The 72,089-nt window shown below is 37.2% G+C and overlaps 1 pseudogene; it reads right to left on the bottom strand.

Annotated features, from left to right (window-relative positions):
• Positions 1-25,318: 25,318 nt before the first annotated feature.
• On the bottom strand, positions 25,319-61,265 carry LOC136131865 (CWF19-like protein 1; annotated as a pseudogene).
• Positions 61,266-72,089: the final 10,824 nt, after the last annotated feature.

The raw sequence follows: 72,089 nt of genomic DNA, 5'->3' as shown, positions 1-72,089 counted from the left end.
GCAAGTCAGAGAGCACTCGCTTCCCCTTGGCTGGCTGCTTTTTCTCCTCACAAAGTGACACTATAGCTATTAATTCTGAGGATTTAACTGGTGCCTCTTTATATGTAAAAAAATGCACGGAATGAGAGACTGGGAAAGCAAGGACATAAACTGAGAAGGAAGTGCTCTATAGAAAATGTAGCAACAATCCCAATAACAAATGGGCACTGCTTTCCTAACAGGAACTTGCATGCAGGTAAAAAAGCCAAACATGTTTCTTTTAATAGCAAAATTATGGAAACTATTGAAATGCCCATCAATAGGGAGTGGTTTAAAAATGCATTAAAGGGCCTCCAGAGAGTGAAATATTATTCAGCTCTGAAGAAAGGTGGGGTGGATCTGTGTGTACTGATATAAAAATGTGCCCAATATAAAGTAAAGATCAGGCCATATATACAGCTTTTTCCCATTTGGGAGACAGAAAAACAGTGGGGCAAAGGGAGGAGCAGCTGAGAGGCAAGGGTAAATGTGGTGTGGGAAGTGAGAAGCTTTCAGGAGGTCTTCTAGCAGAGAGACCAAATGCCCCGAAGGCATATATATCCTTGGGAGTTTCATGCTCAAAGTCTTTGCAGGGATGATATCTCCCAGCTCAATGATTACACTAAGGTAGGTCTGGTGGAGCAGAATATTCACACTTCATCATAATGAGATACCAGTACACACTTATTAGAATGGCTACAATTAAAAATACCATACCAAATGTTGGTGAGGATGTGGAGAAACTGGAACTCTCATACACTCCTGGTGGGAATATAAAATGGTACAATCACTTTGGTAAATAGTTAGGCAGACTCTTAAAAATCAAATCATGTGGACTTCCTTGGTGGCGCAGTGGTTGAGAATCCGCCTGCCGGTGCAGGGAACACGGGTTCGTGCCCCAGTCCGGGAAGATCCCACATGCCGCGGAGTGGCTGGGCCCCTGAGTCATGGCCTCTGAGCCTGTGTGTCCGGAGCCTGTGCTCCGCAACGGGAGAGGCCACAATAGTGAGAGGCCCGCGTACCGCAAAAAAAAAAAAAAAAAAAAAATCAAATCATGTGACTATCATTTCACTCCTAAGTATTTAACCAGGAGAAATGAAAGCATATGTCCATACAAAGACACAAATATTTATAGCAGTTTTATTTCAAATAGGAAAAATTGGAAAGAACCCAAATGTCTAGAAATAAGTGAATGGAAAAACAAATTATACTATATCCATATAATAGAATACTACCCAGCAATAAAAATGAGTGAACTATGCAGCATGAATGAATTCAAAATAATTATGTTGTGTGAAAAAAGCCAGACAAAAAATTACATACTGTATGATTTCATTTATGTAAGAGTCTAGAAATTGCAAATGAATCTGTAATGACAGAGAACAGACTAGTAGCTGCTTTGGGAGGAGGAGGGAAGGGAGGAATTGCAAAGAGTCACAAAGTAACTTTTTGGGGGGGATGAACATTTTCATTGTCTTAATTTTAATGATGGTTTGATTAGTATTTACATATTTTAAAACTCAAAATTGAATACTCTGTGTGTAGTTGATTGCATGCCAACTATACGTCAATAAAGCTGTTTTAAAAAGTAAAACATGAAGAGTAGAATTTAAGAGAACTCTAGATTGTCTTTTGGAAGAGAAGTGGACCACTGCATACTTTTCTCAGTAAATTTATAAATGTAAGGTGGGGGTGAAAAGTGGGGCTGGAGGGCTAGAGAATATTTTCAAAGTCTTTTAGAGATTCGAATCTGAATACGTCCTAAAACAAAGAAGGATCTGAATGGGTATTAAAGATCCCAATTATTTTATTAAAACCCTGCCTTTGCCCTTACTGATATGCCTTCAAGTAAATACCTGAGAGCGTTCTGCTTGTTACTGGATAATTAAAAGCACACTCTGAGTTTGTATTTGAGGAAGGATGTGTTTGGCCAGTAATGGTGAGGTTGGCAATTGGATCTATCAGGAACATTTTAAAGATTATTTATAATTTGATTTCTTTAATACAGAATAGGAGCTTATAAGTTTTTAGCAGCCCACGTTCCTCTTCATAAGATTGCATTTCATCACACTGTTTTTTTTTTGTAGGATTTTTTAATGTCTTACCACCAGCTGAGCCAGATGGTGTCTTAAAGCTATTGTTGGAATAGTTGCATCATTTGGTTTCTCAAACACAATGTTCAGGAGCTTTTCTGAAAGAAGAGCTCCCCACATATTAGCCTACTTCAAAGCATCAAGCAGAAAACAGCTCTACTTCAATTTTTAATTTTTTTCCAACAAATTTTAGAGAGAAAAAGAAATGTTTCTTTCCTGTGTTACTTCTCCTATCCCTCAGGATGTACTCTCAGACACGCATGAATTCATGTCAACTATTGTGGTATCAAAGAGACCTGAAACAGGTGCTGATGGCAGAGGTGATGATTTCATCCCGTGTGGAATACAGCCTTGGAAAATACCAAAAGTCAATGTGGCTTCAGTAGCAGTGATGCTCTGTCCTTCATTTCTGAGAGTCTCCCTAATGGGATCCCATACAGAAAAATGATGCAGCATTCAGGGTCATAATGTAAATTTGGGAGCAATAGATAGAATTTATACAGGTCACAGGACTGATAAATATGATAGTTAAGCAATGTTGATTGCTTTCACATTTATCTCCACAGATTTCACCCCCTGATAATCCATAAAAAATGAATTAATTTATGAGAGTTTAGTCATTGGCTACCAGTCTAAGTCAGTTTCACAGCTTGTAACATAGAGTGACTTCTGAACGTTCCTTGTTAAACAGCTCAGCCCTCAATGGGAGGAAATTATTGCTTACAGGTTGCAGCCAAAGCATACAGCTTTCTCAATGACCAAGTACCTTCAGGTGAAATTTTCAAGGAAGAGGAAATCCCTTGATGCACAAAATCAGCCTTTATAGAGATTACTAATATGTTAAAGGAGCTCTTTGTCACAGTTCCACTTTCTCGAAAATAATTGTGCTCTTGCTGCTCTGGAAGACTCTAAGACACATAATCCAGGCAAGCAGCTTAACACTAGTGTCTTCCAGTTCCAGCTCAGAGACTTGTCAAGGCTAGCTTCTGGGTGTAGGCAGCTGGGGGTAATTGGCCCTTGGGTGCAATAGGCCAGAATTATAATGGATGAGAACATATTATGAAAGAAGAAAAGGGGAGGAAGAGGCATAATGAAGGGACCAAATCTGGCCTCTGGGGAAAACTATGACAAAATGAGGCTTCCCCACTCTGGGACTGAGCATGGTACCTTGTCACTTTGTGGGGTTGGGACTGTCATTGTATCAAAAGACATTTTCTTCCCAGAGGGTTTCCTCCCATTTGTCAGGTGCTAGAAAATAACATATGTGCGCTTCAGAGCACTATTTTCATATATACTTGCCCTAAACCCTCATAGATAGGCTGAATTAGGTGCGACTGTTATCCTAATTTGCATAGGAAAGATCAGGTTCAGGGCTGTTACATTAATAAGTCAGGGCACATGGCTAGAGAATGAAAGAACGTAAACTTGAGTCTGTATTCTGATGTAAATCCCAGATATTCTGTTAGTTGTTTGGTTTAACTCACCCTGGAGAGATAGATTCACTTTTAGAACTTATTACAGAAATCAGATGCCAAGTAGTGAATGTTCATCCTAACAAGAAGTGTAGCATGATGGTAAAGTAAGTGGACGCTGGAGTCAAAATGCTGGAGTTCGAATCCAAGTTCTATCACTCACAACTGTGTGATCTTGGGCAGTATTCTTAAACCTTAATAATGTTATTTATTTCAGAGAGTTGCAGTGAGAGTTAATGAGTTAACAAGCATAAAGCAGTTAGAACACTGCCTGGCACATTTTAAAGACTGCCTATTAGCTCTCACCACAGCAGCAAACACCATTGTTACTATAATTGATGCTTATTATTATAGTAACTGAAAGCATTTATTACATTTCTTCCAGCTCCGTGGGAATAAAAATTGGGTCTGAATGACATAGTTTTATGTTGATTTGAATCCTGCCAGGAATACATTAGGCACTGGAGAGCTGCGTTACTCTAGTAAGCTCTTGTTTCCAGTTCCAGCCAATACTTTAAAAGCCAGGAAATGTATGTTCATTTTCTAATGTGTCTTATTTCCCACTCCCAACCTTATATCTAGGGATTACTGGACTCATTCCTACTATTTTGAGTTCAATACTATTTGAGATGACAGATGGTAGGCATGAATACTCAATTCTAGGGATATGCATGTGTACCTTCCCCATTGGTATTTTTTACCTCTGTTTATCTTCTGCCTTTCTCAGAGTTCAATCCTTGGCTGTCTCTTCTCTAGCTACATCTGCTTCCTGACAGTCCTCATCTAGTCACATGGCTTTATTTTAGTTTATTTATTTATTTTTGTTTTTGTTTTTTTGTGCTACGCGGGCCTCTCACTGTTGTGGCCTCTGCCGTTGTGGAGCACAGGCTCCAGACGCGCAGGCTCAGCAGCCATGGATCACGGGCCCAGCCACTCTGCAGCATATGGGATCTTCCCGGACCGGGGCACGAACCCGTGTCCCCTGCATCGGCAGGCGGACTCTCAACCACTGCGCCACCAGAGAAGCCCAGTCCCATGGCTTTTAATGCCAGTCCAATGCTAATAATCCCCAAATTTATATCCAGGCTGGATTTCTCTTCTGAATTCCAGACTCATATGTCCAACTGTCTACTCCACACCACCTCTTGGAAGACCCACAGATGTCTTGATCTTAAAATAAGCCCAACCACTCCCAATCATCCCCTCCAAACCTGCTGCAGCTTTAGTTTCTCTCATTTTGATGGTGACGTCTCCAGCTGTCTGATTATTAAGGCCCCAAATCTTGGGGTCACCTGTGACTTCTCTCTCCCCATTATGTTAAGAAATCCTATTGATTCTGTCTTCAAAATCAATCCAGAATCTGACTACTTTTCACCATCTCCATGACCATCGCCCTTGTCTGAACCACCATGGTCTCATGTGGATTATCACAATATCCTGCTAATAGGTCTCCATGATTCTACCCTTGTTTTCCTACAGATTATTTTCCACACAGCAGCTGGAATGATACTTTTAAAATCGAAGTCATGTCATGTCACTCCTCTACTCAAAACCCTGAAGTGGCTTAGTGATTCGACATGATTTTGTCACATATTACTCCTCTGATTGTCTTTTCTACTCTTTTTCTTGGTCATGTCTCTGTGTTTCCCTACAGGTCTCCGGGGTGCCCAGGCATTCCCCTGCCTCCTGGGCCTTTTCTCTCCTGCTTCTGCTGCCGGAAACATTCTTGCCTTGGGTCGCTGCTTAGCTAACTTCCTCACCTCTGTAAGTGAAGGTTAAATCTTAAATCTCACCTTCCCGTTGAGGCCTGCCCTGACCACCCTATTTATTTATTTATTTTATTTTTTATTGGAGTATAATTGCATTACAGTGTTGTTAGTTTCTGCTGTACAACAAAGTGAATCAGTTGTATTTGCACATATATCCCCTCCCTCTTGAGCCTCCCCTGACCACCCTATTTAATTCTGCACCAGCTCCCCTCCCCACCTCCCTCTCTCCAGATCTCCCTCAACCTGCTCCACATTTTCTTTTTCCCATGGCACTACTCCTAACAACACTCTAGGTCCACAATTCCATCCAAAACCACTGGGATGATGCGTTTCAGAATTTAGCCTTTTTCGGATTTTAGTAGAGAATGCCACGTATATACCATATATTACATCTCATCCATAGCTAGGTTCTGTGCTCAAATACATTAATATTTCTGAAGGAAAACACAGAAATAAGCTTATTAATTGGGATAACTATATGTAGTTGTTCAGTTCAGATCAAGTTTACTGACAAACTCAGGAAAAACTTTAAATTTTTAGACCCGTTTAGACTTGTTTTGCAAAGAAGGGATTATGGACTTGTGTACAATTGTTGTTTTCTTCCCTCCACTGGGGGGTGAACTCCACGAGGGCAGTTGTTCATTGTCTTTAGCTCACTGCCACTTTCTAGGTGCTGAGAGCACTGCCTGGCACGTAATACATGTGCGATGTACATTGCTTGAATTAAGGAATAGTCCCACAATCCTCTTCCTATTTTCTCTCCAGATTAACCAGTCACTCATTGCTTGTTGAACTTGTCTTATATGTGTGCTTTTCCATCTAGACCTTTCCTTTCTTTGATCCTTCATTTCTGCCCTTGTTCTCTTTTTATTCAAGGAGGCCAGTCTCTCACAGTTTAGGGCTAATCTCACCCCCATAGGAGCCCCCCTAGCTACATAGTTTGTGATGCCTTTTCCCTATCAAATACTATAGCAATAGTTTTTGTTTTGTTTTACTAATATAGCATTTGTATCCAATAGTCATGTGCCTCATTTCTTTTATTAATGATTTTTTTAAAAAATGAATTATCATTATTCCAAATAAATAGCAGAAAGGCTATGTTTTCATCACCACTAGGAGGGCATTTAGTAAAGTTGCCGTTTTACAGTAATAGGTCCACCATTTAACAAATTATTACATTTTGCCATTTTTTGTATGAGACGCTATTCTAGATGCTGGGACTATAATGACTTATTAGATTTACTCCTTATCTTAAAGCACTGACTTTATTTACTGACTACTGGGGGAAAAAAAGAAGAAAATAGGTCACTGCAATTGGATTGATTCATGCAATTGAGTTGGTTGGGACTATGGGCATTTAGCCCAATCTTGGAGGACCAGGGATCCTCCCAAAGGGAATGGCAACTAAGATGAGACATAGATATTAGGATTCATCCAAAGGAGGAGGGCAAGGAGAAAGAATGTTGCAAGCAGAGGGGACTGCATGTTCAAAGACCAGGAGGTGAGAGCAAGAAGGGTAAGTCATTATATAAGGCACGCTTGGATGCACTAAAGGCATTACTGGGTTGATGTACAGGTTGCAAGGGTGGTGGCGTAATTCATTGAAAGATAAAACTGGTCTCAGAGGGAGGCAGAAGCTAGATCATAAGGGTGTTATACATTTGGCTAAGGAATTTAGGCTTATTATAAGAGGAGTGGTGAATTATTCAGGGATTTTAAGCTGAGGTCTATGATGTGCTCAGATCTGTATTTTTGAAAGATGACTCTATCTGCAATGTGAAGAATGGATCGGAGAGGGAAAGGCTGGAAACAGAGAGACCAGCCTTTTTATTTTTCCAGGATTTGGGGCAATGCCTTTTTGAAGAGTTATGGTAGATGGATTTGCTTGCTGTTCATCTCTGGTAGGATGAAAAATACATCTTAATGATTATGCTGAAGAGAAACATGGTAACACATTTATTGATTAAAATGTATTGGCTTTTGTTTTATGATCTTTGGGAAATAGATTTCCCCCAAATAAAAGAAAAATGCATTTGTGAAATATGTGAGTGGCAGGTACGTGTTCTTCAAAACAGGATGTGATGTGGGCTGAGCCGTCCCTCTGAGAGCAGATACACTACTCCAGAGGGCAAGGAAAGGACAGATCAGAGATGTGACGGGAAGATTGACAGTGACACATGGGGTGTGAGCTCTGTGAGAATGAAGAGCCTGGTGCACCCTGCATTCTACCCTGATGAAAGCAGCCTTCACAGATCCTTTAAAAAAATGAATCTGTTAAACAGATGCCTTCAGCATGTCACTTGCAGACAAAGCTCCCTTTGCTAAAACCCCTCTTGGAAAGGTTGATAATGGATAAGTCTGGTGAGAGGAATAATTTGTCAAACTAATTTATTATAGTCCAAGAAGTCTCTGAATAATACAAGACTCTAGGGGATAGAAGGCAGTCATCTCCTGGTGTTAGTGACTCACCTCCCACAGACCGGGGCCTCTGTTTGCTTATTTGGTTTTGGTTTTGTTACATGGATGAGGCTAACATTGTTCCCAGTTCTCTGGTTCTGTTAATAATAGTGCATTCTTTGTTAATGTTGAAAATGAGAAAATGTGAGCGCATGTGTGGGAGTGCTGGGTTTCCAACAGGATTCACGAGGGAAAATTGGATCTGGGAGTGAAAGCTATCAATAAAACAGGAACTGGATCGGCCTGCAGTTGTTCCACTGTTTGGCTGTGAATGATCTGTAGGAGCCACAGGGAAAGGACAACCCACATCAGGCTTCAAAGGCAGCAGTTCATGCCTCTCTGCTCCCCAGAAGAGCTCACAACCCAAACCCAGACCACTAAGCACTGTGGGAGAACTTTTATTTTCTGCCTTTATAAAATAAGAAAGAAAAAGCACCCAGCCAAAAAAAAAAAGAGAGACAATTTAGCAATAAGTAAATAGGAAAATTATTACCATTCCAAAAGAAGTGGTCATTTTTCAAGAGAAAGTGTTAAAATTCCAATTTCTAATGTAATGGGTATCACCCTGCACCTTTCTGAAGGAATCACTTCCCTGGTCATGGTAATAACTGTATTTGTTAAACTATTACCAAGGAAAAAGGAAAGGAAGGAAGAAAGAAAATAAGGAAGGGAGAAAGAAAGGGAGAAAGTTAAAGCCCCCCCGGGAGTCCTATTTTTAGGTCCTGGGCTGTGACATTGCACCACACCAGCACTCAGCCCCTTTTGTTGGTCTTGGTTTTCTAGCATGCATCTCATCTTCTCCATATTAGCATTTCAGAATTTAAAAAAAAAAAGTTCCACTGAATGCACTGAAGAAGAATTTAACAATTTCAGAAATTAGTAGAAAACTTAAAACAAAACCGTCCTCTAATCATCAAGGCAAGAAATACCATGACAAAGATCATAAGGGAATTCTTACAGTGTGGTAGAAAGAGGTAGTGACTCTGAATCTGCTACTTATTTCTATAATTTTAGAGAAATATCCCACTTCCTATCACAGTTTCTTACTCAGCCAGATGAGAAGATTGGACTAGATGATGTCTCTGTCCTTTTGCAGATTTAAAATTCTATGTATTAAATGGACACATTTAAATTCAGACAGTAAATATTTTTAGTGCCAGGTTTTGGGGATAAGATCCTTACTTTTGCAGAATTCACGTTATGATATGAGTAGTTCTCACTTGTGTAAAAGGAGTAGCATTTTTGCTTCTTGTTTCTGAAACACATTAATATAATCAATATAGAGGCTTTGCAGTGAAATATAAGCAGGTGCAGATCAGTATGGGCCCCTGGTGGATATAAGGCACGTAGATGTGAGGTTATAAGTGTTCATTCAGCCTGTGCTGCTGACCTGTTGGGTGTTAGAGTAACTCAAAAGATATTAGTTTTTGGAGGCTTGTTTGTACACGTGCAAGGAAACTCTAATTTGCCACAAGCTCTCCCAGCGCTGAAGTGTACCCCCAACCACTCCTTCCACCCATATATGTATTTTCAGCACAAAAATATTGATATATTGAATTCAACCCTGGATGGTCAAGTGCCTGACCAGATGATTCAGTGAGAGCAACTTTATGCACTTTCCTCCTGGTTCCCAGGGGGAGTGCTAACACAGGTGGGGAAGAGCATTCTCATCCTAATCTGAGAGCTTTACCTGTTCTTCCCTGCTAGGCACAGATGTCAGTAGATGATGCCATCGTCGGTACCAGCTTGGCACTGTCTTTGCCTGCATCTGTCAGCTGTGGCTGTTACATGGCTCTCAGTTGAGCCTCCCATGATGGCACATTTCAATAGTCACATCACAATAACTCACCATACTGATCACAGTCTTTTCTTCCATCCTTCCATTTTCAGAATGTTCTGACTTTCATGAAATGTCACTGGACATTTTTTTCTGAAAATCCCTTTCTGGGAAACTGCTTAATACTCCATGTTACTTTTCTTCAAAAAGTCCACTTCAGATGATACTCCAGGCCTTTGGACTTTTCCACATTCCTTAGCCAGATGTTCAACAGCAAGTATTTTCTCAGCTGGGAAAAATAAGAAAAAATAGTGAAACTTGTCAACAGTGGTGGGAATTATCAGTATCAATGAGCACTTATTTTTTACTTTTGCATGAGAGATTGGCAGAAATATTTGAAATATGAATCTGGATCCTATCCCTAATACACCTTGATAAATTCCAGCTCTGCAGTACCAAACGAAAACTGATACTGGAGACTACAGAGTGTGCAAAAATATGAAACATATTCAGAAGTTATTACTATTCTTTCTACTTCCAATCATAGGTTCACTCAACCTCTGTGTGATAAATGAACCTTCAGGAGATGTTTGCATTGACATTTATGAGTTTCAAGAATAAATGACCTGATTTTTTTGGAGGGGTGTTCCCCAGGGGGCTTAAAGGTAACTGAAATATCTTTGGCCCAGAATATTTCTTAAGTAGCTTTGAAGCCAGAGAATTTAATTGAACTTGAAGACCCACTTAGGAATAAAAATCTGAAGGCACTTCGGGCATTGCATTATGGGACTAAGCCAAATATTTCAAAAATATTTAACTTCAAATGAAATTTTCATTCATTTGGTTGGTTAATTAAATATGATTTTTTTCTGAATTTCCCTGAGAAGGAAAGAATTCTTTGAATGCATGGTATTAAAAAGAATACTAAATAAATTGGAACACAAGAGGCCTTTGGTTTGGGGCAACTTTGTATAGTAGCAGCTTTTTATCAAGGAAAGAAAAAATATCACTTCCTTTGATCTGCTCCTTCCTTTGGTTTCTTGAAGTTACTAGGGACCCCTTTTTTGGTCTCTCCCAGTCTGGATGGTCACTTATTCTCCAGTGAAAGTGATTTGGAAAGGAATTATAGTGCACTCTGCTGCTTTCTCCCAAGGTCCTCAGACTAAAGCGTTCTCAAGTGAGATTTATCAAAGCAGGATCCTTTCAACTCAATATCAGACTTGGGTTTTTTCAATTATTGGCTTGGAATCTCTTCAAACCTGGCTCATCATATGGAAAAAGCTCATCCTTAGTGACATGATAAATAATCTTGTAATTAAAAACTAAGCTTTTATCTTAGAATCACTTTTAAGATACAGCAATCAAAACCGGCATACCAGAGCACTATGAATTCATCATTCGTTTTTCTCAGATAATTCCTTCGTTTGAAATTTTGGCATTTTAATTTTGAGAATGTGGCATCAGAGTGTATACTGACAGGTTACTTGAAAAGTTGAATGTTAAAATTTAAATCTTGGAAATTTTTTTGGCCTAGTTAAAGAGCAATCTCAACCTATAAAACAAGAATATCACTATGGACTTATTTTGGGGGATGATAAAATCCTTCAAGAATCTTCTCTTTAGTTTAATAGACATGACTTTTTAAATATGAGGGTTAGAAACAAATAACCCTGACTTGAATCACCAGGATTGATGCTATTCAAGTTCCAAGGTATAGGGAGATATAGTTCAGCAAGTCACCTGCCTGGTCAAATTGTTCTTATGGTAAAAACTGAGTGTAGGAAACTCCTACTTTTCTATATCCATCACATCTTTCTCCCTCAGTGGGGGAAAAATTGCTTGCATTTTAATTTTGTATTTATTTCCCAAGACCCATAAAATTTACATAACTTAAGTGGAAAAAGCAGAAGGTTAATTTTGGGGGAAAGGAATTGGCAAAATATTTGGGAATTTCTCATTATTATATCGGCCACTCTTTAAGTAACATTAATGTCTGTAACTTGACTGAAAAAGAACTTTTCAGCCCAAACTCAAGCACCTAAAATCAGTACAGTTGTACCACAGCGTACTTTTATAATGCTTTGACATTATAGCTGGACTGGAAGGTAGCCAAACAATTCACATACAAGTAACAGAACATTCATTTGCTGTCCACATAAACCTGAAGCCTAATGCCTTATTAGAGAGTCACTTTGCACTTCCTCTGAACCATTTTCCAAACACCTTTCAACTTCAGAAGTGGTCCAAATGCAAGGAGCCGAAATTACGGAGTGTCCTGCCAGAATATCTCTTTGCATTTTTGTAACTGAAAACCGCTAGGCTTAAAACAAAGAAATCTTCTGAGGGAAATTGTAGAGGATTAACCACCCAAATACTGTACCAAATAAATGAACCTAGGATAATATTTTGAGTGAGGATTATTTGCCTACCAGGAATTATGAACATCTCCATTTACTCAAGGTGATGGAAAACTGATCATATAAATCAAAAAATACATCAAATATACAAAACATCTATAGATGTAGTATATGTATGTTATAGTACATAACACATATGATATAAAATAGAGCTACATACAATTATTACTGACCCTTTCTCCTAATATTACCTGGTCCCAAACTATAACTGTTTACAAAGTTGCCCAATTACTAACATCACTTAAGCGGCATTCAAAAATGCAGGTCTTTCCTTCCTTCTCATTTCCTTCTTGAGAGTTTCTAATTCAATAAGATTGGAGAGGGGGAAGCCATGTTTAAAAAAGATCTCACAGTGGTTCTGAAGAGAAACCAAATTTCCTATGCCCTCACTTAGGCCACCTGTCAACCTGGTGCCTCAGCTCCTTCAGAGAGGAGTGAATAAAGTGAATACAGTACCAAATACTAGAGTGGCTGCTTCAAGACTAATCTCTAGTATTTGCAATTATATTTGTAGATGTTTCTAATGTAGACAAAAGAACTCAAAATGGTTATAATTACACTAAATGAGAAACCCATTCCTAGAGATGTTGTCAATAGAGTTCAATCTTAAAAGTAGCTGGAAATTTCTTCTTAGAAGAATAATGTCAGATATATAAATTGGAAGTTGTCTCTCAATTAGGAAATAGCAGACATCAGAGTCCAGCTTGTTAAAAGAACATGGAATTCAGGTGTCCTGGAGGACAAGGTATCAAATGCTAGAACTTTAACTTATTATCTTTTATTTCCTCATGAAATTCTATTTTTGTATTACAAAAGTAAAATTTGGAAAATAGGAAATATTATTTAAAAATTAGAAAATAGAAAAACATATCAAAAAAAAATGTCACTATACCCATAATCACTCCACATTTTCTGGCATTTCCCTTCTGTTTTAAAACATGTATATCTATATCTCTATATTAAAATGCAGATAGATATTTACAAAATTTTAAGGCCAATAATAGAGTAGCTAATGTTTACATGTTGCTTATAAGAGGCACTGTATACTTACCACATGTTAAAATAAACCTTTTACTCTTCAGAATAGTGATGTAGGTGATTTCCCATTTTATAGATGAGGAAAGGAGATGCAGAGGGTTCGAGTGATTTTGCTACTATGATGTAGCAGAAGCAAGTTTCTAGGCCTGCTGGAGAGTCATTGCTTTTAACATCCACAGGGCGAGAGTGGACAGAGTATGGATACGGCCTTGCAATTCCCTGAAACACTCCTCTGCTCCTGCATTTCTGTTTTAACATAAACATTTAATTGGTGGAAGATTAATTAGGAAATCTGGAGGTTTGTTGGAGATACGCCGTGGTACTACAAAACCAGCTTAGGAACCATTGATCTCAAGGTTTCTATCAGACTGGGTTTTTGCCTCAGCTTTTATTCCTTAAACGTGACAGAGGATAAAAAAGAGAATGTCACGAATAGCGCCCAACTTTTACTTGAGGCAGATTTCATTTTCCTTTTCTCAGTAAAATGGATCTGATTTTTTTCCTTTAGATCTGAAAAATGACTCTAAAAGAGCCCTGCAAAATTCTGCAAGGCAATTTTCTAAATTCATGTCAACAATCCAGATTTTCTTTTCAGATTACTTTAACAGTTGGGATAATTTGTTCTGAGAAACGGTCGGTTTTAATTTAGGCTGTAAATTAAGAGAAGAGGAATTTTAGAGTCAATAGAGTTTGCTATTTTAGGACAGTCTTCTCAGCTTTTGTGCTCAGTTGTGCTTTGCTAACACAAAGCTCTCTCCCTGGGAAATCAGCCATCTTAATTGCTCAAGTTTCCATTGAAGGATATCCGAAGTGACCAGACCCCAGAGGGGTAGAGTCATAATAAAGAATGTTTATTGCTGTTCTATGTCCTCATTGTTCAGTGACACACAGAAGCATCTCTACTTTTTAGTATCTTGTAATCAGCATCAAATTATTTTCTCTGGAAACCTTGACCCTATTACTATTAAGTCACATGCAGACTCTTAAATGATTTACAAGCTGCCCAGCTTAGCTTCGTATTTTACGTCTCTCCGGTGATTGCATTTTCATTTCGTAACAGCAAGCTTCTCATAGGTCAAAGAAACCATCCTCTCAAGGAGGTCAAATTGCCTCTCACTTCACATTCAATTTAATGAAATGGGATAGGAAATCACTGTTTCTGAAACATAATTCCCAGCGCTCGGTAATGTGGCAGCGCACTACTCTAGAGGGATGGAAACCTCTAGGCTGACACCTGGTGTTGGATGATTTCAGACACACAGAGGAAATCCACTTGTTCTGAGGCTGCTGTGGAGGCAGCTGGCCTGCAGAGTTAAACAGCATAAAGATCACGCTTGCCCAACTTCCGAATTAAAAAGAAAAGGAAAAAGATAAAAGAAAGAAAAGAGGGGAGAACATCTGCCCAGCATCTGTTGTTAGAAACTTTGTCTCTCTTATGAACCTCAGACTGTGTATTCCTAGAAATGCCAGTTCACCAGGTGATAGTGCTAAGACCAGTATAATATGAGATAATGGTAATGTGGCAAAATGAAGTAATAACAGTGGGAATCTTGTCTCTTTTAAGGTAAAATCTTGTCCATCTAAGATACAGATCTAGTTTTGTTTTGGGAACGTATCAAGACATCTGGCTTCATAAGCACTTGGTTTAGTCTCAGGTTTCTCTCAAATAGTCTTTTATATATCCTCAGCACATAGTTTTCTCTACTTCTAATACCTTGCAGAGTTCTTCATACATAGTTGATATTCAATAATTGACCTTGGAAAGACACCTAATCTGTTAAAGTTTGTCAGATACTTCAGAAAAACTTTGATCTTCTCTTAGATCTCTTTCCTTTTTTTATGGAAAATGTCCAACAATCTTCAATTTATATTGCATTTGGAAAAAAAAACCTTTGATTTACTTTTATGTATTTTATTATAGAATATTTCAAACATAAAAGGTAGAGACTAATTTAATGAATACCCACATACCCACAAGCAAGCTTTAAAAAAATTTAAAGTTTGCCATGTTTGTTTTAGATATATTTTTATTTTTAATTATTTTATTTTTAAATTAATTAATTAATTTGTTATTTATTTTTGGCTGCATTGGGTCTTCGTTGCTGTGCGCGGACTTTCTCTAGTTGTGTCGAGCAGGGGCTACTCTTTGTTGCAGTGCATGGGCTTCTCATTTCGGTGGCTTCTCTTGTTGTGGAGCACAGGCTCTAGGCGCGCGGGCTTCAGTAGTTGCAGCACGTGGGCTCAGTAGTTGTGGTGCACGGGCTTAGCTGCTCTGCGGCATGTGGGATCTTCCTGGACCAGGGATTGAACCCATGTCTCCTGCATTGGCAGGTGGACTCTTAACCTCTGCTCCACCAGGGAAGTCCCAGATATATTTTTAAAAAGAAGCAAAATACTGCAAATACTGTTGAAGCCTCCAACCCTCCACCAGTCTATCTGCCTCCCCATTTCCCTCCCTTCTGCAGAGGGTACCTCTACTCAGAGGTTGGTGTATATCATTCTCATGCATGGCTCATCAGTACATATTGACACTTTTTACTATACAGTTGTGTGTATTTTACCATTTCATTTTACTATACATGTAACAAATATTTTACCAAGTATATATTTATTTGTAAAATCATTGGTGATACACTGTACATATAATTTTCAAATTTTCTCTTTTCACTCAGTATTATATTTTTCAGATTTTTTTCATGCTTACTCACCTAGTTAAAGATCACTGCTTCTCCAACTCTGGTAAATAAGTTGTTGTTTTTGTTACTATTCAGCCTATCATATGTCTAATTAAAATACAATAAAAAAGGATTATGTGATAAAACAAAGATGATAACGTGATAAAACAAAGATGTATTAGAACACAAGTCTACATTTAGCAGATAAAAATTACTCTAACTTGCTATAAAGTTTCTTTAGAAAACAATTAATGAATAGTAACAAATACTTTGCCAGCTGACACTGGTGGAGGGTAACTCCTCACCCCTTCAGTGAGGGCTACATTGTGACTTCCTACCAAAGTGTATGGATGGGGGCGGGAAGATGTGAAAGAGGAACTTTACACTATAGAAATCTGACAGGTACTAGCACAGCTAGGTGATCAAGGTCAACATCGTCCATGATGTCATGTTGATAGTATGTATCCCTGATATGATGTGATAAGGACACTTTACCTTTATGATCTTTCTTTGCAAAACACATAACCACGGTACATCCATGGGGAAAAAGCATTGGAAATACTTAATGTGAGGCACATTCTACAAAATACCTGACCAGTAGTCCTCAAAACTGTCAAGGTCAATAAAACAAGGAAAGCTTGACAAACTGTCACAGTCTAGAGGAGCTTAACGAGAGGTGACGACTAAATGCAACGTGGTATCCTGGATGGGATCCTGGAACAGAAAAGGGATATTAGGTACAAACTGAGGAAATTCAAATAAAGTTTCAAGTCTAGGTAATAATATTATATTAAGGTTGGTTTATTAGTTATGACAGATGAACACAGTAATGTAAGATATTAACCATAGGGGAAAATGGGTACACCATATGCAGAAACTCTCTGTACTATCTGTAGATCTAAAACTATTCTAAAACAAAACATTTATTTTTTCAAAAAAGGCTTTTGAGAAAACTTAACATAACCAGGGAAATAAACATTTACTTAAATATCCATGCCTAGAAAACGAAACAAAACAATTGACCAGATATGTAAACCTTTATTTTGGGATTTTCTGTTCTGATCCATGATCTATATGTCTCCTAATGCAATATCACACTGTCTTATAGTTTTATAAATAGTTGTGCAGTCAGGTGGTATAAGTCCAACTCTGTTCTTTTTCGAAGCTTTTTTGGTATTCCAGGCCTTTTGCTTTGCCACTTATTTTTGGATCACCTTGTCAACTTTTCCAAAAAAGACTATAAAGATTTTAATAGAGATTACATTAAATATATACATCAATTTGGGGAGACCTGATATCTTAAAAATATTGAGTCTTACAATCCATGAATATAGAATGGGTTTCTATTTTGTTATAGATCTCCTTTAAATGCTTTCAGTAATCTTTTTAGATTTCCGTTTACAGGTCTTTCACTTCTTTTATTAAATTTATTCCTAAGTATAGTATTTCTTTTTGATGTTATTGTGAACGAAACTGTTTTCTCAATTTCAGTTTTTGATTGTTTTTGCTAGTATTATGAAACATAATTGTGTTTTTAATTTTGATTTTGTATCCTTTGGCCTTTCAAATTTGTTTACTAATTCTAGATTTTGTTTTGTCTTACTTTTTTTGAGGTTCCTTAAGATTTTCTACACACAGGACCATGTTGTCTGCAAATGAAGCCAGTTTTACTTCTTTTTTTTTGATATATGCTTTTAGTTTATTTTTCTGGCCTGATTGCACGGTCTAGAACCTCTCACACAGTATTGGATAGAAGTGACGAGAGCAAACATCTTCTCTTTGTTCCTGGTCTGAGTGTGAAATCATTCAATCCTTCACTATTAAGAATTGTCCGCTTTTCTTAGATGCCCTTTGTGAGACTGACAATGTTCCCTACAATTCCTAATTTGTTGAAAGTAGTTTTTAATCATAAGTGGATATTGGATTTTTTTCAAATGCTTTTCTGATTCTGCTGAGATGGCCAAGTGGTTTTGTCCTTTATTCCACTGATATTGTGTATTACACTATTTGATTTTTGTTGGATGTTAAACCAATTTTGTATTCCTTGGGAAAATCCCACTTGGACATGGTATATAATCCTTTTGCTATGTTGGCTAGATTTGCTAATATTTTATAAAAGGATTTTTGTATCTATATTTATTTAGGATATTTCTTTACAGTTTTCTGGCCTCAGGATGAATTGGAAGGTGTTTCTTCCTTCTCTGAAAGAGTTTGTGTTTGGTTGGTATAATTTTTTTCTTTAAATGTTATGTAGAATGCATAGTGAGGTCACCTGGATCTGTTTTTTTTTTTTTTTTTTTTGTGGGAGGCTTTTTAATTACTAATTTTATTCCTTCACTTGCTATAGGTTTATACAGATATTCTATTTCTTCTTGCGTCTCTTTTGGTAATAAGTATATTTGTATCAGTATGTCCATTTCATCTAAGTTGTTAAATTTGTTGACATAAAGTAGATTGCAATATTTTCTTATAATCATTTAAATCTCTGTTGGAGAATTACTAATGCCCCTTCATTCATTCCTGATTTTATTGATTTGTGCTTCTCTCTTTCTTGCCTTTGTCAGTGCCACTCTTTATCAATTTTGTTAACTTTTCAAAGAACCAACTTTTTGTTCCACTGATTTTCTCTATTGGTTTTCTGTTTTCATTGCTTTCAGCAGTAATCTCTATTATTTCCTTGTTTTTAGTAGTATTATATCCTTGTTTAGAAGCTTAGTCATTTTAGATCTTTATTTCTTTCTAATGTAAGTGTTCAAAGCACTAAATTTCCCTCTAAGCACTACTTTAGCTGCATTCCCTTTTGATATGTTGTGTTTTCCTTTTCAAGTAATTCAAGATATTTTCTTATTTTCACTGTGATTTCTTATCTGATCTTTGGGTTATTTATAAATGTGTTGTTTAATTTCTAAATATTTGGGATCTCTCAAAATTTTTCCTGTTGTTAATTTCTAATTTAATTCTATTGTGCTCAGAGAACATACTTTATATGATTTCAATTCTTTTAAATTTATTGAGACATTTTATGGCCTAGACTATGGTCTGTTTTGGGAAATGTTTCCTTCGTCCTTGAAAAGAATGTGTATTCTGCTGTTTATGGGTGGAGTGTTCTATAAATGTCAGGTGAAGTTGATTGAGGTGTTCAAATCTTCTATATCAGTATTGATTTTCTGCCCAGTTCTATCAATTGCTAGACGTAGGATATTGAAATCTCCACCTGCAATTATTGAACTGTCAATTTTTCCTTTCAGTTCTGTATATATTTATGTATTTTTAGGCTCTAATGTTAGACATTTATAACTTCCATATATATTGACCTTGTATCATGAAATGACCTTCTTTGTCACTAGAAATATTTTTTGTCTTAACTTCTGTTTTGCCTGATGTTAGTATAGCCACTCCAGCTTTTTTATGGCTACTGAATGTATGGTATATCTTTTTTCACCCTTTTACTTTCAACCTAATTGTGTCTTTAAATCCAAATTATATCTCAATTTGTTTTTTATCATTGGTCAGTATTTTTATAGTACTGAAATGTTTGTTTTTAACAACTTTGTCCAGTTTTATGCTTTTCTTGGTGGGGGAGAGGATTCTCCACTGTCTTCATGCTGCCACATCCAGAAAGCCAAGCTTTTTGTTTTACAAAAAAAAAAAAAAAAAAAAAAAAAATTGCTTCTTGTAAAAAAGTTAAATAATGCATAGAGGGATAAAGAATAAAAATCAATTCCTCTGTATCTCAACTACAACTACTATTAACCTCAGTGTGAATATTCTTTCATACTCTCTTAATGCATTAACATGTACTTTTATATTAAGAGGACCACACATTACAGAATGTTTTACAGCCTTTTTTCATTCACCAAGATAGTGGGTAGGTATTTCAGAGTCAGTGTGAATAGATTTACATCACCCATTTTAATGCCTGGACAGGATTCCATTTTATGACACAGTTGTTCTAAAATTTCTTAGCCAGTCCCTTACTGAGGAGTTTTAAAATGGCTTCCTCTTTTCTTTCTCATTTTACAAACAACAATGTGATAAAAGTACGTCTTTGTGCAAATGTCTAGATATCTTCTCAGGATAAATTTTTACAGGAAATATTATCAGTTTTCAGGGTGTGATCATTCTAACTTTGGGGATATTTCTTTAAATCACCCTCCAATTTTTATCCCTTCCACCAATGCATATATGTAGCTATTTCACAATATTCATAAGCTCTGGGCATTATTCATTATTCCTATATTTCCCAAGCTAATAATTGGCATTGATAATTTATTCCTACTTTTGTTTGTGTTTGATTGCTAATGCTATTGAACATCTTTTGTTTATATTGAATACTTGTATTTCTTTTTCTGTATGAATTTCCCATTTTCTATTCTTTGCCCATTTTTTTTTCTATTGGTATTTTTCTTCTTTGTTAGGACTTTTTCTCATTTACCATGTATTTTATCTATTTCGCTTTCCCACTTTTTTCATGTCTTCAACTTTATATTTTTTCTTTTTTTTTTGGCCTTTAAAAAAACTACTTTATTTTTATGGCAGAGCGCAGGCTATGTAGTCAAAGTGCTGAGGTTCCAATTCTAGCTGGCCAAGTATAAGCTATGTGACAGTAGAAAATTAGCGATTCTATACCTCAGTGTCCTCCTATGTAAATTGTGAGTAATGCTAGCACCTACCTTGTAGACACTATGTGAATGTTAAATGTTATAATAATTGTAAAACATTTTGAATACTGCCTATAAGTTATTAATGAGTCTTAGCTATTATTATTGCTATGTAATAAAATCTATAATTATTTTTCTGATGTTCAGGTTTTCATAGCCAGCCTTACCCTAAGATTTTGTGATCTAAATGTGTTTGGGAAGGGGGAAGGGGCAAGATAGGGATATGGGATTAAGAGAAACAAACTACTATGTATCATATAAATAAGCAACAAGGATATATTGTACAGCACAAGGAAATATAGCCATTGTTTTGTAGTAACTTTAAATGGAGTATAATCTATAAAAATACTGAAACATGATATTGTATACTTGAAACTAATATAATATTATAAATTAGCTATATGTCAATAAAAAACTCAAAAAATTGTTCTTGAGCAGTCTAAGATTTTAGATATATTTACTCACACTTTGTTTCAGTGCTTCTATAGTATTAATATTTATATACTTATGTATTCAATCTATTTGTATTCATTTTGGTGAGTGAGATGTCTATCAGGAGTTTACTTTTTTTCCAAATGACTGACCATTTTGTTGATCATCTATTTTATGAAACAATTACCAAATAATTTAAGAATTTGTTGCATAGTATACTTTATCTTAATAATTTGAAATGCCTGCTTTTTTTTTTTAACATCTTTATTGGAATATAATTGCTCCACAATGGTGTGCTATCTTCTGCTGCACAACAAAGTGAATCAGCCATACATATACACATGTCCCCATATCTCCTCCCTCTTGAGTCTCCCTGCCACCCTCCCTATCCCACCCCTCTAGGTGGTCGCAAAGCACTGAGCTGATCTCCCTGTGCTATGTGGCTGCTTCCCACTAGCTATCTGTTTTACATTTGGCAGTGCATATATGTCCATGCCCCTCTCTCACTTCATCCCAGTTTACCCTCCCCCCTCCCCGTGTCCTCAAGTCCATTCTCTACATCTGTGTCTTTATTCTTGTCCTGTCCCTTGGTTCTTCAGAACCCCCCCCCTTTTTTCCTTTTTAGATTCCATATATATCTGTTAGCATATGGTATTTGTTTTTCTCTTTCTGACTTACTTCACTCTGTATGACAGTCTCTAGGTCCATCCACCTCATTACAAATAACTCAATTTTGTTTCTTTTTATGGCTGAGTAATATTCCATTGTATGTATGTGCCACATCTTCTTTATCCATTCATCTGTCGATGGACACTTAGGTTGCTTCCATGTCCTGGCTATTGTAAATAGAGCTGCAATGAACATTGTGGTACATGACTGTTTTTGAATTATGGTTTTTCTCTGGGTATATGCCCAGTAGTGGGATTGCTGGGTTGTATGGTATTTTAAGTTTTTAAGGAACCTCCATACTGTTCGCCATAGTGGCTGTATCAATTTATATTCCCACTGACAGTGCAAGAGGGTTCCCTTTTCTCCACATCCTCTCTAGCATTTATTGTTTGTAGATATTTTGATGATGCCCATCCTGACTGTAGTTTTGATTTGCAAAATGCCTGCTTTGTATTAGATTGAATTCTCACATATAGTTTAGCCTAACTCTGGACTCTCTGTTTTGTTCTAATTATGTCTGTCTACTTCTGCATTGGGATCATGTTACTACTATTTAATTATTGAAACAATTTTAATACATTTATGTCTGCATGATCTTATTTTCTCATCCATAAGATTATGAAAATATCAGTACCTATCTCAGAGAGTTGCTTGAAATTTTATATATATATATATATTTTTAAATTTTTATTTATTTTTGGCTGCATTGGGTCTTCATTGCTGCACGCAGGCTTTCTCTAGTTGCAGCGAGCAGGGGCTACTCTTCATTGCGGTGCACAGGCTTCTCATTGAGATGGCTTCTCTTGTTGCAGAGCATGGGTTCTATGCACACGGGCTTCAGTAGTTGTGGCTCACGGGCTTAGTTGCTCTGCGATGTGGGATTTTCCTGGACCAGGGATCGAACCCGTGTCCCCTGCATTGGCAGGCAGATTCTTAACCACTGTGCCACCAGGGAAGTCCCTAATATATGTTAATTATTTAGAAAAGTTGCTTGACACATGTAAATTTTTCAATACATATTAGAAGTTGTTATAATCATTGCTGTGAAAAAGTAGTTTTATGTCTTGACTGATAGGTTGGGGCAATAAGACCCTCCAGTGAATCATACTCCTGTGTCCATGCCCCTTTGCAGTGTGAATTTCTTATTCTTCATCAAGAAATGGAATCTATTTTCCCACCTCTTGGATTGGAATGGGCCTGTGTCTAGTTTTGACCAATAGAATAGTAGAAGGGACCTTGTATGGTTTGTATGCCTGAATCCTGAGAGGCCTTAAAATATCTGCTTTCACCCTATAAGAAAATTTGGATAGGATAATTGAGGTGCCTTGGGTGGCTGTCTTGGATAACCACTAGACACATGAGTGAAGGCATTTTGGACCATCCATTCCCAGAAAAGCTCTCAATCCCAGAAACTGCATGAGTGACCCCAGGTGAGATTAGCAGAAAGACTGTTCAATGGAGTGCAGCCCAAACTGCAGATTTGTGAGCCGATAAATGTTATTTTAAGCCTCAGTTTTATTCCTTTCAAATGCCACAGTAGGTAACTAGAGACTTTAATTTCCCATTTTAAAGTTAAACAGTTACTTCCATCTCTCAACTGGAATTTCTCATTCTTCAAGAATATTTTACTCTCTTTTCTATAATTTCTGTTTGAATCTGTATTTCAGTCATCATTCTGGCAGCACAAATGTCTATGAAGATATAGAAAAAGACAAAAACTCAATAATACCTAAAATAAAAATTGACAAATTATTGGGTGATCTGTGAACATTTTTTATACTAATTAAATAGGGAACAGAGCTATATTTAGAACCATTAATGGTTCACCTGTGCTTCACCACAGATGTCCTGGTCATCTGAAACTGAAAGACCGCCAGCCCTATTGTCAGCCATTACACCCTCCCAGTCCCACTATCTAGAAACCTGGTATCGGTACCAAATAAATCACTTTATTCTGCCCAGAAGTTTGTCAGTTTTATTTGTAATATAAATTCAGGTTGATTACAAAAGACAAATGCAAACCTCTGCTGCTTTAGGAAATAAACCAGAATAAAATATAATAATCAGCACTTCCAAATCAGGAGCTATTATTTTCATGTGGCCAAATCTATTTAATTATGTTTCTCTATTATGTGTGAGAGATGTTCTGAAGTCCAAGAGTTTAAGCATTTTCACATACAGCTTTCCTTCTGTACTATGCCCCTTACTTGGTGTGTGACATATTTTATTTCAGAATTTAGGAAAAATAATAACTAAAAACTTTACGAAGTCAAGAAGAAAATTAAGACCAACACATAAATGAGTAGATTGGAATTTTCCATGAAATAAAGACAATCAAAAAGACTGCTCTCTGGCATATCTAAAACAAACAAACAAAAACCTAGGAAATAATAAGCAAAGTTAATAATGATAAATTGTTTGGCAACAGCTACAGAAAAGATGGCCTAATAATTCAACCAGAGGACATGGCATTTTGAACTTTTGTGTTGGACAAAAAAAGAAAATAAATTGGCTGGAATTAAATCCCCCAAATAGAAAATTTCTCATTTCTCCAATTTTCAGTTAGTAGAATTATCTTGTATAGAGAAATATTATTTAAAATAGTAGTGAATACAGTTCTGCTGTTTGTGACAATCGATGTTTCTTATTATTTTTCTAGATGTCAATCATGAGAAAGTTCTTTTTGTAATTTATCTGAGAAAGTACCATCCCATATTCTTCTAAATGGAGATGAGATGGTAATGTGTTTTTTCCCAGTCTCACTAAGGAAAACCTTGAGGGGACCACAATATAATTAGAAATATTGATTTTCTGCCACAGATACCTTTCCCAGCAGTGAATGGCACACCATTCTGTCTATTTGTTTAACATAGTAAGAGAGATCAGCAGTAGGATAGAGGCCAGGGCAAGGTATGCTATCATACCTCTTATAATCCATGCATCCTAACATATAAAAGCGTGCATCACATACTTGGCATGACACTTGGTTCTCAGGCCTCTAGGTGTGTGTGTATGTGTGTGTGTGTGCGCGCACACGTGCGTGCACACGCGCGTGCACACATGCTTGAAATAATTTATAATAGATGTGTCTGTATATCTAAACCAGCACATAAGAACTCAGAAGAATTTTTGTTGTAACTTAAAAATTTGTATAGCATTTTATAATTTGCAAAGTGCATTAACATCAACCATCTCGTTTTACATTTTCCTACCTCGAATGTATTTTGAGGAAGTAATTGCCTCACACTTTGGAGAAATGACTGTGAACAAGAAAGGCTAAGTGAGATGTCCAAGGTTATAGGGAAAAGGAGGAGACGGGTGGGACACCTGAATTCCTTTACCCAATGCCATGCTGGCCCCAGAGATGGAAAATATATTTTTATGATACTCAATGGGTGAAACTGAAGAATGATACTCTTCTCTTTACTACTTTTTTTCGAAGTACATTTCTTTGAGAAACATGTCCAGTGTAACCTGGGTAGCATTATATACATATATATAAGGATTAAATTTCATTACTATATAGCATATATTCTATTATTCTGAATACTAATACTCATTAAAAATAAGGTTCTTAAATGCCATTGGCTTATCCAATTTTGAGAGAGTTCTGGTATAGTACACTGCACACTTTCCTTCTAAACACACACACACACACACCACATACACCCTATATAGTGTATCAGAAGTTGATAAGTATTAATTAATCAAGCTCTTTAAGCTTAAATATCCAACCAAATACCTGCCTAATTTAGTGTAAAGTAAAAATATCAGAATTTGTGTTGCTCCTACCCATCACACATATTTTTTTTCATGGAAAAGCATTTGGATTTTGATACTTTAAACATTTTTGAAAATGTTGATAAATACAAGCTGTACTTGGAGCTGGGTGACAGACATGCTTTCAACATATTGGATTTTTATCCGAGAATGTGACTTCTTCTGAAAACCATTCAATCTCAGGCCTTTTGCTGCAGGTAGGTTCCATGGGAATGCACGAAAAAGTAGCAGGGCCGCAGTCCCCATGGGAGACTGTAGTTTCTTTAAAAACAGGCTGCTGGTACTTCCTGTGAAGTTCATAAAGCCCCTCTCCCTTTGCTTAGTCATCCAGAATGAAGCCTGGTGAGTCAGGCTCTCTTCCTCTTGCTTGCAGCTCCGACACTGCCTTCAGTCAGACTTGTCAGGAATATTAAGGATGGGTTTACTGGCCATGACCTCTCTTCCAAACTGCAAAGGAAAATTCCTTTAATTCTGTGGAAAACCTTCTCTCCCGAGTCAAATACAACATAAAAATATGCTGCTGCTCCTGGCTCTGCCATCTGCTTCACGGCAGAGTGCTGGGGTGTCCGAGAGCACTGTCTGTCGTTCCTGTGCCCGGGGAATGAAGGCATTTCTAATGTCATCAGTGGTGTCCTGGCTGATGGCACAAGAACGACCTGGTGCTGGAGGTGATGTCTCTTATTATCTTGTTACCGAATTAAGGCATATGGACCCTGCTTAGGCCCAAGCCTGGCCGAGGCTCTCTGCTTTGGAAGGGGAAGGTTCTTTTTCTGTTCAGGTTAAAGTACGTGAATAACAAAACTGAAGGTGAGATGGACACAGCACAAGCTTTATTCAGTGGCCAAAGAATGGAGAAGCAGTTCACAGATCAACTTCTCACCCACCTGGCGAGAGGAATTTAATTTTAGAGTAAAGACAAAGGGAGGAGGAGTGAGGCTAATGATGGGGAGGCATATGCATTAGTCTGCCGGGGAAGGGACAGGGCTATTTTGAGGGAGTGGGATACCACCCCATTTTTATCCTTTTTTGGTCCTTAATGTCTGGTCATGGCTACTGGTAGGTGTGTCATTTAATATGCTGATATAGTAAAATCAATGTATAATGAGATTCAGGGTCTGTTGGAGGTCAGATTCATTGCCATCTTGGTCCCAGCTGGTTCCTTCTGTTTTTTTTTTTTTTTGTGTGTGTGTAGCTTCTTTTCTTACCTCTGGACCCTTTAACTTAAAGATTTATGTTCACTCCTGCTAAAGGTGGGGAGTTGGCAGGTTTTGAGCAAGGACACTCCTGCTAAAGATGGGGGTTGATGGGTTTTGAGTAGCTTTGGCAACGATCTCTCTCAAATAGAACACACCGTTTCCCTCGACTCTTAACAAACTGCCCCAGTGTAGCATTATACTTCACCTCTGCCACCACCTCTGCCAAAGCTCTTCCACTGAATGGTAGTGTCCAATGGGCAGAATGAGGACACAGTCATCAGATAAGCCTCCTTTGGCCAGGGCAAGGTAGCAATGTGTGCCAGTGTTGACCACCAGACGCTTTCTACTTCAGGGCTGGCAAGGCAAAACCAGCAAGGGCCTGGAGTCTGGGGAGGTCTGCAAGGCTGCTTTGGGTGAGGAGAAGGCTTGTTATCACTGCCAGTAGATGGGTGCTTCCTTCCTGCATCTGTGCAGAGATGATAGAAAATGTACATACAGCTTTTAAACAAATCATTGGTCATATAAGTATGAATGATTTCATCTTCTGTGTGTGGGTTGGATATAAACACCTGTTTAATTTTAACCATCATTATTGTGAGCCAGCCTTGTGGAAGTGGGAGAGAGCCATCTGCTCCAGAAAGGTGATTATGAGTAACATAATGAAGCTTCATTTGGCCAGCACTGACTGGGGCAGAATTGCATGGTGATCATGACAGCTTGGAGATTGGGAAAATTGGGTTTGAACAGGAACTCTCCCACTTACTACCATTGTAAACTCAGACAATTGTTTAACCTCTTTTAGTCTTTGTCCCTTTATCTACAAAGTGAAGGTAGATAATCATATCTACTTCATAGAGTTCTTGTGAGGATTAAATAAGAAAACGCATGTATAGCACCATGCCTGGCACATAATAAGCATTCAACAAATGGTTGCTATTACAAGAAATTTGGCAACAATTTCATAAGCAAGATTTATTACTTATTCAAGAGCTCATAGATTTTTAAAAACATTTTTGAAACCTTTGTTCTTTGCTATAAAGCTTAATATAAACACTAATAATGTGAATATTCCTGTCTGTTACAATGTCACTCTTAGAGTTATTATGAGAATTTCCAATCCTACATTTCTTCCTTCTTTCCTAGTCCAAGCTTCTGCATATTTTGCCAAATTCCACCAAATCATGACTACTTCACTTTCAGAAAGGATCCATTTGCTACTCCTACTCAGTGTCTCAAAGTACTGATCTCTACGAACTTGATTTTCCACACTCCCTTTGCCATTTGTTTTCTGAAAAGATATGGCTACTGGGAGACAAAAATGGGAACTTGGAGTCTCAAAGTACTGATCTCTACGAACTTGATTTTCCACACTCCCTTTGCCATTTGTTTTCTGAAAAGATATGGCTAATGGGAGACAAAAATGGGAACTTGGAGGACTAAGGGAGAGAAACTAGGTTACTTCTTTGCCATCTCCCTTGGCTTTGGGCTGCATTTCTAGCATAATCTGAGTCTCCATTATTTCATCTCTTTCTGGCAGACCTCTCTGTGGTCACAGTTTCCACTGGGCAGGTCTCTGAGTGACTGCTCCTCTGTGGGTTCAGCTTCTGTCTGGATGCTCTGTATTCAGGCCTTTGGTAGCATCACCTCCTTTATCTCTTCAGCTCTAGAAGAACTTTCGGCTGATACTAATCTCTGTGTGCTGACACTGAACTCTGAGTGTCCTCACCATTCCCTCAGTGTCTTTAGCTCCTCCTATTCCTTTGTAACTAGTGGTCTCTATTAATAACCTCTATTGGACTACTTGGTCTGGGTTCTTCTGCTGCTTAGACCTGACTGATTCAATCACGGTGATTCCACAGCTGTTTTCTAAGCAACTGACCTAGTGTAGAAATTTGATTTTTAGTGAGTTTCGCCTTTGAGAGGACATTTACAAAAATAAGTATTGAAATATGATTCATTTCTTTATTCAAGAAAGCTAAAAAATTCCTGCTCTAGACTTTGATCACTAACTGATTTTTTTTTTTTTTTTTTTGTGGTACGCGGGCCTCTCACTGTTGTGGCCTCTCCCATTGCGGAGCACAGGCTCCAGATGTGCAGGCTCAGCGGCCATGGCTCACGGGCGCAGCCGCTCCGCGGCATGTGGGATCTTCCCGGACCGGGGCACGAACCCATGTCCCTTGCATCGGCAGGCGGACTCTCAACCACTGCGCCACCAGGGAAGCCCACTAACTGATTTTGTTAGCAAATAGCTATATAGTAGAAATTCTGTGCCTGAGACTTACAGGTAAGAAAATACAATGAAGTCCAATACATAACCACATGCCCAGAGGATGGAAAAAAGACTCTTTATTTTCTTCATTCTTACTGTTAGTATCATAGTTCCTGATATTTAGGAGTTTGAAGTAGAAATAGTTCAATTAGTTTCAAGTTTATCCGAAATAAAAGAGCTTGGAATTATAAACTAAACCTCAAACTTTATGTATTACGATAGTTTATTTTTCCTCTGTCCTTCATTCATATAGTTCCTCCAAATCAAATAAACAAAAGAAAGAATAAACAAAAGAATGTTCGTTCTAATCAAATATTTTTAAAAAAGATAACTAATAGTAGCAAATAAATTTTCTGCTTAGTTGTAGGGAATCTCATAAAATAATCCTGATATTTCAAACTTGCTGCTTAAGTCAATGCAGAAGAATCAAACTTACGACTTCCTTTAACTTTGTAGATCATCTGTAATTTGAGGGAAAAATAGCTGCCAAAGGAAAAAAGTGGATTAAATTCTGAAGTTTAGGAAAATCATATTAACTAAACATCTCAAATAAAACATAACCAGATTCTCTCAGGTAATTAGAGGGCCGCATGCATAACTTTCATCTTTGTGCAGATGGGCTGCATTCAATAGGAAAGAGAGCATTGGACATTCAATGTGTCCTGAGCCATATGTCTTTGTTTAATTGCTTGAATTGGTTCTTTCTGTTTCCCATGCTCATTGGAAAAATATCATCAATCCATCAGAGTTATGGAACTTATCTAAAGTTGTGGAATATCTGCTCTGAAGGATTTATGTGACCGCTATGTTAATATAAATAAATAAATTTATTAAATTGACCATTTCAGGCAAATGTGCACTAAGGTAAGCTAAGAATTATCTTAGTTGGTGTAGCTGGTGCTTAACAAATGTTATTGACCTTAAAAAATGTCACAGTTTGCCAACAATAATGAAACTTTAATTTTTTAAAAAAACGTTATTCAGGAAGGAAACCTACAGTTTTGAGAACGTTTCTCAAAACTGTCTATCAAAGTAACATATTCATAAAAATGAGTCAATTAGGGAAAAAATGTGGTGTTTTAATTATACAGAAAGAGTTTGTAAAAGAGGAAACTGGATCCAGGACTTAGCTTTGGATTCCATCCTTATAAAAATGTAATATAGTAATGGAAACATATGTTCAAAGATTAATGCAATTCTAAAGGAAACTAGGAAACATCATATGGGAAAAAGTAAATGAATGTAATGCTTATTTATTAATTAACTTATTTAATGGACTATTTTAAAATTCAGTTTTAGATTTACAGAAGATTGAGCAGAACATACAGAGAATTCCCAGATACCCCTTCCTCCCTGAACATAGTTTCCCTTATTATTAACATTTTGCATTGGTGTGGAACACTTATTATCACTGATTAGCCTTTATTCACTCATTATTAACAACCAGAGTTTATAGTTTACATCAGGGTTCATGTCTTGTGTTGTATTGATATATTCTATTGGTTTTGGCAAACGTATAATGACACCTATTCACTGTCACAGTATATTTCAGAATAGTTTCACTGCCCTGAAAAACCCTCTGCGCTCCACTTAGTCATCCCATCTTCCCTTCTCCAAACCCCTGGCAACCACTGCTCTTTATGCTGTCTCCATAGTTTCATCTTTTCCAGAATGTCACAGAGGTGGAATCATACAGTATGTAGACTTTTCAGATTGAATTCTTTCACTTAACAATATGCATTTAAGGTTCCTCCACATCTTCTCATGGCTTGATAGCTCATTTACTTTTATTGCTAAATAATATCCCATCATACAGATGTGCCATGATTTACTTATCCATTCATCTATTGAAGGACATTTGGTTGCTTCTAAGTCTCGGCAATTATGAACAAAGCTGCTGTAAACATTCATGTGCAGATTTTTTGTCTGGACGTGAGTTTATAACTTATTTGGATATTTCCAGGAATTTTAACATTTATGACAGTTTTATGAAAACTTTATGCTTTAACCTTATGCTTTAATTGACTTAAAATATTAACTAAATTGATAACTTTCTATAAAATATATATATATATATATGTATTAGCAAATTTACCTAAAAAACAGTTGGAAGATCTGGATTGTGCTATAATTACTAAAAAATTGCATCAGTAGCCAAAGATATTCCCTCTAAGAAAATTCCAAGCACACATTCTCTCTATCGATATGTTCAAACTAGTGTTCATGGAACAAATCATTTCAAGCTTAATCATACTCTTCCAGGGCACTAAAAATTTATTTATGAAGCTAGTGTAATTTCAATACCAAAATGCAACAAAGATAGTCAGGTAACAAAGACATGAGCATATTTTATTTATGAGGCAAGGATGCAAAAATCATAAATAATATACTTACAAAAAGAATTTAGAACATTTATAAGTCATAATGGTATAATCCACCATGACAAAGTTGAGTTTATTTCAGGAAGATAAGTTTGTATTAATATTAAAAAGTATATTAAAAAAAGTATATTAATATAATTTGCCATAATACAAGATTAAAGGAGACCATAAAATTACAAGAGTTGCAGAAAAAGCACTCAATAAAGTATAATATTCATTGATGTTGATGTTCTTGGCAGCTTAGAAACAGAAGGCAACTTTCTTAATCTGACTTAAAATCAACAGTAAACTTTATATACAGTGAGAACAAACTGAAGCCTCGATCTCTGAGTTTGGGGAAAGACCAAGATTCTAAGGACTACCTTTTTTGTTCAATATTTTACCAGTGTTTCTAGACAGTGTGGTATGACAAGAAAAAGAAATGTGTTTAAGGATAGAAAAGAACAAAAACGTGAGAACTTATTTGCAAATCATATAATTGTACAAGGAATAACCCAAAGTGCCTACAAATAAATTACTCGAATTAATAAAAGAGGAAGGCAAAGTTGCTAAATGAAAGTCTGTACAGTAAAATAATTACGTCCCTATAGAAGAGTAATAAATAGTAAGAATACAGACAAAAAAGTTAAAGATACCATTTATAATAGCACCAAGCATACAAATTATATAAAAACATATCTAACAGAATATGTTCAAGAACTCTATGAGGAGATTTAAAAAATAATTGAAAGATATTAAACAATACCTAAATAAATGAAAAGATAAATTATATTAATTTATTTTATCTCCAAATGATTTATAGATTTAGTGCAATCCTAGTCAAAATCATAGCATGTTTTTTCCATAACAATTGACAAGCTGATAAAAAAAGCATATGTAAATTCAAGAGACTGCATATAAATACAGTCTTGCAAATAATTGCTCTACTGTATATTAAGACTTATTGCCTAGATACACATGTATAGAAATATGGAAACACTGTGTTATGCACCAGGACCTAACTTAGTATTGTAGGTCAATTACACTTCAGCAGACAAACAAACTCATAGAAAAAGAAATAAGATTTGTAATTACCAGAGTTGTGGGGGGTAGGAAGAGGGGAAATTAGATTTAAAAAAAGACATTATAAAGCTATATTAATTAAGATAATGTGGCATGGATATAGATATAGACCGGCTAATGAAATAAAATGGAGAGCCCAAGAGCAGATGCACACACATATAGATATATGTATGACAGGGATGACATGGAAGGTTAGTGGAGGATGGACAATCTTTTTCATAAATTCTATTCAGGACACCTGTATTCATATGAACAACAAATAAAAATCCTACTTTATATCATACATAAAATGAACCCTGGGTTGATTAAAGACCTGAAAGTGAAAGGCAAAATTATCAACACAGCAAAATATCTTCATGATATCAGGGTAGGGTATAATCTATATCTATTGACTTCATGTTGGTGTATAAAAAAAGGAAATAATATAATAGTAGACAACCAACAATACTTATTGAATTGAATAGGCCATTCTTTTATGTTTTAAGATGTAGCCACTATGTTGTATACGTTAGCCTTCTTTGCTTAATAAAATACAAAACACTTCAAATGTGAAACAGTATAGCAGTGATACTTTTGTAGCATGGTGCCATGAGAAATACAAAATTTGCAAAAATGTCTTTTTATATGCATTGTGGTAAACTTATAGTATTCAAATACCTAATAGACTTTTCTTTTTTTTAATTGAGGTACAGTTGATTTACAATATTATATAAATTTCAGGTATAAAACATAGTGATTCACAATTTTTAAAGGTTATATTCCAATTATAGTTATTATAAAATATTGGCTATATTCCCTGTGCTGTACAATGCATCCTTGTAGCTTATTTATTTTATACATAGTAGTTTGTACCTCTTAATCCCCTACACCTATTTTGCCCCCCCTTGCTTCCCTCTCCCCACTGGTGACCACAAGTTTGTTCTCTCTATCTGTGAGTCTGCTTCTTTTTTGTTATATTCACTAGTTTGTTGTATGTTTTAGATTCGATGTATAAGTGATATACATTATTTGTCTTTCTCTGTCTGCCTTATTGCATTAAGCATAAACAAATATCTAACAGGCTTTAAACATTCTTTGCCATTTACTTAATATAACTGTTTCTATTTTGTTATTCAAATAATATCACAAGTTGACATTTTATTTCTAAAATGTAAAAATAAAAATATATGAGAAGAAAGGGAAATAATAAAAATGCCAAATGAGATAAGTTTGTGGACCTTGGAGGATTGTTTTTCTAAGGAGTAAAACATCAAATATGACTTACTTGTTTTATTTTTATTATTTTAAAAATAAATTTATTTATTTATTTTGGCTGCATTGGGTCTTCATCGCTGTGCACGGGCTTTCTCTAGTTGCGGTGAGTGGGGGCTACTCTTCGTTGTGGTGCGCAGGCTTCTCACTGCAGTGGCTTCTCTTGTTGTGGAGCATGGGTTCTAGGCATGCAGAATTCAGTAGTTGTGGCACTGGCTTTGTAGTTGTGGTGCACGGGCTTAGTTGCTCCACAGCATGTGGGATCCTCCCAGACCAGGACTCAAACCAGTATCCATTGCACTGGCAGATTCTTAACTACTGCGCCACCAGGGAAGTCCCTGATTTACTTGTTTTAAAGACTACCTTCACTTCTAAAAAACTACTAAAGCTCAAGTTATTTCTTCAAGTATAATGCTTTTTCTTCATAAAATATTGGGTTCTATAGCAAAAATTTTAGAGAGAATTAGTTTTATATGTTCAGCTTAATATTGCAAAAGTTGCATTCCTAAGAAATTTTCTTATTAAAAGTAATTGTTTAACAGGGAAAAAGGAGTTAAGGACTAGAAAGTTTCAATCTTGCAATAACAAAGTGAATTTTTCTATAGGAATTTCAACAATAATAGTGCTTTTTGAGCTGTTATGGACTGAACATTTATGTTTCCCCCATATTCATATGTTGAAGCCCGAACCCCCAATGTAACTGTATTTGGAGATAAGACCTGTGAGGAGGTGATAAAGAATAAATGAAGTCATATGGGTGGGCCCGTAACCCAGTAGGGCTAGTGTCCTTACAAAGAAGAGTAAGAGACACTAGAGTTCATTCCGCCGTGTGAGGACACAATGAAGAGATAACCCTCTGCAAGCCAGGAAGAGAGCTCTCACCAGAAACTGAATCAGCTGCCACCTTGATCTTGGACTTTCCAGACTCCAGAACTGTGAGAAAATTAATTTCTGTTGTTTAAGCCACCCTGTCTATGGTATTTTGTTATGACAGCCTGAGCTGAAAGAGCTAAAAATGCATTGCTGTAAAACCTAAACATCTCTGGTTAAATGTGCCATTTGTGATGCCCTGTATTTGCTCCATAGTACTGGCTATTTCTATCACCATCAACAATATAATTAGCATAGTTTCTTATGAACAATATTTATTTCATCCATTGTTTTATCATTATTTTATCAGATTTTGCCATTTAACTAACCACCCCAAAACTTAGTGAGTTAAAAATATATACATTTATTTAGCTCATAATCTTCTAGTTCTGGTTTTAGCTGGGATCCTTATGAGTTGGCAGTCACCTGAATGTCAGCTAGGCATATCTGTCTCTGGAGGTGAGTCTGTAGCTAACATTAGCCTATAAGTTTCTCATATTGCTTTGCATTCTTTTATCCCTAGCATTAAACACAGTGTTGGGCAAATTGTGGGAACTTAATAAATACTTGTTGGACAGATGGTACTGAGACAGTGACACTGGACTAGGAATTGACAAGAAAGGTGGAGGTCCTTCAGAGAGCTGACCAGAGTCACTCTTAAGAGAAGGTGTTGGGACCTCTAGGGAGCAAATGAGAATTACATAGAAGGTCTTTGCTAGGAGTTAATCCTTTAAGAACAACCACCCTGGAGCTGCTGGCACCCAGAGCTGCCCTGATGGAAGATTCTGTTGGCAAGAATTGCCTTAATAAAGGCAGGAACTTATTGTTGAAAATCTCCAGTTCATCCCTTGTTGTAGAACATTTACGTACCTCCTCACTAAGGAGACAGTCACAGTTTGATCCTTATAGCAACATACATGAATTTCTCACACAATCTAGTCTTTGTTCTTAATAGAGTTATCCTGTAGCTAGGAAAAATTTTTTAAAAAACCCACTATGAGTGAAAATTGTTATGAAACACTATCAGGACAGTATTTGGGTGATATGTGAAATATCCACAAGGATCATAACCAAAGTTTGCAAATTATTTTCTTATATATTATTATAGTGGGTGCTTTAAACATCCTTTGTGAGGTGGGTGGGCCAGTGTTATTGTATTATGATTTCACAGGTATGTAAACAGGCTCAGAGGCTCACAGGACCTGCTCTAGCTTAAGACCAATAATTAGTGAAACCAAGATTCAAATAAAATAGGATTCCAATCCAAATTATTGGGTTAGCCAAAAAGTTTGTTTTGGTTTTTCTGTAACACCTTATGGAAAAACCTGACTGAACATTTTGGCCAACCCAATACTTTCCTCAAGGCAATGTTGCATCTCCAAAAGCAAAACTACAGTTTGAAAAATAAAGGATGTTTTTCGAAGTTTTGTTCCAAAGTCTGAGCCGCGCGGTTGTGGCCAGTGGGGAGGAACTATTTGTGTGAAGATACTTGTGAAACTCAATAGCCTATTTGCTACTTTTCTTTTAAAAGAGAGCTTTGAGGGCAGATACTTGAGACATGCTTGCAGAAAAATCCTTCAGAATTTCTCTTTTACATTCAGCTTAACACCTACTTACAAGAGGGTTTATGCTGAACTTATGTTAGTAATATGATGAAATTTTATTTTTATTTTATTTATTTATTTTTGCCTACTTTTGGGTCTTCGTTGTTGCACGTGGACTTTCTCCAGTTGCGGCGAGTGGGGGCTACTCTTCGTTGCAGTGCGTGGGCTTCTCATTATTACGGTGGCTTCTCTTGTTGCGGAGCACGGGCTCTACGCGCGCGGGCTTTAGCAGCTGTGGCTCGCGGGCTCTAGAGCGCAGGCTCAGAAGTTTTGGCGCACAGGCTTAGCTGCTCCGTGGCATGTGGGATCTTCCCCTACCAGGGCTTGAACCCCTGTCCCCTGCATTGGCAGGTGGATTCTTAACCACTGCACCACCAAGGAAGCCCCTGGCCTGTAGTTTTTCTACCTAGAACATTAGGTTTAAACTAAATTAAGGAGAGTCTTCGGTCTTTGGAGAGACACTTTATAACAGGGATTTATAACATAATCATCCATGTAAATTATACATTTAAAATCTATTTCTTAGGACTTGGAATTTCACTAGCTTTTCCAGTAGTTTACAGTTACTGTACCTTCACTTTAAAGACATTGCTGGTCATGTTTATGATTCATTTGAAGTCTGACTCCGGTTAGGAATGAAAACCCCAAACAGTGTATTTATTGTTCTATAGAAAAATGCCATCTGCTTAGAGTGATTCCCTGTAAGATGTGGATTCAGAACTCTTTTTTTTGGAACAACCCGCTTTAGCTCTGGATTGGCTGTGGCCTGTCCGGTGGCCTGCGGGCAGGATGAATTTTCAGGTTGCTCGTTTGCTAAACTTGCACAGACCTTCTGTCGCCGCTGCCAACTGCATGTGCGCTGCTGGTTCAGGGCTGTTCCGGTGTGGCGCTGTCCGGCCTGGGGGAAAGGATGATAAAGAAGAGTAGATGCCTGAGGACTTGGCTCTACTTGTAAAAACCTGAACCACAGAGGAGCCAATGAATGGCAACCTCCTTAAGTGGGGCGTGAGGGATGTGGCTGAAGAAAACTGCACCACGCTGCACCTGATACATTGGTACGCATTTAGAGATCCACTCCGAAACCTGGGGGCTTCTGAAGGTTTTCTCTATGAAGCATCTGTAAATACAGTCTCTTAACGTTTTTTTAAAAAACTGCATTGTGGTGAGAATCTGGCAATATATTCATCCGCTTGCATCTCGACATACTGAGGTTCACCCACAAATTGACTCCCACGAAAAATCCCGTGGGAAAGAAGAGAGGAAACACCCTTAAAGCAGTAGCCTCCAATGTTGAGAGGAAAACAGAAAAAAAGTAGTAGAGAACGACAAAAAGTCATCTGAAAGCAAAGGAGAACAGAGAGAGAAAGATTGCAAAGAAATGGGGACACATGAGGGGTAAAAGAAGGAAAATACTTTGAGGGAAACAACTTATATATCATCGGAAAGTCAGTTTACCCTTTTTGAAAACTACCTACCCAAGAACTTTTCTATTTTTGAAATCACCTCTATTTGTTCTTCACAGTCACTTCTTCTTACTCATGCCACCTTGTTTGATGGCACCACATACACACCAGTTTAGGCAGATACCATAGAAAAAAAAGAAAGTTATGAGGAAAAGGGGAAGGGAACAAATACTGTGTGTTGGACACTGTGCAGAATGTCATAATTATAAATGTATTAGATGTGTTTACATATGAGGAAGAAGAAATTTAAACAAAAGATTGAAAAGATTCTAACTAGTTAGACTGATAAGGAATGAATCATACAACTCATGGAAATTTATAGGACCTTACTGTTCTTTTATTTTTGCTGTAATCCCAACATTTTATTGGCATCTTTGAGAAGAATGGCATGTACTTAGAACCAATTTGATTTATATGTGGAGGGTCACTACTAATATGTACACAATTTGCATTTTATTAGGAAGTCTGTCAATAGTAAAATACCCTAATAAAATAGTCTCTCTCAAATATGCCAAGGTAGATTGAGCACCATACATTGTCCTATGTTTTGCCTAATCTGTTTTACCTCCTCCACTAGGGACCATCCTATTTCCATTTCCTTCCTTTCTTCCTTCCCTCCCACCTCCCTCTTTTCTCCCTTTCTTCCTTTCTCCTCCTTTCCCTCTGTCCCTTTTTCTTTTGGGATAATCCTAGTCATCTCCCTTTTTGGTTGACTCATATTTTTTTTCTTTACACCATCACTGAAATGCTGTAGAAGGAGAGTGTCATGAAAAGATTAGCACATGAAATACAATCCCCTGACATACTGTATTCACACAATGCCTGTTTTGAGGAATTGTACAGAAGGTTTGGTCAATGTCACAATGCTCAGAATGTTCCTATTTTCAGATAATAAATGTTATTTCCAAGGGTGTGATTTAGACGTCTAACCTGTGGGAGCAGGTTCCTCATTACCTCTTGATCACTGTGGTTACACTGTGCTATGTTTTATTTCCAGACCCGGGCATCTTTCCTCAGGCCATCACAGAACATGGAAATTGCAGGTAGTATACACACAGCTCTTCCATTGTTTCTAGCAAGCAGTTTGGCCTAGAATGGGAATTTAAAATCACAGATTTTACAAACCCAGTTGTTAAATCTTCTTCTCTAAGACTGTTATACGCTGGGGCTTATAGAGGAGATACTGATTGGCTTCAATGTGGGGTCGGTTTAGGTGTGGAGGTAGTTTGTGTTTAACATTCTTCTGGGGAAAGTTCCACTCACCCATGGGAAAGGAAATCACAAGTTTGGAAGGTCAGCCACCTCTTGACCAGGGGAAGGAGGGAAGGTGGGCTGGGGGGTGGCTGAGGCCAAAGGAAGAGGATAACAGTGAGCTAAGTTTCTCTTTCCCTTTCCCAACCCTGGACTCCTCACAGAAATGTTACCTTCATACTGTGATGCACAGGGTTTAAAAACTCTGCGACTCACTTTAAAATTCCCCAAAGAATGGTAAGCAATATATTTCTAGTGCCTTTAAGCTTACTATATATGTTTTCATATATATTATTTTATTTGATCCTCATGAGACCTTTATGAATTATCTCCTATCCCCATTTTTGGGAGAGGAACAAAGACTGTGAGAAACTGTGTTGCTCTCAAGTCCACACAGTAAGTCGACAAATTTTCATTGGCACCTACTGTGTGTCAGGCATGATGCTAAGTCAGTAAGAGTAGAGCCAGGGTGGAGACAAACGTTTTAGAATTCCCAGTCTCCAATCCTGTCCTGTTCCATGGTGCCTTGCTTCCTGATGAGTATAGTTGACAAAACTCTTCCTGGGCTTCCAGCCACATTTCTTTCTTAATGGGTAAAATTTTCCCTCCTTCCCTATTAAAATATATTAATAGTCAATGCTACTTATTTCTGACTGTGTCATTCCACTTATTAGAATGTAAACTCCCTGAGGAAAAGGACCATTTTTGCATTTGTTGTTGTTTTTATTTTATTTTATAGCATCCATAGCACAGTGTTGCTCACATTAATTGTACAATACAGAATCACTGTATATATAAAGTTCCATAAATGTAATCAGTAGCCTGTGGATAGTTATAAAGTAATATATGATATTTTTAAGGGGAGGAGATGAAAATTAGCTTGAGCTGCTCTTTTCTGAGGCACTTAATTATTTTAATCGATTGACATTCAATTCTGAAACATAAAGGAGGTGGAAGTAAGATTTGTCACAATATGTGGGACAAATATAATCTTACTCATAAAAATATAGTTAAATTATTTTGAATATTCAGGTTTATAGTTTGACCTTGGAGATACTGTGTGTGTGTGTGTGTGTGTGTGTGTGTGTGTGTGTGTGTGTGTGTGTGTAGGAAAAGAATGTAATACTAATTAAATCCAGAATTGGAAGAAATGGGAACTGGGGACAGGGAGGCTGCAGCATTCTTTCATCCAAAGCAATCCCAAGAGCAAACCTTTATGAGAGAGTTTAGTTTTCTGAGTGAGCTGATGAGCTCACCCTTCCTTTTCACTTCCCTTTCCAAATTACAAAGCTGAAAAGCATTGTCAATGGAAGCACCCTGTTAAGTCAGTGATCTATAACACCCTATCCTACCCTAGTTTTTGTTCCTTAAGTGCCACTTAACCATTTGGGAAAATTAACGTGACATTCCAAACATAGTCACTAAATTTTCACATGTTCACACTCAGTTGCAAACAGGTTCTGAGCGATATATAATTACTGTACCCAAGGGGGTCCAGACAAAAGTTCAGGTATTTCCTGTCCACACTCTACATCTCAGCCTTTTGTACACTTAGAGCCAGGGAACCTGATACGAGAACATTCTCCAACAGAATCTGGGGTTTAAGAGCCCTAAAATAAAAATTCTGAGTGTGTGTGTGTGTGTGTGTGTGTGTGTGTGTGTTGGGTCAGAAAGGCCAGAAAGGGAGGGAAACAGGGAAGCAGAAGAAAAAGCCATTGTATGAAAACTCTATTAAAGTAGTGAAATTCTTTAAGAAGTACATCAAAAATAAAATTTGAATATTCTGCTGCAATTGAAATGGATAAACTAGGTCTATGTACCAATATGGATAGGTTAGATGAAAAATAATATTTAATAAAAATCCAACTTGCACAAAAATATTTAGCAATGCACTAAGTAAAAAAACCCCAAAATTACATTTAGATGTATATATGTGTAGCATGATTTTTAAAAAAATGCTTTGAGTTATACATATATAAATATATGTAAATATATTTATAAATATATATATATGTATAATGAATTCTGGGTAATAGTTTTCTGGGGACAGGAAGGGTAGGGAACAAAACTGGGGAAAGGTGAATTGAGTTTTAATATTTTATTTACTTTAGTGAAGAAGAAAGATTAGTGTCAAATGTGGCAGACAAATAATATTCTTAAATTATGAGTGGTGGTTCCATGGGCATGGTTGTTCTATATATATATAAATTAACAATAAAAAGTGTACTTTTTTAATATCATTCATAGGTTGAGAAAATTGATGGGTAATAAAACTTTGGAGGTTTATGATGTACATTACAAAAAGGAAAAATCAATCTCATTTTTAAGTGTTCTGCTAAGACTTGTAATTAAGGGAGTGATAACTGGTTTTGATTGAAGTTTAGTTGATTTACAGTGTTGTGTGAGTTTCTGCTGTACAGCACAGTGATTCAGTTATACATATGCATACATTCTTTTTAATATTTTTTCCATTATGGTTTATCACAAGGTATTTAATATAGTTCCCTGTGCTATACAGTAGGTCTTCGTTGTTTATCTATTCTGTATATAATAGTTTGCATCTGCTAATCCCAAACTCCTAGTCCTTCCCTCCCCCACCCCCACTACCCCTTGGCAACCACAAGTCTGTTCTCTATGTCTGTGAGACTGTTTTTGTTTCATAGATAGGTTCATTTTATCAGATTTTAGATTCCACATATAGGTGATATCATATGGTATTGTCTTTCTCTTTCTGACTTACTTCACTTAGTATGATAATCTCTAGGTCCCTCCATGTTGCTGCGAATGGCATTATTTCATTCTTTTTTATGGCTGAGTAATATTCCTTTGTGTATATGTACCACATCCTCTTTATCCATTCATCTGTTGATAGACATTTGGGTTGTTTCCATGTCTTGGCTATTGTGAATAGTGCTGCTATGAACATCGGGATGCATGAATCTTTTTGAATTATAGTTTTGGCAGTGATGATATTTTGTTTAAAACTGTTTGCCACATTACTTACTACTTGAGTCCCACTGATTATACTAATACTTTACTATTGCATTAGGAAAGATTTTTTGGTATTCACTTCAGTGTTCAATGCTGATGCATTAACTTAGGTGTTTTGTTTGAGTTTTCCATTCCTGAGAAGAAGTGATAATACACTTTCATTTTTATATTTTCTTTCATTCATTATCTGTGCAGTTGTGGAATTTGCAATAAATTTGGGAAGAAAAAGAAACCCTCCTTCAAATCTTTGTTGTAGGAAGAGTGAGGTTGGGTTTAATCCTGCCTCCACTGGTCACGTCCTGCTTTTGGAATTAGCCTGACATCTGACCTCTGGATGGGCTGCATGAGATGGGAGACTTCATGGCATTCTTTCTCCTTTACTTTGTGTTTCCTTGGTTGAGATTTTAATCTCTCAAACTTAAAAATTAAAAAAAATGTTTTATTTAAAAATACTTTCCTTGTTAAAAAATGAAAAATAATGGTACCCATAGTAAAAAATGGGACTCTTTCCCTTGTTTCCCACTGTTTGCCCCTCTAGTGTCTTTTATTCTTTTGAATTTTATGTATTTTCTTATACAGCAAGTTCTTATTAGTCATCGATTTTATACACATCAGTACATACATGTCAATCCCAGTTGCCCAATTCAGCACACCACCATCCCCACCACCCTGAGGCTTTCCCTCCTTGGTGTCCATACGTTTGTTTTCTATATCTGTGTCTCAGCTTCTGCCCTGCAAACCGGTTCATCTGTACCATTTTTCTAGGTTCCACATACTTGCGTTAATATATGCTATTTGTTTTTCTCTTTCTGACTTACTTCACTCTGTATGACAGTCTCTAAATCCATCCATGTCTCAACAAATGACTCAGTTTCGTTCCTTTTTATGGCTGAGTAATATTCCATTGTATATATGTACCACAACTTCTTTATCCATTCGTCTGTCGATGGGCATTTAGTTTGCTTCCATGACCTGCCTATTGTAAATAGTGCTGCAGTGAACATTGGGTTGGATGTGTCTTTTTGAATTATGGTTTTCTCTGGGTATATGCCCAGTAGTGGGATTGCTGGATCATATGGTAATTCTATTCTTAGTTTTTTAAGGAACCTCCATACTGAACTCCATAGTGCCTAGATCAATTTACTCCCATCAACAGTGAAAGAGGGTTCCCTTTTCTCCACACCCTCTACAGCATTTGTTGTTTGTAGATTTTCTGATGATGCCCATTCTGACTGGTGTGAGGTGATACCTCATTGCAGTTTTGATTTGCATTTCTCTAATAATTAGTGATGTTGAGCAGCTTTTCATGTGCTTCTTGGCCATCTGTATGTCTTCGTTGGAGAAATGTCTATTTAGCTCTTCTGCACATTTTTGGATTGGGTTGTTTGTTTCTTTAATATTGAGCTGCATGACTCTTTATATATTTTGGAGATTAATCCTTCATCCATTGATTCGTTAGCAAATATTTTCTCCCATTCTGAGGGTTGTCTTTTGGTCTTGTTTATGGTTTCCTTTGCTGTGCAAAAGCTTTTAAGTTTCATTAGGTCCCATTTGTTTATTTTTCTTTTTATTTCCATTACTCTAGGAGGTGGATCAAGAAATATCTTGCTGTGATTTATGTCAGAGTGTTCTTCCTATGTTTTCCTCTAAGAGTTTTATAGTGTCTGTTCTTACATTTAGGTCTTGAATCCATTTTGAGTTTATTTTTGTGCATGGTGTTAGGGAGTGTTCTAATTTCATTCTTTTACATGTAGCTGTCCAGTTTTCCCAGCACCACTTATTGAAGAGACTGTCTTTTCTACATTGTATATCCTTGCCTCCTTTGTCATAGATTAGTTGACCATAGGTGCATGGGTTTATCTCTGGGCTTTCTATCTTGTTCTATTGATCTATGTTTCTGTTTTTGTGCCATTACCATATTGTCTTGATTACTGTAGCTTTGTAGTATAGTCTGAAGTCAGGGAGTCTGATTCCTCCAGCTCCGTTTTTTTCCCTCAAGACTGCTTTGGCTATTCGGGGTCTTTTTTGTCTCCATACAAATTTTAAGATTTTTTGTTCTAGTTCCATAAAAATTGCCATTGGTAATTTGATAGGGATTGCATTGAATCTGTAGATTGCTTTGGGTAGTATAGTCATTTTCACAATATTGATTCTTCCAATCCAAGAACATGGTATATCTCTCCATCTGTTGCTATCATCTTTAATTTCTTTCATCAGTGTCCTATAGTTCTCTGCATACAGGTCTTTTGTCTCCCTAGGTAGGTTTATTCCTAGGTATTTTATTCGTTTTGTTGGAATGGTAAATGGGAGTGTGTCCTTAATTTCTCTTTCAGATTTTTCATCATTAGTATATAAGAATGCAAGAGATTTCTGTGCATTAATTTTCTATCCTGCAACTTTACCAAATTCATTGATTAGCTCTAGTAGTTTTCTGGTGGCATCCTTAGGATACTCTATGTATAGTATGTCATCTGCAGTGACAGTTTTATTTCTTCTTTTCCAATTTGTATTCCTTTTATTTTTCTTCTCTGATTGCCGTGGCTAGGACTTCCAAAAATATGTTGAATAATAGTGGTGAGAGTGGACATCCTTGTCTTGTTCCTGATTTTAGAGGAAATGGTTTCAGTTTTTCACCATTGAGAATGATGTTTGCTGTGGGTTTGCTGTATATGGTCTTTATTATGTTGAGGTAGGTTCCCTCTATGCCCACTTTCTGGAGAGGTTTTATCATAAATAGATGTTGAATTTTGTTAAAAGCTTTTCCTGCATCTATTGAGATTATCATATGTTTTTTATTCTTCAATTTGTTAATATGGTGTATCACACTGATTGATTTGTGTATATTGAAGAATCCTTGCATCCCTGGGATAAATCCCACTTGATCATGGTGTATGATCCTTTTAATATGTTGTTGGATTTTGTTTGCTCGTATTTTGTTGAGGATTTTTGCATCTATATTCATCAGTGATATTGTTCTGTAATTTTCTTTTTCTGTAGTGTCTTTGTCTGGTTTTGGTATCAGGGTGATGGTGGCCTCGTAGAATGAGTTTGGGAGTGTTCCTTTCTCTGCAATTTTTTGGAAGAGTTTGAGAAGGATGGGTGTTAGCTCTTCTCTAAATGTTTGATAGAATTCCCCTGTGCAGCCATCTGGTCCTGGACTTTTGTTTGTTGGAAGATTTTTAATCACAGTTTCAATTTCATTACTTGTGATTGGTCTGTTCATATTTTCTATTTCTTCCTGGTTCAGTCTTGGAAGGTTATACCTTACTAAGAATTTGTCCATTTCTTCCAGGTTGTCCATTTTATTGGCATAGAGTTGCTTGCAGTAGTCTCTTAGGATGCTTTGTATTTCTCCAGTGTCTGTTGTAACTGCTCCTTTTTCATTTCTAATTTTATTGATTTGAGTCCTCTCCCTTTTCTTCTTGATGAATCTGGCTAATGGTTTATCAATTTTATCTTCTCTAAACAGAAGCTTTTAGTTTTATTGATCTTTGCTATTGTTTTCTTTGTTTCTATTTCATTTATTTCTGCTCTGATCTTTATGATTTCTTTCCTTCTGCTAACTTTGGGTTTTGTTTGTTCTTCTTTCTCTAATTGCTTTAGGTGTAAGATTAGATTTTTTATTTGAGATGTTTCTTGTTTCTTGAGGTGGGCTTGTATAGCTATAAACTTCCCTCTTAGAACTGCTTTTGCTGCATCCCATAGGTTTTGGATCATCGTGTTTTCATTGTCATTTGTCTCTAGGTATTTTTTAGTTTCCTCTTTGATTTCTTCAGTGATCTCTTGGTTATTTCGTACTGTATTGTTTAGCCTCCATGTGTTTGTGGTTTTTTCCCCTGTAATTCATTTCTAATCTCATAGCATTGTGGTCAGAAAAGATGCTTGATATGATTTCAATTTTCTTAAATTTACTGAGGCTTGATCTGTGACCCATGATGTGATCTATCCTGGAGAATGTCTGTGCACACTTGAGAAGAAAGTGTAATCTGCTGTTTTTGGATGGAATGTCCTATAAAGGTCAATTAAATCTATCTGGTCTATTCTGTCATTGAAAGTTTCTGTTTCCTTATTTATTTTCATTTTGGATGATCTGTCCATTGGTGTAAGTAGGTGTTAAAGTCCCCCACTATTATTGTGTTTCTGTCAATTTCCTCTTTTATAGCTGTTAGCAGTTGCCTTATGTATTGAGGTGCTCCTATGTTGGGTGCATATATATTTATAATTGTTATATCTTCTTCTTGGATTGATCCCTTGATCATTATGTAGTGTCCTTCCTTGTCTCTTGTAACATTCTTTATTTTAAAGTCTATTTTATCTGATATGAGTATGCTACTCCAGCTTTCTTTTAATTTCCATTTGCATGGAATATCTTTTTCCATCCCCTCACTTTCAGTCTGTATGTGTCCCTAGGTCTGAAGTGGGTCTCTTGTAGACAGCATATATATGGGTCTTGTTTTAGTATCCATTCAGCAAGCCTGTTTCTTTTGGTTGGAGCATTTAATACATTCACGTTTAAGGTAATTATTGATATGTATGTTCCTATGACCATTTTCTTAATTGTTTTGGGTTTATTTATGTAGGTCCTTTTCTTCTCTTGTGTTTCCCACTTAGAGAAGTTCCTTTAGCATTTGTTGTAGAGCTGGTTTGGTGGTGCTGAATTCTCTTAGAGTTTGCTTGTCTCTAAGCTTTTGATTTCTCCATCGAATCTGAATGAGATCCTTGCCGGTACAGTAATCTTCATTGTACGTTCTTCCCTTTCATCACTTTAAGTATATCATGCCACTCCCTTCTGGCTTGTAGAGTTTCTGCTGAGAAATCAGCTGTTAACCTAATGGGAGTTCCCTTGTACGTTATTCGTCGTTTTTCCCTTGCTGCTTTCAATGATTTTTCTTTGTACTTAATTTTTGCCAATTTGAGTACTATGTGTCTCAGTGTGTTTCTCCTTGGGTTTATCCTGTATGGGACTCTCTGAGCTTCCTGGACTTGGGCGGTTATTTCCTTTCCCATGTTAGGGAAGTTTTCAACTATAATCTCTTCAAATATTTTCTATGGTCCTTTCTCTCTCTCTTCTCCTTCTGGGATCCCTATAATGCGAATGTTGTTGCATTTAATGTTGTCCCAGAGGTCTCTTAGGCTGTCTTCATTTCTTTTCATTCTTTTTTCTTTATTCTGTTCCACAGCAGTGAATTCCACCATTCTGTCTTCCAGGTCATTTATCCGTTCTTCTGCCTCAGTTATTCTGCTATTGATTCCTTCTAGTGTCGTTTTCATTTCAGTTATTTTATTGTTCATCTTTCTTTGTTTGTTCTTTAATTCTTCTAAGTCTTTGTTAAACATTTCTTGCATCTTCTCGATCTTTGCCTCCATTCTTTTTCCGAGGCCCTGGATCACCTTCACTATCATTATTCTGAGTTCTTTTTCTGGAAGGTTGCCTATCTCCACTTCATTTAGTTGTTTTTCTGGGGTTTTATCTTGTTCCTTCATCTGGTATATAGCCCTCTGACTTTTCATCTGTCTATCTTTCTGTGAATGTGGTTTTTGTTCCACAGGCTGCAGGATTGTAGTTCTTCTTGCTTCTGCTGTCTGCCCTCTCCCCCTGTAGTGTCTTTTCTGCAGTCTTATTTGCCACTAATTGTTCGGTAGTTGGAAAATTATTGTATCCACAGATAAGACATTTTCTAAGGAGGTGAAGCTTTTCCTCTGTACTTTTCACTTCCATATTATTTCTCTCTTCTCCCCTCCACCCTCTCACCCTTTCTAAGCAAAAGGTCTTGTTCATTGTTGTCTTCTTATCATTTGACGTCACTGCTACTGTAGAGCATTTGTATATCTACTAGCACGTGCTTTAAGACAGAATATTCCTCAGTATCCAAGGGAATGATGCTATTTATAATGGTAAAGAAATGGGCAATGGGATCAAATTCCAGTGACACTGCTCAGAACTGGTCAAATCTCATCTTAAATCTAAATATAACTCTCTCCTTTTGGCCAAAAAAAAATCTTTAAATAGGAGGTACATCAAATTTTACCTTAGGAATTGAAGATATTTGTTGAAGCTAAGACCTTACTGGACAAGAAAAGGTGTTTCAGCCTTGTTGCACTTGCAATATTATACAAGAAAAGCTGCTAGTAGTGCTGGCATTTAAAAAATTTAAAATCTTTAATAATTTGTTTTTTAAATTCCTTCCTATTGTGACCAAAAGATAAGCATTTTTTCATATTTTTAATTGCTTGGCATATGGTATAAACAAATTTCATACAAATTCAACAATTTGATATAAGTGAGAATGATATGTGTGTGTGTGTCTGTGTGGGGTTTTTTTTGTTTTGTTTTAAACTGGCAGGTTTCCTATTTCCCATAGATTTTTAAGAAATCTTAGGAATCTTAACAATTTTTGGTAGAAAAAAATCCTGGTGAGCCCATTAGAGACTTACTCTGTTTAAAGAAAGCCAGATTTTCTGTTTGTTTGTTATAGACACTATTAACACTGTGCTTTAACAACTTAAAAACTTTGAATGGACAGGAAAATTTTTTACATACTATTTTCATCTGTGTTAACATACATAGCAGTAAAATGAAAGTTAAATTTTAGTGAAAAAAAGTGTCTTGATTTCAAATGCTTACAGGGGAATGAAAATCTGAAAACAAGAGAAAAGTTAAGGAAATTAAGTTTTGAGGTTATATTGATAATTAATTGCATGTGTTTCCTGTCACCCTGCTTCATCTCTCCTCAGCAACGTCTTTTTCTGTGTTGACCATCTCCAGGGTCCTTCCAATTGGAATAAATCCTTATATTATGATGGTACCTAGATTATCCACTGCTAGACATTTTATAAGTTGAAATCATTCTAGTTTCGAATAGTAGGTTGTGGAACATAATAGTTACCTCTGTGTTTACCAGTGTGTGCTTTATAGAGTATTAGAACTGAGAGCAAGTCTGTGAATAAAAGGGCTCTGGGGCCAAAGGAATGTGGGAAATAGTTCATATCATGTTTTCTCTTGGAAATTCATAATGAACTTAAGTATAATTAAAGAACTGATATCTGGGGTATAAAAACTTGTTTAATTACTGATTTCTAAGACAATAGACCCATTAAGTTTAATGTTATCGAGCTAGTGTTCTGAGACCCATCATTTAAGAAGCAGTAGATTAATCAGATTTTTATATATGAATGGTTTTGGAAGTTAATTTTTCAGGCTATTTCCTTAACTTGCATTTTGTTTTTTTCTCTTGTCATATTTGTAAATTACCTCCACTGTAGGGAATTATTTCTAGCAAAATGTAATTGAAAGCAGATACCTCAATCTCAGTGTTTACTAAGCTACCATGTACAGAAAGGAATCTGTTAATAAAAGATCAATAATATCATCAAAAGCTAGCATTGTCATTAAAAACTCTTCTTATTAGTGCATTTTTAAAAATTCAGGGTAATAGAATTTGAAATTTTAAAACTTAATATTGGTAAATATGAGATACTTTGAAAAGAATGCAAACAATAATTGGAAATGAATGTATTACAAATTACAACCTAGGAAAGGTTTCTAGGAAGAAGTAACTGCCTATTTCTTGAACTAACCCAAGGTGTTAGTTATGGTTAAAAAGTATTACCAGGAGAGGAGCAAAACTGAAAACATTAGCTTGGCCTTACTCAAAGTTAGAATTTTTGTAATCCTAATTTGCCATATCTTAAAGGATAAAAGAACTGTAATGTCACATAGAATAATTTGAAGAATAATAATGGTTTGATAAAGTGGGTAAATGGGTTACATATTAGTACAAATGGGAAAAAAATAGGGCTTACTAAAAAGAATTAAAAGGAAACACAAGAATAAATAAAGACATATTTAAAATGTTTTAATTCATGGAAAATGTGAGCAAGATCCTTAATTCCTCAAATTCAGAACATGTACAATAGAGCAGCTCTCTTTGAATCTTGAAGTTTGAAATAGTAGTAGGATCAAAGGGGACACTTTACATAACAATCAGAGAGGCTGAAGATGTAAATGAGTTCAAGGGAGATTCTAAGATATTCATGAATAGCCTATGATTTTAAAAAATGTTGTAGCTACCTCAAATGGTTATTGGAGATGAATAATGTTTAAATGAGTAAGATTCATATTGCTGACTTTCTGATCAGTATAATGAAGTATTTAAGAGCATGGCCTCTGGAGTATAACTGCCTCGTTTGTCATCGCAACTTCTCCATTTACGTGTGATGTTTAGATGTTCCTAACTTCTCTAATCTCATTATTTTCATCTGCGAAATGGGGAAAATAACGGAACCTCTCTCACTGGTTTGTTGTAAAGCTCTTAGCACAGTGCCAGGTACACAGGAAGTAGATTTTAAAATGTTAACTATTGTGATACTATTATAAAATGCATGATTGGTGATACTTCACTGAACTTTTAAGGACAAGAAATCCCCAGTCACTCCTCAGAGCTATACTAAAAGACCAGATATTGAGCTTGGAGGAAACTGGCAAGATCTACCATATTTTTAACCTCTTACATAATATTCCCAATAGTACAATTTTGAAATTATATAACTATTTTGAAGTTTATTATATGTCCAAATCTGCCATCAATGTGCTTGATAATATTCTGTGCCCCATAGTTTTGTCATCTCAAGTATTTATTATAAGAAGCATCCCTGAGCATTTTAATTTAACTTCTTTTATTACTTCTTTGCAACTATTTATTTACCTCTGGACTGGAAGAGAATCCTTTGCCTTGCCCCTAGTGATCAAATTCTTTCATTTTTAATTTTGTCTGATGTGATGGTAGAAGAAGAAAGTTGCTTTTCCTTAACTATTGAAGTTTTCTGAGTGTATTTACTGTAAGTAATGAACTTTACTTCTGCAATTACAGCTTATTTGATTGAATTTTCCACTGACTGAACAAAACATCTGTCCTACTGGGACCATGCATAGACTCTCATCTGGGTACAATATGCTGTTAAAATATAGTAACATCTGCAGTCCATTAATTTCTAAAGCAATAGGCATGTTGGGCTTCCAAATGGGTTCAGGCAAGTTTATACTTGGGAATTCTGTTTCTTTGCTTTCCGTCTAAATGGACTGAGACAACTCATGCTTTCTGCCTTGTTTAATAAAGAAATATAAAAAATAAACAGTATTTGATTTGATATTCTATTTTATTCTGACTACACTAACTATCCTCAGAGAGAATAGAAGTAACAATGGTGAGAAGGCACTAAGTTATAATTTTACTGACATCAGGATGCAGTTACTGGATTGCTAAGTGATATGAAGATATTTTGTGATAATAGCACTTTTATGTGGACTTCTTTAAAAATTAAGTCTAAGGATACTTGAAAGGTGGGAAAGAGGATCCTGGGAATGTAAGAGTTTTAAATTTTTCCTGAAAGTACAGTGAAAGACTATCATCATGACCTTTGTTTCTTGTTCCTTACAGAAATATTCTAGTCAATACAGAAATATTTCTCTAATAAAGTCTAGATATCATTTTCTGCACCTTTACGTTTTAGAAAAAACAGATGAGACATAAAGAAATCATACAGAAGGAATAATGTTGACATAAAGAGGCTCACTGCAGCTGCCAATGAAGGCCATTCATTTCTTATGTAGATTTTTGAGCCACCATATCATTTTACCTAAGTTTGACTTGTATTTCTCAATCAATAACCAAGGTCACTCCAATGTTCAAAATAGAAAATACTGTCCATTAAAGTCTGTGTTAGAAAATTAGGGTTGTAGAAATGGTTCATGTTTACCTGTGTTTTCCATGCTTCCCTGCAGTCCTGGTTGCCTTGTGAGTGGTCTCTGACCATGAGATGTGGTTAGAAGTAAAGGATGCTACTTCCAAGGCTGTTCTTTCAGCCTTCTCTGTTCCCCTCCCTAGTCAGCCTTGGAGGTCAAGTGCTCTAGATGGCAAAGCTACAATGTAAGGGGGCTTCTTTACTTACATCAGGCAGGCCCATCAATAAAAAATAAATATTTTTAGTATTAAATTTCTGAGACTTAGGTCTGTTGTAACACACATATTAAGCATCTCACTATCATTACTAAGTGTAATGTATAATCCTAGTTAGGTAGTTATGATTGTATCTGTGAGAGTGAATGTTATTTAAGAGGGATTACCCATGGATCTTTGAATATTTAGCACTTTCTGAATTATGTGTTATGTCTGTTCCTCAGTTCAATAAGATACAGCATTTGTACTTACACATGTACAAACATATATATACGTATTTTGAAAATGGCCTGTTTGGTTGCCAGCTTAGCAGCCCAGAGACAAACATATCACAACTATTTTTGTGATGGGGGGAGAGAGCCTAGGAGTGGGCTCAAGAAGCCTCATTAAAGGATGACCTTGTAAATGGACAGGAGTCAGAACAAGAGAATCGTCAAGTGTCAAGGAAGGGGTGAAATGTCCTTCTGAGGAGCATTCCCTGAGAGAAGGCTTTCAGGAGTCCAGAGCAACCATGAGGCTCAGAGGAAAAATCGGGCCATGTCATTGTTCCTTTGGGACCTGCTGTGTACAAACTGCCAGGTTAATATTGAAGGCTCTTTCTTCTTCCCTCTTACAGATATGGATGGAAACACACTGATGGGGAAGGACTGGGCCCCTTGAGGTAATCTGATGCACTTTCTCTACCACTTTTGCGCATCTTAAATGGGTTTTAAACATCCCAAAATGTCTACAATGTGTTCATTTCCTGTGGTGGATTTACAGTGTGTGACAGGAAATCCATTTCTTTTCCTGTAAATGCTAAATTCATTAACTTGGCCCAGAATTCAGGCTCAGTCTTTGCACTTGCTGCCATAGCAACTGGTGTCGGCACTTTTTTTTTCTATTTTTTTCTCCCACTGGAAACAGGGTAGTTGCATGTTGCAGCAAGAACTGTACGCCATCAAAAAAATATTTTAAAGGCACCTAATACTGTCATACCAAGATCTCTTCACACCGTCACCTCTGTAGACTATATACTTCATAAATCCATTATCACATTATAGACCACAGCATTCTAAACCAGCAGAGTATGGCATTCTGTAAGATCTCTTCATTAGATGGTTTCTTTTTCTCTTTTTCAAATTTATTCGCATCAGTGAGAGCTATTTGAAATAATGGGTGTAATGGATTTTTCTTCACCATCTAACAAAATGCTCTACAGAGCAGTGATTATCATTGGAGGCAAGTCCTGGACAAGGTACTTGACTTAAATGATCTAAATGCTTTTATGTCTCTTAATAATGTCATATTACAATTCCACACGCACTGGAGTATCATCTGCTTTCTGCCTAAAAAAAGAATGCCACAATCGTTGTCCTGGTTTCTAAATAGCACAGGGAATAATTATAAAAAGCAAAACAAAGGGAATGATTTTCCCTGCCCTGAATACTAGTAGGGTTGGTTTGGTGTGGTGGCTGAAAGAGGAAGAAAAAATAAAAGCTCACTTGGTGTGCTTACCTGAGCCTTAGGAGGTCTTATTTTTTATTTTATTTTATTTTTTTTGTGGTACGTGGGCCTCTCACTGTCGTGGCCTCTTCCGTTGCGGAGCACAGGCTCTAGACGCGCGGGCTCAGCGGCCATGGCTCACGGGCCCAGCCGCTCCGTGGCATGCGGGGTCTTCCCGGACCGGGGCACAAACCCGCGTCCCCTGCATCGGCAGGCGGACTCTCAACCACTGCGCCACCAGGGAAGCCCAGGAGGTCTTATTTTTGAGGTCCAATGTGCGGTATACTTAGCACATATCCTGTTGGTAGGGTTTTGGGCATACCTACACCAATTCACAGAGGAAATTATATAAACACAGGGAAATTGTAAGACTTTGTCATAGCAGAGCTAGTTACTAAATAGCAACAATCATCAGAATTGTATGTACTAAGGGGCAAGGCCCATGTGGTTTAATTCACTCCCACTATTTAACTTTCATTTAAAATGTAGTATCCAGAAACTACTCTGAGGTGGGAGAGTACTCAAAGAAGAAAGAGCCATTAAGTTATAAGTGCAAAGCATATATATCATAAAGGCTGAAGAATGGGTGATGGCTTATGGTCCTTTTTTTTTTGCGGTACGCGGGCTTCTCACTGCTGTGGCCTCTCCCGCTGAGGAGCACAGGCTCCGGATGCGCAGGCCCAGCAGCCGTGGCTCATGGGCCCAGCCGCTCCACGGCATGTGGGATCCTCCCAGACCGGGGCATGAACCCGTGTCCCCTGCATCGGCAGGCGGACTCTCAACCACTGCGCCACCAGGGAAGCCCTTATGGTCCTTTTTACTTTTTTTTTTTTCCTGGCTTCTTCATGTTCTCTTTTACCTTCCCTCACAACTGAGATAGTTTACTTTTCATGATTATCTCATTTCCCTCTATATTCTTAGGTCTGAAATAAATCCAGGTCTGTACAATAAGATTCCACTATTGTATATTTCCATTTCTCTCTTTCTCAAATTATTTCCTTTATTAAACATTACTGTGCTCACCCAGTAAACTAGGATTGAAGTCTTAGTAATGTACTTTAGTAAGCAAAGACACCTATAATCCAGATAATGCAAATACTATTTAAAAAGTAGAGCGTTTTAAGCTTTGCATTGAGATTGTATTCAGCTATCCAAGGTTTGCTAAGATATTGCATGGATTAGGAAGTATTTCATTGAAATAAGTATGAGAAAAACTTTGAACAATAAAGCTGAAATATATAAGGCAGATATAAAACCTAAGAAAGGTATGGTGAGAGTAAACTCAGAATAAAAGCTTGAAGAGCTATAGACCAGGGAGATACAGCAGCAGATATAAATTGTAAAAACTGACACCTCTCCTCAGGCACCCAATCTAGTGCCTGAGAATTGCAACAGTAAAGATTTATATAATGTGCACATCAATTATATGTGCTAGTAGGAGAAGAGAAGCTGACTAAATGGGAAATACTTCCCAGGGGACTGGGACTTCATAGAGAAGTAAAGGAAGGGTTCAGGGTTGAAGACAGAGGTGGGGGAGGGAGGGGCATTCTAAGACCTGAGAAATGCAAGAACTTTGTCACTTGTCAGAAAGCTCTTCCTGGGACCGGCTTTGACTAAGGCAGGGTAGTGTGAAAGTGACACTTCAGGATGTCGAATGAAGAGGAATCAGTCGTTTGGCCATCTGGGGGAAGATGAATGGGTCAAATATTGAGGGATTGTAGTAGGATAGCAGTTGTGAAATGGCAAGTAAAGGAAAGATATCAGTTATTTTAAGAAAAACAAAAGTTAATGGAACTGAATGATTAAATCTAAGACATATGTAATAATTAATTTCAAAATCAATATTTGTAAAAGAAAAAAGCTCTCTATAGTTGCAATCTTTTGTTTTCATTGAAAATTACGACTTTCCCCCATTCTTCTGGAAATAGCTCTCATCTTCCCTTGAGAACCTTCTCCTTGATTCCAACCAAGTAGTTTTGGTGATGGCTCCCTTAGCTTCCTTCCTTCCTTTTCCTGACCTGGGGGTGGCCACATGACCTACACTTGTCCAGTCATGGCTCTGCACCTCCTAGCTAGTTTGGTTAAAGGGGTAGATAAGTGGCCCAAGATAGGCCTTGCTCTATGTGGTTGGAGTTGTAAAGATTGCACCTCAGAGCTGCAGGTGGCCATATTCCCCGGTAAAGATAAAGCCTGGGAGAATAGAGCTGACAAGCAGTGAGCAGCCAGGGTGAGGTGTGCATGCACACTTCGGACATGGAGAAAGAGAGACAAAGAGACAGAACAAGAGAGACAGAGACAATGGCTTCGGCATCTGAATCCTTCATTACAGTCCCCAAAGTCTGTAAAGCTGTCTCGACTTCTGCATTTCTTCACTGAGTCAAAGAATTGGCCCGGTATCCACTCAACAGACTCTTATTTTCATAAGATAGTTTGAGTTGGGTTAATGTCATCTGTAACTAGAATCCTAATTAGTGTATTTCCCAATGAGATTGGGAAAGCGTCATCAGATAAACTGAAACATTTTGTTTTGGTTATTAATTGGAAGTGAAGCATTTGCGGATATGTCAATTCCACTTGAAACCTGTAAACGGTTTATGTTTGCAGCAGTGATTATAAGGTAATAGAAGTAAAGGGCTAGATTTTATCACTTTGATGTATTTTTTAAAAATGTCTGGGGTGGTGGTAGTGGTGGTGGTGGTGGTGATACAGAAGGTGATTTCTAGAAAAAATATATCAGAAATAACTGTTAAATGTTTCATAAAATTTAACAACTCTGCAACTAAAAAGACTGTGTTTCGGTTAAGGTTATTTCTATTGAGTTGTGTTATGCTCCAGGAACATATTTAATTATTGCAAACACTTTATAGAGCCTCTAATGAGAAATGGTTGGGCCAGGAGCCAGGCTAAAGCAGAGCTAAGAACTGTCTGCAAGTCTGCTGCTTTAGACAAGGGGAATGGTGGTAAAGTACTATTTCATCCCTTTTCTGTGGCTTGAAGATTTAAATTCACCTTTCTTTTAGTTTTTAAAGGACTTTAATAAAGATAAAGGTTTTGTTTATGACAATTAAGTAGTTATGCATTGTAGGTCATTGTAAGAATACTGGAGCTAAATGATGTTAATTTAAAACAGTAATATATGAGAAGTTGCAATATGAAACAGTTCTTGAACTGAGTGATAGCAAAGTCTTTAGGATTTGATTTTGATAAGCGAAAATACAGTGGGAAAATGATTTAAGAAATCTTGGTAACACATTTCAGAGTGATATAATACATTACAAAATGTTGTCACCTCTTGGCTTCTTAGGGCAGTAATCTAGTTTCTAGATAATTTTAGTACCATTTTTATTTGGTCCTAACCTGTAATCTTCCAATCAGTTTGATATTTTCTAAGTACATGTGCTAAAAGTAGTAAAGAAAGATGTTATCTGTAGGCAAGAAAGTATTATGTAGATTATTTTATTAACTATATTATTGCCCATCTTTGGATGATCAAAGAAGAATAATGCTGTATACAGAATTGGGAATCAAAATAAAAGATAAAAATAATCACTACTCTATATTCAGCTTTCATGTTGCCTAAAATTCCATCCCCACCAACATAAAGAGTGGCTGTCAGTTTCCTCTAGGGGAATCTTTTACTGAGTCTTATCTTCTCAGCCTGAGGAACTTGGTTTAGCAGCTTTTAAATCTATCTTCTAAAAATATCATAATTTGGAAACTTAGCTGTGACTTAAATTTTTCCTGGTGATGCATCAGGGATCTAACAGGAAATGTCTCTTATACAGCAGTTCTCAAAATGTCATCTTGGAAACCCTGAGGATCCCTGAGACCATTTTAGGGGATCTGTGAGGTCAAAAACATTTTCAAAATATTACAAAGATGTTATCTGTATGGGTTTACTATTACTTTAAGTAATTGATAAATAAATATTTTAAAATATTCTCCGTTTCAATTTCAAGTATGATAAATAGTGACAGGCATAATCCACTCAAACAAAAGCTCTTTGGAGCTCTCAATAATTTTTAAGAGTGTAAAGGGGTCCTAAGACCAATAAACATGAGAGCTGCTGTTACTTTACAAAGTAGTAGTGTATTTCCACCTATGTGGAAAAGTGGAGATTTAAGCACATTGATCAATGAATGATAACTCCCCTGATTAAGAGAAGGGACAGTGTAAACTGAGAATGGTCGTAGTGGTGAAAACGGGTCATTTTTCATTGAACTTTATGAGGAAGCCCTCACTCCCTGGCACCCACCAATTTTAAGCATGTCTGTTTTATATTACATGTGTTACCTAACATTTAATAAGGGTTCTTTCTTTGCCCCTTCCCCATGTTGTTACATACAGTACATAGAGTGTCCACTGAGAAAAATTCTAGTGTGATAATTATAGTGGATACAGGGATTAGTCTAAGCAGCATCAACTGCTACACATTTTGCCTTGATTATCTAGGGGAAAAAAGTAGGTAATAACCTGAAGATGGCAAATAGTTGTATTCAATTTAGATTATAAAACATGGAGACATTGCTTATGATACCTATATAATAATAGAACTGTGGTATTTATGGCTTTTATCCATGCACGGAATTCATCTGGAGCCAATTAGGTGGAAATACTCAGGAGGAACATATATAGGAAAACAAACTAAATTCCTTCATATGCTTCCCCCCGTAATTGTTTCAGGGCAGAAAATGCTCGAGAGATCACATTCCTACAGATTACTCAGCAGAATGAAATATTTCTCTAATTCATTACAAACCAATAGTGCTCTGAAAAAGGAGTGCTGGTGGGGGAAGGGCATGCAGAGGAGGGGCAGCAATAGATCCCAGACCCAACCTCTGGATTCTCCTTGAGAAGTCAGATCTTACATCCCATCAGATATAACGTTAGAGGTACATCCATGCTGGGCCTTTGTGTGATGTTGGGAGGACTTCCTGGTGATTAATACCCAGCTTTCCCAAGCCTCAAGATTATTCTGGTTACTCAAATGGACAGTCCACAAAATGATGAGGTCAAAGTGTCAAGGTCATGAAAAACAAAGAAGGGATTGGATCCCTGGGTAAGAAAAAGGAAATTAGTGTGATAATTGGCAAAATTTGAATAATATTTATAGATTAGTACCATATTAATTACTTATTAGTACTGTATTCATGTTAATTTCCTGATTTTGGTAATTGTGCTGTGGGAATCTGGGTGAAGGTAATGTGAAAATTATACTATTTTTGTAACTTTTTTACGAGTTTGAAATTATTTTAAATTTTAAAAATTTAGGTAAAAAATTACAACTACCGAGGCAATTACTAATAAACCTACATCTCAGTCAGGGTCGTAATTGAGAATGGAGGCTGTGGCACTGGGATTCCTGGGGTTGAATCCCAGCTCCACTACCTGCTAATTGCATAACTTTCAAATCAATCTCTTAAGTGCTTCAGTTTCCTCATCTGTAAAATGAAGAAAACAGTACTTCCTACTTTGTAGTGTGGTTGTGAATATCGAATGAACTAATGTACATAGAGTGCTTAGAAAAGTGCCTGATTCAATAAATGTTTGTTAGAATTATGAAAATTATTTGTGCAGCAACAATTGTTATGTAGGGAATATTAGAATGAAATACAATGTCATTAGTTCTACCTCTAGGTAAGAAACTATATATAAAGCCATGTAGTTGTCAGCTATGCAGGAGCTTAGACAAATTAGTGGTCAAGGAAGAAGCAAAAAGTTATAATGATGGAATGTCTGAAATTGCAACTGAGGAGCACAGGGGTAGAGAGGTTAGGGTGTCAGGGGAAATCAGTAATGTGACATTTCTAAGAGATTGGAACTTCTGGCAAGGCAGTTCACTATTAGCTCAAGGCAGAGTATTTCTGAGTAACTGATGTTCAAGAAATGAATTCCATGCCACTCTCACTTTGTCTCAGCTTACCCTTCCCCCTCCCCGTATCCTCAAGTCCATTCTCTAGTAGGTCTGTGACTTTATTCCTGTTTTGCCCCTAGGTTCTTCAGGACCACTTTTTTTTTTTTTTTTTTTAGATTCCATATATATATATGTTAGTGTACGGTATTTGTTTTTCTCTTTCTGACTTACTTCACTCTGTATAACAGACTCTAGGTCCATCCACCGCACTACAAATAACTCAATTTCGTTTCTTTTTATGGCTGAGTAATATTCCATTGTATATATGTGCCGTACTCTTGGGTGTGTTGATGCATGAGGGCAGATAAAAATGTGCAGGGCTTGCACTGGTTTGCATTTATATGCCTTATTATTTCTACACAAAAATGCCCAGCCCAGCTTTTGTTAATTGCTATTTAGAGCGATGGTGATTAAAGTAAATACAGGAGTACAAATAGGAATGCTTTAAAATAATGGTGTAATCATTACTAATTCATTTTATATTTATTGTGGTATTAATTCTAATGAATCTTCTTGATATTAATGTGTATGTTATAAGTACTCAGATTGAATTTTTCACTGTGAGTCAGTATTAATTAAATGAATGGTTATTATTACCTGTGTAATGGGCCTAGAAGGAATATTATTTTCACGTTTATAGAAATCAATAGTAATGCTTTAATAGTAAAAGTTGTTTTTACTCTTTCAAAAAAAAAGAAATGAATTCCCACACAGTATCTAGGCCCAAGGGAGTTTAAGGGTTTTCCCTCCACATCTTGTTTTATAGATGCATCTGCTTTGGACCATCCTGTGCAGCACACAGAGGGGAGAATGTGGTTAAGATCAGCATTAGAAATCCTAACATTCCAACACAGCAAGGCCTGGAGGAATGGGGGAAGAGTTTCGAATCACCTAAGCCATTAGCTGTGGGAGGATATGCCATGGGAAAACTGGACCTGGGATCATAAAATACATTTGGTCTGGCTCAGTGTAGCTCAGTCTGTACAATTTCCACCCTGTGGCTTTGCTATTAGGACCAGCTGTACTGCATTGGACTCACCAAAATTTATATCCTGGAATTTCGCACATTCTAGGAACTCGGCACTTCTCTGCGAAACTTTGAAACTAAGCATAAAGCCATCTAATTGTCAGTTGTCAGCTAACTTCAGGCCATGAAATTAGTGTAATGAACATTTGACAAAGTATAAGAATCAGAACATTGAAATCAAATAGGGGTTTCAATGGGTTACTTGGCTCCTTCCTTTACCTCAGTGTTAAAATCCTCACCTCCTCTCCAGCCATAGCTGACACTAATCATAGCTGTGCCAGCCAGGGCCCAACCAGGAAGCAGGAATCACTAAATATTTTAAACAAAGGGAGGAACCTCAGGAGAGGTGGAGGGACACAAAAGGTGGTGTTAGCAGAACCCAAAGGGCTGCCTATTGTGACAAAAAGCCAGGACCATTAAGGTAGGGACCTAGAACCATGTAAAATGCTGTGTGAGGCATGGAAAAGAGGGAGAGATTCTGTATTTCTCTGTTCCTTCTACCTTTAGTCTTCTACCAGTGCCTCTGACTGGCCAAGCATGCCAGAAAGCCAGTTGGCAAGGGAGCCTGGAAAACACAGTCTGCAGGAACAGGGCAGGGGTGCATCTGTGTACAGATGGGCAGCAATCACTGCAACGCCTCTACCCGTGCCTGAAACAGTGAATGGCACAGCCACTGTACTGGGAGAGGCTGCCCACCTGCGGCCATGCCTTTTAATTTTTCCAAGCAATTCTGTGAAGTGCTTACTATTATCTCAACTTTATAGATGAGAAAATGGAATCCTGCAGAGGTTCAGGTCTCTGTCTGAGGTTGCAGAGTCAGAAAGGAACTGAGGCCACCTGGTTCTATACATACTCATCCTGTAGTCTGCATCTGTTCAGCACTTCAAAGCTCACTCTTTATTGTGCTGGAATTGTGGATTTAAAAACACTGGAGGGGCAGAGTCAAGATGGCATACTAGGAGGACGCGGAATTCGCGTCTCCTCACAACTAGGGCACCTACCAGGCACCAGTGGGGGACCACAGACACCTAAGGGGACGGAAGGAACCCCAGTGACAGGGTAGGACGTAGGGCATGGGGGGAGTGAGGGGGGAAGAGAAGTGTTGGCGGGATGGGACTGGTGGCCCTGAGGGGCGGCTGGGGGAGGGGAAGGGATCACACGCCCTAAGGGGGAAATTGGGGGGGCCATTGGGAGGACAGAGGATCAAAAGGGAGCTTGGCCAGGCTTCCCCTGCCCACTTGGGCCCCCAGGAGCCTGCTGAGATCCCGGGCCTGACCGTTTGCCCATCGAGGCCCCCTCCAGCCATGTGGGTCCTGAGGGAGGGGGAGGGAGGGAAGGGGGAGCAAAAGTAAAGGCTGGACCTTTGGGACCGGCACCCCTGAGGGGTGGCTGGGGGAGGGGAGGAGTTCCTACACCCAGCGGGACCCACCCACGGTTAGGGGTCCAGCCGTGATGGGGGAGGCCCTGGGGGAGACAGTGGGGGAAGGGCACAAAGGAACAGAAGGGAACACAGCCAGTGCTTTCCCTGTACGCTTAGGCACCGGGAAGCCTGTTGGGCTCTCGGGCCTAAGCCTATGCCCTCGGAGCCTCCCTCCTGATGGGCAAAACCCAAGCCCCGCCCCTACACCCCCACCCAGGGCCCCACCTCTACACTCGGAGATGTCCTCCAACGCGCTGGGCCTAAACCCCGCCCACACAGCCTCAGAGACGTACCTCCAAACTCTGGAACTCCACACTCCAGAGGCCCTCCTTTCCACGCGCTGCCTCTCCCCTTCTGCGCAGGTCCTAAGGAGAGGCCCCGCCCCACGCTCAAACGTCACCCCCCCACCCGCCTCGGTCCTGCCCCACCCTAAACCCCACCCCTGCCCAAATTCCACCCCCACCTAAACTCCGCCCCCATAGCCAAGGCTTTTTTTTTTCTCTTTTCCTTTTAGATTGGGATTCTGTTTTACGTTGCTGATTCATTGTTGTTGATTCTTTTATATTTTTCCTAATCTTTAATTTTTCTAATTTTATTTTATTCTTTATACTTTGTTATTGTTCTCTCCTTTTAGCTTGTTGCCCCCCTACCCCCTGTTTTCTTTTCTTTTTTCTGCTGTGGATTTATTTTACCTTGTTGCAGTTGTTTCAATTATAGTTTTATTTTTCCTAATATATTTATTATCTTTCTAATTTTATTCTGTTTTTTATTCTTTGATATTGTACTGCTCCTTTTGTTCTTTCTTTCTTCCTTGTTTTTTTGTTTTACCACACCATGAGGCTTGCGGGATCTTGGTTCCCAGGCTGGAGGTCGGACCCAAGCTCCTGTTGTGGGTGGTCCAAGTCCAAACTGCTGGACTAACAGAGAACCTCAGACCCCAGGGAATATCAATTGGAGTGAGGCCTCCCAGGGGTCCTCATCTCAGCACCAAGACCCAGCTCTATCCAACTGCCTGCAAACTCTAGTGCTGGACATCTGACGCCAAACAATCAGTAAGACAGGAAAGCAGCACCACCCATTTAAAAAAAAAAAAAAAAAATGAAACGACAAAAAAATATGTTACAGACGAAAGAGCAAGGTAAAAACCTACAAGGCCAAATAAATGAAGACGAAATAGGCAACCTACCTGAAAAAGAATTCAGAGTAATGATAGTAAAGATGATCCAAAATCTCAGAAACACAACGGAGAAAATACAAGAAACATTTAACAAGGATCTAGAACTAAAGAGCAAACAAACAGTGATGAACAGCACAATTAAATAAATTAAAAATACTCTAGAAGGAATCAATAACAGAATAACTGAGGCAAAAGAACAGATAAGTGAGCTAGAAGATAAAATGGTGGCAATAACTGCTAGGGAGGAGAATAAAGAAAAAAGAATGAAAAGAATTCAGGACAGTCTCAGAGATCTCTGGGACAACATTAAATGCACCAACATTTGAATTATAGGGGTCCCAGAAGAAGAAAAAAAGGAAGGGTCTGAGAAAATATTTGAAGAGAGTATAGTTGAAAACTTCCCTAACATGGAAAAGGAAGTAGTCAATCAAGTCCAGGAAGCACAGAGAGTAGCATACAGGATAAACCCAAAGAGAAACACACTGAGACACATATTAATCAAACTATCAAAGATTAAATACAAAGAAAAAATATTCAAAGCAGCAAGGGAAAAGCAACAAATAATATGCAAGGGAATCCCCATAGGTTAACAGCTGATTTTTCAGCAGAAACTCTGCAAGCCAGAAGGGAGTGGCAGGACATATTTAAAGTGATGAAAGGGAAAAACCTACAACTAAGATTACTCTACCCAGCAAGGATCTCATTCAGATTCGATGGAAAAATTAAAACCTTTACAGATAAACAAAAGTTAAGAGAATTCAGCACCACCAGACTAGCTTAACAAAAACGCTAAAGGAACTTTTCTAGGCAGGAAACACAAGAGAAGGAAAAGACCTACAATAACAAACCCAAAACAATTAAGAAAATGGTAATAACATACATATCAATCATTACCTTAAATGTAAATGGATTAAATGCTCCAACCAAAAGACATAGACTGGCTGAATGGATACAAAAACAAGACCCATACATATGCTGACTACAAGAGACCCACTTCAGACCAAGGGACACATGCAGACTGAAAGTAAGAGGATGGAAAAAGATAGTCCATGCAAATGGAAATTAAAAGAAAGCTGGAGTAGCAATTCTCATATCAGACAAAATACACTTTAAAATAAAGACTATTACAAGAGACAAAGAAGGACACTACATGATAATCAAGGGATCTATCCAAGAAGAAGATATAACAATTGTAAATATTTATGTGCCCAACATAGGAGCACCTCAGTACATAAGGCAAATGCTAACAGCCATAAAAGGGGAAATCAACAGTAACACATTAATAGTAGGGGACTTTAACACCCCACTTTCACCCATGGACAGATCATCCGAAATGAAAATAAATAAGGAAACACAAGCTTTAAATGACACATTAAACAAGATGGACTTAATTAATATTTATAGGACATTCCAACCAAAAACAACAGAATACACTTTCTTCTCAAGTGCTCATGGAACATTCCCCAGCATAGGTCATAGCTTGGGTGACAAATCAAGCCTTGGTAAATTTAAGAAAATTGAAATCGTATCAAGTGTCTTTTCCGACCACAGCACTATGAGACTAGATATCAATTACAGGAAAAGATCTGTAAACAATACAAACACATGGAGGCTAAACAATACACTACCGAATAACCAAGAGATCACTGAAGAAATCAAAGAGGAAATCAAGAAACACCTAGAAACAAATGACAATGAAAACAAGATGACCCAAAACCTATGGGATGCAGCAAAAGCAGTTCTAAGAGGGAAGTTTATAGCAATACAAGCCTACCTCAAGAAACAAGAAAAATCTCAAATAAACAACCTAAACTTACACCTAAAGCAATTAGAGAAAGAAGAACAAAAAAACCCCAAAGTTAGCGAAGAAAAGATCATAAGGATCAGATTAGATATAAATGAAAAATAAATGAAGGAAATGATAACAAAGATCAAGAAAACTAAAAGCTGGTTCTTTGAGAAGATAAACAAAATTGATAAACCATTAGCCAGACTCACCAAGAAAAAAAGGGAGAAGACTCAAATCAACAGAATTAGAAATGCAAAAGAAGTAACAACTGACACTGCAGAAATACAAAGGATCATGAAAGATTACTACAAGCAACTATATGCCAATAAAATGGACAACCTGGAAGAAATGGACAGATTCTTAGAAAAGCACAACCTACTGAGACTGAACCAGGAAGAAATAGAAAATATAAACAGACCAATCACAAGCACTGAAATTGAAACTGTGATAAAAACTCTTCCAACAAACAAAAGCCCAGAACAATATGGCTTCACAGGTGAATTCTATCAAACATTGAGAGAAGAGCTAACACCTATCCTCCTCAAACTCTTCCAAAATAGAGCAGAGGGAGGAATGCTCCCAAACTCATTCTATGAGGCCACCATCACCCTGATACCAAAACCAGACAAAGATGACACAGAAGAAGAAAACTACAGACCAATATCATTGATGAACATCGTTGCAAAATTCCTCAACAAAATACTAGCAAACAGAATCCAGCAGCACATTAAAAGGATCATACACCATGATCAAGTGGGATTTATCCCAGCAATGCAAGGATTCTGCAATATACGCAAATCAATCAATGTGATACACCATATTAACAAATTGAAGGAGAAAAACCATATGATCATCTCAATAGATGCAGAAAACGCTTTTGACAAAATTCAACACCCATTTATCATAAAAACTCTCTAGAAAGTAGGCATAGAGGGAACCTACTTCAACATAATAAAGGCCATATATGACAAAACCACAGCCAACATCATTCTCAATGGTGAAAAACTGAAACCATTTCCTCTAAGATCAGGAACAAGACAAGGTTGCCCACTCTCACCACTATTATTCAACATAGTTTTGGAAGTTTTAGCCACAGCAATTAGAGAAGAAAAAGAAATAAAAGGAATCCAAATTGGAAAAGAAGAAGTAAAGCTGTCACTGTTTGCAGATGACATGATAGTATACATAGAGAATCCTAAATATGCTACCAGAAAACTACTATAGCTAATCAATGAATTTGGTAGAGTAGCAGGATACAAAATTAATGCACAGAAATCTCTGGCATTCCTATACACTAATGATGAAAAATCTAAAAGAGAAATTGAGGAAATACTGCCATTTACCACTGCAACAAAAAGAATAAAATACCTAGGGATAAACCTACCTAAGGAGACAAAAGACCTGTATGCAGAAAACTAAAAGACACTGATGAAAGAAATTAAAGATGATACAAACAGATGGAGAGACATACCATGTTCTTGGATTGGAAGAATCAGCATTGTGAAAATGACTGTACTACTCAAAGCAATCTACAGATTCAGTGCAATCCCTATCAAACTAACAATGGCATTTTCCACAGAACTAGAACAAAAAGTTTCACAATTTGTATGGAAACACAAAAGACCCTGAATAGCCAAAGCATCCTGAGAAAGAAAAATGGAGCTGGAGGAATCAGGCTCCCAGACTTCAGACTATATGACAAAGCTACAGTAATCAAGACAGTATGGTACTGGCATAAAAAGAGAAATATAGATCAATGGAACAGGATAGAAAGTCCAGAGGTAAACCCACAAACCTATGGTCACCTTATCTTTGATAAAAGAGGCAAGAATATACAATGGAGAAAAGACAGCCTCTTCAATAAGTGATGCTGGGAAAACTGGACAGCTACATGTAAAAGAATGAAATTAGAACACTCCCTAACACCATACACAAAAATAAACTCAAGATGGATTAAAGACCTAAATGTAAGATCAGACACTATAAAACTCTTAGGGGAAAACATAGGCAGAACACTCTATGGCATAAATCACAGCAAGATCCTTTTTGAGAAATGGACATAAAATTAAAAATAAACAAATGGGGCCTAATGAAACTTAAAAGCTTTTGCACAGCAAAGGAAACCATAAAAAAGATGAAAAGACAACCCTCAGAATGGGAGAAAATATTTGCAAATGAAGCAACTGACAAAGGATTAATCTCCAAAATATACAAGCAGCTCATGCAGCTCAATATCAAAAAAACAACCCCATCCACAAATGGGCAGAAGACCTAAACAGACATTTCTCCAAAGAAGATATATAGATTGCCAACAAACAAATGAAAATATGCTCAATATCACTAATCATTAGAGAAATGCAAATTGAAACTACAATGAGATATCACCTCACACCAGTCAGAATGGCCATCATCAGAAAGTCTACAAACAATAAATGCTGGAGAGGTGTGGAGAAAATGAAACCCTCTTGCACTGTTGGTGGGAATGTAAATTGATACAGCCACTATGGAGAACAACATGGAGGTTCCTTAAAAAAACTATAAATAGAGCCACCATACGACCCAGCAATTCCACTACTGGGCATATACCCTGAGAAAACCATAATTCAAAAAGTTTCGGGCTTCCCTGGTGGCACAGTGGTTGAGAGTCTGCCTGCTGATGCAGGGGACCTGGGTTTGTGCCCCAGTCCGGGAAGATCCCACATTCCACAGAGCGGCTGGGCCTGTGAGCCATGGGCGCTGAGCCTGTGCATCTGGAGCCTATGCTCCTGTAACGGAGAGGCCACAACAGTGAGAGGCCCGTGTACCGCAAAAAAAAAAAAAAAAAAGTGTCATGTATCACAATGTTCACTGCAGCACTATTTACAATAGCCAGGACATGGAAGCCACCTAAGTGTCCATTGACAGATGAATGCATAAAGAAGATCTGGCACATATATACAATGGACTATTACTCAGCCATTAAAAGAAACAAAACTGAGTTATTTGTAGTGAGGTGGATGGACCTAGAGTCTGTCATACAGAATGAAGTAAGTCAGAAAAAGAAAAACAAATACCGTATGCTAACACATATATATGCGATCTAAAAAAAAAAGTTCTGATGAGCCTTGGGGCAGGACAGGAATAAAGACACAGGCGAAGAGAATGGACTTGAGGATGGGGAGGGGAAGGGTAAGCTGGGACAAAGTGAGAGAGTGGCATGGACATATATCCACTACCAAATGTAAAATAGCTAGTGGGAAGCAGCTGCATAGCACAGGGAGATCAGCTTGGTGCTTTGTGACCACCTAGAGGGGTGGGATAAGGAGTGTGGGAGGGAGACGCAAGAGGGAGGGGGGAGATATACATATGCATATAGCTGATTCACTTTGTTATACAGCAGAAACTAACACAGCACTGTAAAGCAATTATACTCCAATAAAGATGTTAAAAAAAAAATACTGGAGCTAAAAGAGACAACAGAATTCATCCAGCCTGCCTTTAAGGTGGAGAAAATTGAGGTCTGGAAATACTTGCTTAAAGTCACATATCTGGTACCAGAATGGGAACAATAATGTAAAATTTCCTTAAAAACTTGAGTAATCACATCACATCAGTATTTAACCCAGATGTCCTCTGTCCTCTTGTTTTACACACAAAGTCATTAAGGAATCTCAGAGAGGATGTGTTGAAAGCTTGGGTGGAAGGCATTTGCCTGGAAGAGATAAGGGCTGCGCATGCTCAGGCATCTCTATTTTCTCTGAAGTAGGGAGCTAGACTGTCCATCAAGGTCTAGGGGGAAGAAGGGGGATGGGCCATTAGCAGCGTGATTTCAGTTTGGGCTGTGTGCTGAAGGAGTAGAAAGTGGATCCCACTAAGAATGAATACAAGTATTGTAATTTGTAATGGAGTATTGAAGACCCCCCTGCACCAGCTTGGGGTGGAAGCGATAATGCGAGATAGTACCAGTCAACATGCTCTGTACTTTCTTCAGAGGTGCTCATGGTCCTGGAGAAGAAATAGAAAACTGAGTGCTCAAACGGATCCGGCATTGTCACATGGTCTGGCAGGCGAGGCATGCTGGTTAGAGAGCAAGTAAACAGAGAGCTTTCCTAACATAAGCCAGAGGGAATTGCTGGACTCTGAGAAGGGGACTGTCAAAGGACAGGGTGTCTTGAGGTTTAAATTTTGCCTTAATGAGAGAAAAATACTGAAAGAAGTGAATGGATGGAAGGTTAAGATCAGAGAATGTGATTGTTAAGGCTAGGTTTCAGGACCATGTGGTCTAGCACAGTAGCCACTAGTCCCATGCAGCTACTCCAAATTGAGATGTGCTGTAAGTGTACAATATGGACCAGATTTTGAAGACTTAGTATGAAAAAAGTAATGCAAAATATCTCAATATTTTAAAATATTTAATCCATGTTGAAATAATAATATTTGGAGTATATTTAGTTAAATATATGTTATTAAAATTACTTTTATCTGTTACTTTTTTAATGTGGCTACTAGAAAAGTTAAAATTGCATATGTGGCTTGCATATATGTATTATATGTTATATTTCTACTGGATGGTGATGTGTTAGTGGATGTGTATTTATAGATTCAAGACAGCTTTTCAAAATGCGGTTTTAGATCATTTAATGGCTATATGGAACATATTTGAGCAATATTTTGAAAATAGAAAAATTATGACAGCATAAAATAAAGAATAAATAAGTATTTTAATATGTGTTAATAATAATGATAATTGCTTAATATAATTGAGGGAGTTATCCTAGCTTTACACCAAGGTTTGGTATCAAGTTCATTTGTAGATAGTTTAATACATAGATTATAAATCATACTCAGCAGTTTTGTACTCTTAATCTTTATTTGTATTAAATAAGTCCTATACTTCCAATCGTGAGTTTGCAGAATAGAAATAATTATTTGGTGGCTGTCAAATAGTGCTGGCTCTTCAGAATTAATGTGCGTCCAGAAATTCAGAGAGATTTCTCATGTAAACTAATTACAGTGCTGTTAACAAACATTTCCCACTCAAAGTAGACATTGGAAGATACATGCAAACAGATTTCTAACCCATTCTTTAGTTACATTTATCTCTGTAAATTATACTTTAATTTTTATAGAATTTGAATGTGGTTTAAAAATAAAACCCTCTCATATATGATCAAAAGATCTTTGGCAATCGTGCCAAGACCACATAATGGGGAAAGCTCAGTCTCTTCAACAAATGGTGTTAGAAAATTAGATATCCACATGCAAAACAATAAAGTTAGATCCTTACCTACACAAAAATTAAGTCAAAGTAGATTAAAGACCTAAATGTAAGACCTCAAACTATAAAACTCCTGGAAGAGAACAGGTGAAATGCTTCATGGCATTGGATTTGACAATGATTTCTTGCTTATGACAACAAAAGCATACACAACAAAAGTAGACAAATGAGACTACATTAATCTTAAAAACTTCTGCACATTAAAGGAAACAATCAACAGAGTGAAAAGGCAGCCTACAAACTGGGAGAATATTTGCAAATTACATATGTGATAAACGGTTAATATCCAGAATATATAAAAACGTGTATAGCTCAACAACAAAAAATCAAACAACCCAATTAAAATACAAGCAAAGGACTTGAATAGACATTTCTCCAAAGAAAATATATAAATGGCCAACAAGCTAAGAAAAGATGCTCAACATCACTAATCATTAGGGAAATGCAAATCAAAATCCTGATGACCTATTACCTCATACCTATCAGGATGGCTACCATCAAAAAAACCAGAAAATAACAAGTCATGGTGGGAAAGTGGAGAAATTGAAATCCTTGTGCATTTTTGGTGGAAATGTAAAATGGTGAAGGTTCTATGGAGAAATAGTATGAAAGTTCCTCAAAAAGTTAAAATACCATTATCATATGATTCAGTGACTGAACTTTGGGATAGATATCCAAAAGAATTGAAAGCAGGATCTCAAAAGATACTTGCACAACCATGTTTATTGCAGCATTAATCGCAATAGCCAAGAGGTAGAAGCAACCCAAAATGTCCATTGACGGATGAATGGATAAATGAAATGTGGCATATATATATATATAATGGAATATTATTTGTTCTTGAAAAAGGAGATCCTATTATATGCTACAACATAGATGAAATTTGAGGACATTATGCCAAGTGAAATAAGCAAGTCACACAAATGCAAACACTGTGTGAAAGTACCTGAAGTGGTCAGACTGATAGAAAGTGACAGGTAGGAGGAGGAAATGGGAAGATGTTCAACTGGTATTGAATTTCACTTTTGCAAAACGAAAAATTTCTGGAGATCTGTTGCAAAACAATGTGAATATAGTTAACACTACTGAATTGCACACTTAAAGTTGGTTAAGGTGGTAAATTTCATGACTTTTTTTACCACAATTTTTAAAAAACTTGATAATATGGTATCAATATCTCCAATGTGTGAAAAAAATCATGAAGTGTTGGGGAAGCATGAAACTTGCAGCAACTGACCTAAAATTACAGCAGTTCCATCTTTGTAAGAAATCCTTGCAGTTTTTTCAGATGATTCTCAACATTAAAACGTGTGATTTTTTTAATGTTTAAGTGATAAAATCAGGTTATCCACGGCAGAACATTTGAGAAAGCCACTTGAAATAGTTCTGAGCAATATCAGTGTCATTATGAAGTGTTTATATCTTATTCCTTAGTTCAAAATAGATGTATCAGTATCTTTCCCTTTAACAACCAGCAAACTTTCTTATATTCACTGCCCTACCTCTTTCTCCGTAAAGTATTCAAATATCATACACCCAGTGATCCCATGTAGTTATGTTCACAAAGTTTCATGTTTCTTTCAACACTGAATCTACATATGTAGAGTGGTATGGTGTTCATTAGCAACAGCTCTGTGTGAACGAGTATGTGTATTGATTGATGCGCAGGTGCACTTAGTTTTATTTGTGCAGCAACATATCCTGTTGCCACACACATAGTTAAAATTTGTCCGCATTGATCTAAATGAACTTCGCCAATCTGTATCTGGCTTGCAAAGTCATCATCATGTACCAAAAATCACATCTCTGTCAGTGCAGAACAAATAATCACATAGCACTTTGTCCTCATATATCCCACACATACTTGGACCTAATTCATGTTCTATGTATTAGTGACATTTATAGAACTGTAAAACAGAATATCAGCACAGTTAACACAAACAGAACAGCAGTTGCTTCTCTAAATGATACATCATTGATACTATGCAAAATACACTGGTGTATTTTGTATTGAACTTTTTTGCTTTCTTTCCAGAACACACACACACACACACACACACACACACACACACACAAGACACTAAATTGACTATGATGATGGCCTTATAAACTTCTCAGCAATAGTATATCTTATACCTGTTTGTGCTATGAGGCATACGACTTTGAAAGTTGCCATTGTTGTTTTAGTTTCTTCTCTGCCTCTGGCAAGCAAATTCATCAGTTCTATACTGGAAACTATATTTTTTCCTCATTCTGGAAGAACTCAGTTGGTTTACCAGAGAGGTCACTGTGCTTTTCTGAAAACAATATAAAAGCTTTTACGACTTTATAATGTTATTTGATATAGTTTCAACAGAACATTTGCTGAGACTAATTGATCACTGGTTCAATAAAGTGGAATTTTCAGATACTCATTATTATGTAGCCTATTGTCATTTTGTCCTTTTCTATTCACGTGAAATGATTAC

Source organism: Phocoena phocoena, chromosome 12 (genome assembly GCF_963924675.1).
Source record: "Phocoena phocoena chromosome 12, mPhoPho1.1, whole genome shotgun sequence".
NCBI lineage: Eukaryota > Metazoa > Chordata > Mammalia > Artiodactyla > Phocoenidae > Phocoena > Phocoena phocoena.
This window is presented reverse-complemented; position numbering and strand designations above follow the sequence as displayed.